This window comes from Protomyctophum parallelum (genome assembly GCF_964188405.1).
Source record: "Protomyctophum parallelum genome assembly, chromosome: 8".
NCBI lineage: Eukaryota > Metazoa > Chordata > Actinopteri > Myctophiformes > Myctophidae > Protomyctophum > Protomyctophum parallelum.
In genome coordinates this window covers 24,004,008-24,064,955 of record NC_139703.1, presented here as the reverse complement: position 1 = coordinate 24,064,955, position 60,948 = coordinate 24,004,008, and the positions used below count along the sequence as shown (strand labels likewise).

At 43.4% G+C, this 60,948-nt stretch overlaps 4 protein-coding genes across 7 annotated transcripts; 2 read left to right on the top strand and 2 right to left on the bottom strand.

The window, feature by feature from the left end:
- Window positions 1–823: 823 nt before the first annotated feature.
- Window positions 824–2,414, bottom strand: bcdin3d (BCDIN3 domain containing; the record flags this gene model as incomplete). The annotated part of the gene is made up of 2 exons (XM_083771083.1): window positions 824–1,449; window positions 2,199–2,414. 2 exons carry the CDS (start codon window positions 2,412–2,414, stop codon window positions 883–885), a joined length of 783 nt encoding a protein of 260 aa, XP_083627209.1. The 3' UTR covers window positions 824–882.
- Window positions 2,415–2,996: 582 nt separating this feature from the next.
- Window positions 2,997–6,965, top strand: manbal (mannosidase beta like). 4 transcript variants are annotated; one of them, XM_083771292.1, is made up of 5 exons: window positions 2,997–3,136; window positions 3,354–3,529; window positions 5,894–6,077; window positions 6,246–6,552; window positions 6,624–6,965. In XM_083771292.1, exons 2-3 carry the CDS (start codon window positions 3,377–3,379, stop codon window positions 6,005–6,007), a joined length of 267 nt encoding a protein of 88 aa, XP_083627418.1. In that variant the 5' UTR covers window positions 2,997–3,136; window positions 3,354–3,376; the 3' UTR covers window positions 6,008–6,077; window positions 6,246–6,552; window positions 6,624–6,965. The 4 variants fall into 4 exon arrangements, with proteins under 4 accessions (XP_083627418.1, XP_083627417.1, XP_083627416.1 ...); XM_083771291.1 differs by having other exon boundaries at window positions 5,894–6,073; window positions 6,246–6,965; XM_083771290.1 differs by having other exon boundaries at window positions 6,246–6,965.
- Window positions 6,966–8,062: 1,097 nt separating this feature from the next.
- On the top strand, window positions 8,063–40,576 carry LOC310863275 (proto-oncogene tyrosine-protein kinase Src-like). The gene is made up of 12 exons (XM_083771488.1): window positions 8,063–8,492; window positions 19,096–19,392; window positions 21,713–21,812; window positions 25,616–25,714; window positions 26,999–27,102; window positions 30,458–30,607; window positions 32,745–32,900; window positions 35,183–35,362; window positions 37,086–37,162; window positions 38,244–38,397; window positions 39,821–39,952; window positions 40,074–40,576. Exons 2-12 carry the CDS (start codon window positions 19,104–19,106, stop codon window positions 40,280–40,282), a joined length of 1,650 nt encoding a protein of 549 aa, XP_083627614.1. The 5' UTR covers window positions 8,063–8,492; window positions 19,096–19,103; the 3' UTR covers window positions 40,283–40,576.
- A 6,872-nt stretch (window positions 40,577–47,448) lies between these two features.
- Window positions 47,449–59,130, bottom strand: nfatc2b (nuclear factor of activated T cells 2b; the record flags this gene model as incomplete). The annotated part of the gene is made up of 9 exons (XM_083771082.1): window positions 47,449–47,501; window positions 50,184–50,876; window positions 52,596–52,728; window positions 53,552–53,607; window positions 55,055–55,195; window positions 55,743–55,915; window positions 56,405–56,607; window positions 57,679–57,907; window positions 58,208–59,130. Coding segments are annotated over 9 exons (2,604 nt in total), but the record flags the coding sequence as incomplete, so codon positions are not given.
- Window positions 59,131–60,948: the final 1,818 nt, after the last annotated feature.

Here is a 60,948-nt window from a genome sequence, read left to right as displayed (position 1 = left end):
GACGCACTTCTCACCGGGATCCCTAGCAAGAGCATGCAGAGGCTCCAGTACATACAGAACAGTGCTGCTAGGATCCTGGTGAGTGTGAAAACATGAACACATCACATCCATACTCCACTCCCTTCCTGTCTCCTCCCCGACCACCTGAGAGCACCACAGTCCATAGATGCTTTTTAAAAGAGACTAGAGACCTTCCTTTTTAGCAAGGCATCTGCCTAGTTGGACTTTTAAGATGCCCTGTGTGCTTCTTTTAACCTTTTAGCTGTTTAGGTGATCACAGAATGTTGTAATTGTTTTTCTTATTTTTCCTAAATACTGAATCGACCAACTTAAACTGGCGTTCACATAACCCTGAGTAGACGATTAAAGGACATGAAATTCGTGAAATACGGAATCCCTTTATTCCAACCAATTCCTTTCCCCTCCACCAGGCGGGTGCCCTACTAACGGGTATCCTACTAACCCTAACCCTAAAGTAGTCTGATTTATGGGATGTCAGACTAACGCGTGCCCCACGCCATCAGGCTGACCAGGGGGAAGACGGTATAGAGACCAGGATTACTGCATGGTTTTGTGAGGGCACTGCCGACACGGGGGAGAGAACACACCCACAGCATAGAATCGAACCTGGGACCTTCCAGCTGTGAGGCGACGGAACTACTGACTGGGCCCCCTGCAAAGGTAAAGTAGCGTTTAACTTTTTTCCACCACATACAGTATCACCACATAATATATGATTAATCTAAAATGTCCCACTTTCTATTCATGCTTCTCCACTTTATTTGTAAAATCAGGTAAATATTATCATCATCTTACGCTTACGTCACTAAAAGAACAGATCAACAAGCCACAGCTGCCCCACAACAAAGTACAAAATAGGCTTCACTTCCGTCTGAACAGCAACAGCCTTCGGTCCCACGCGGTGTTGCCGAAGCTTTGCATGAGCTCCATGCCACAGCGGCTCTCTAGATGTGCGCGGGCGTGCTCCGCCATGTCCCCGCGGATCTTCAGTGTCTTGAAGTGGTCAAACTGCGAGCGGCCTGCCTTCTTGAGCCGCCGGGCCGCGGAGCGGTAGCACTTCCAGGGCTGGGCCTCCAGGAGGAGATGCTCGCTGACGGCGGCGAGGCGAGACAGCAGCTCCAGCAGGGCCTCGTCGCCGTGGTTCAGGTGGACCCACATGGTGACGGCCAGGCACAGGCACACGTGGAAGCGCGAGCATCCGTGCTGCTCGGCGTAGCACTGCAGGCGGCTCTGGCTGTCGTCCTGGGTGACGTCGAGGTGGACGAAGGAGACGATCTGAGGCAGGGGATTGTTTTCCTGAGCCCGTTGAATGAGCCTCTCGTCTAGATCGAAGCCCATGATGTGGAGAAGACTAGTGCCCTCTGCTTTTTTCTCTCCTCCTTCAGACGAGGCCTTCGTCAGATGTCCGGGCAAAGCCACAGTCAGTTCCTGTTACACAATGGAGAGAATAGAGTGAAGCGAACACAATAACAAAATAGATAGACAAGCACTCAAGTTTTTCTGGTACTTTTTAATTTGTTTCTACTTTCAGAATAGCGCAATTCACCATGCTACATATTAAAAATCACACACGTGTGAACTGAGTGGTGCAATCCCCCCCCCCCCCTCTCTCTCTCTCTCTCACTCTCTCTCATTAGAGTCACTACCCCTCTCACTGTTTCTGGCGCCCCCTACTGCTATTATTAAGTCACATACTCGTGCTTACACAGACACACACACAAACAAACAAACAAACAAACAAACAAACAGGTACGAGGACATTGCAAGCTGGTTGTAGGAGTGGTTGCACCACTCAAAAAAACTTCACTGATCATGATACTCTATAGCCTACCTACCATGACTAACAGTGATACTGACCGTGGTGGCATGACACTGACCATGGTACTGGAAAAAAATAAGCCTGCTACCTGCACACTTATCTGCTCCAATTTATCAATGACGTTTCGAGCCAAGGCTCTTCATCAAGTTTGACCTGATGAAGAGCCTTTTATTAGTTTTTCTGATGTCACTTTCTAATCCAGCACCTCAACTAAGTTATTACTGACTGACCCCCCCCCCCCCCCCCCATAAATAAATGAATAAAAATAAAGAAATAAATAACTGATCATGATCATGATTTGATCAGTACTGCCCAATAATAACACGCCAATTGGAAGTTACATGATAACAACACATACCCCTGAATTACATCCCACGTCGAGGATCAGTGTGGGCTGATCATGGCTGGCGTTATAGCCCAAATCCTGAAGAAGTGTCGCGGGAATGAGACTCAGACGGTTCTCGGGTGGATTAAACGTGTAATAGTTTATGAAGTTGCCATAAGGCGCAGCACCTGGATCATTTCTTTCGTCGATTTCTTCCGGACACAAGTCCTCTGTTCCGCATGCTGCCATCTAGCCCTGGTCCAAGGCTTACAGCGAGCCTCTCTCTGACAGCCTGTCAGAGAGAGGCTCGCTGTAAGCCTTGGACCAGGGCTAGCTGCCATCGCCGTACGTGTGCATCATCAAAAATAATTCCGTGTAGGAACACACTGAGTCACCTAGGTTGTGGACCGGCCTTTTTTGTGCAAAGCAAGGCAAGGCAAGGCGCATATAACATTTAAACCTCCTGCGGTTACTTTCCGAGGCTAGCTCATATTAAACAGGGCAACTTATATCTCATTCTCCACTATAACAGTCTGTCAGAAATAGTCGTCCAGACTCGTACCTGAAAAAAGTGAAAATAATAATCTATGTCCCCCCCGGGACCCCCCCCCCCCCTGATTTATAATAATAAAAGTGTTTTGGTATGAAATCCCACATTCCGAGTCCTGTATCATGTGTGGACAGAGATGCAGCCTGTAGAGTATAATTACATGAATGCAGCAGACAAAGAGAAGAGATTCATTGCAGGAGGAACGACGCGTCCCTCCTCCAATGAACAGCTGCGCTCCTACCGGATGGATCACACATGCACATGACCTCATTTCCGAATTCCGACTCCATGGATATTTTCCTCGTTGATTCCTTGGGTTTTTCCCCCTCTCACACATAATCTTTTTACCCTTGTTGTTTTTCATATTTGGTCTAATTTGATTTACACATTCTAGCTACAAAGGCAAGCAAACACCGTCAGGGTAAGTTGTGTTTTCATACGTTACCTAACTATTATACTCTATGGGAGATTAATACAAACATAGCGGCAACATTTGAGTGACCGTCCGTGTTATCCACTCTGCAGTGAGTTGATACATTCTGAAGCATGCGTGGCAGTAAACAACATAGTGCACATTAAAAATGCACACCATAATGAGCCTTTTTCCCGTCTTACTTTTTATTCAAAATATGCATCAGAAGCCCAACAGAGCAGGACCGTCATGTCTGCAGAACTGGACCTGTCCCCTCCAGACGTCCCCGAACCGACCTTTCTAGAGAGCCTCCTGCGCTATGGACTCTTCCTGGGAGCCATCTTCCAGTTGATCTGCATCCTGGCTATTCTCATCCCTAACTCCTCCAAGGGACCTGAACAGGTAGACAGTACCCAGAGAATAATATAAAAACCACACCCGTGTGACGTGAGGGGCGCTCTAATCATTGTCATCAAGAATGGTGGTCCCTTATTTGCCAAGGGTTCCCACTGACATACATGCCGATTTGCCCATTCATTGTTAATGGTGTTTAATGTTTGTGTTCAGACAGAATCCACACTATAGCCGTTTATAGCTCCCCTCAAAAAATATGCTATTCATCAAAAGGGTGTCACTGGGAATAATCCTTTGTTTTGGCATACAGATCCATCTACAGTTAGTTTTCTGAAAACCTTCAAATATGTATTATAACATTTCAAAAAATGATGTTGCTATATACTGTGTGTGTGTGTGTGTGTGTGTGTGTGTGTGTGTGTGTGTGTGTGTGTGTGTGTGTGTGTGTGTGTGTGTGTGTGTGTGTGTGTGTGTGTGTGTGTGTGTGCGTGCGCACGCGTGTACTCCAGTTCATAACTTCATAAGCAACTGCGCAATCGGGTCATGCACTGTACACCCATGTAGTCCTATGACAAAAATAATTATAGTCCAGATCCAATGAAATCCAATGAAACTGGTCAGATGACCAATGATATCCAATGAAATCAACAAGAACTGGAGCACACACAGCCCAGGAAAAAGGTGAATAGAGCTTCAATCCTGCTCCTGCCACCAGGTGCCTCCCACGGCCAAAAGGCAGGGGGCGAAAAAGTACTCACATTTTGTGCTTAAGTAAAAGTATCAAAACCTGCAATGTAGAACTACTCCATTACAAGTGAAAGTGCAGAATGAAAAATGCACTTGAGTAAAGGCACAAAAGTATTGGCATCAAAGTGTACTTAAAGTACCAAAAGTAGAAAGTACACACTATGCAGAATGTCCCATTTCGATGTGTAAAATGTATTAAAATATTTTTTAAATAGCAGATCTACAAGCTCACACTGCGTCTCTTTGCGAACGCATTGTGAGCTTTAGATCGGCTATTTTCAAATGGCCGAAGTGTCCAAGTTGTAGTGGCTCTGTCAGCTTTCAAACAAACAGACAAAACTCACTGATGCACCCAGACTTGGGCTGGGGAAGCACCCTATAATCCGACGGACCATTGCTCCGTTGTTTTTGTTTGCATATTTACTTCGCCATTAAAGTGCATTACAGAACAGGCATTCTCCTGGCTGGACTGGTAAAAGCCGTATTTCCACCCAGGTGTATAACCATTCCCAATCACCCCAGCCTTGATATGCTCTCTCTGCTCTGTCAATTAGGCCTGGGGAGGCGGTGTCTATCAGCCAATAATTCAGTGAACTAATCAATTCAATAAACAGAAATCATAATAATTACATAAAAAAAAAACAGTTAAATGGCTTCTGCAAAGTGTTTAATGTACGTTTTGTAGTAATAATCAAAGTAACTAACTAATGTTTTCAAATAAATGTAGTGGAGTAAAAGTACAATATTTGCCTCTGAGATGTAGGAAGATGCAGATGAAGATGTAGGAGATGCAGAATGCAGTGCAACTGGAAATGTTTTTATTTCATTTATTTATAAAGTGAGATGGGTAGATAGTATTGTCACAGAGAGGGAAAATGTGTATATGCACAGTAAAAATCCAAATTGTCAGTTAAATTAACAGTCAAATTATTACGTTTTCAGAGTTCTTAATAACATTAAACGAGTTAGCCAACTCTTCTGCAATATGTCACCATATCATTGTGGTTACTGTGTACTGCTGGTTACATAATTGGAACAACAGGAATGTATTTGGACAGTGGAAACAATGCTGAGAATAGCTAGTGGGTTATTCTTATGATAATGTGAGATTTCTCAATAAAGTTAATTAAAATAAATTCAATTCATGCCTGTTAAACTCCCCTCTACATATCTATGCTTAAAGCATGTTACTCGAGCAGGAATTCCCAAAGTTGGCAGTTTCAACCCTTGGGGTGCTCAAGCTGTTTCTAGGGGCTGAATGAGAGGAAAAATGCAATGGCAATTCTTTTCCAAGTGATATTTTTTAGAAAGTAAAAAACTAAAACTACTTTTGTAAACTGCTTAAACCCTACATATACTTTGTGGCCTTGTGGTTAGAGTGTCCGCCCTGACTCTGGGAGGTCGGGGGTTCGATCCGCGGCCTGGTCATACCAAAAATGGGACCCGGTGCCTCAGCATCAAGACCCTGCGACATAACTAGGGTCATGTCCAGGGGGTGTACTTGTACATCAAGCTGCCTGAGTCACACTACAGAAACAGGGGAGATCGGCTACTGCCCTATGAGGCTCGGCAAGGCTGACTAATACTATTCTGTATCTTACTAATGTGTTAATCTTTGTGTTTGCATGCATGGAGGTTTAAAGCGTAATGTGTCTTGGTCCACAGGAGGAGACAACAGAGGCCACTGATGGGAAGACTGCTGAACAGATGAAGAAATCTAAAGGACCCGTTACTCAGATTCGCCAGAAATTAAAGAAAGAGAGCAAAAAGAAGCGGTAGATAAGAGTGTGTGTGTGTGTGTGTGTGTGTGTGTGTGTGTGTGTGTGTGTGTGTGTGTGTGTGTGTGTGTGTGTGTGTGTGTGTGTGTGTGTGTGTGTGTGTGTGTGTGTGTGTGTGTGTGTGTGTGTGTGTGTGTGTGTGTGTGTGTGTGTGTGTGTGTGTGTGTGTGTGTGTGTGTGTGTGTGTGTGTGTGTGTGCGCGTGTGTGAGTGTGCGTGTGTGCGTGCGTGCGCGCACAGTTCATTCAATCAATTGCTCTTTCATTTCAATCACTACATCAGTATTAAGCATTGGTCTGGTCTCAATTGTATACAAGGCTTTTGTGATTTTGAGCAAAATGTCATGAATCTTTGAGTTGTGGGACCAGTGGGATGATTGTCTTTTTTAATATGTTGAACAAATTGGCCTGTCCCCTTCTTCCATATGATGCAACATTTTTCTCTGCAAACTGACCAATAAATATCCAAACATTGATATGGCTGTTTATGTATTTCCTGTGCTGAGCATGAAATGGGATGAGTCAGAATGAGGTCATATTCCTATTATGTTATCATTTAGCTATTGAAAAATAGCAGATCTACAAGCTCATAGCACGCCACCGAGTGGCGCGCTACGAGCTTGTAGGTCTGCTATTTTTTTTTAATTGTGAAAATGTGGTGCAAATCTTTGAATATATATATATAATTTCAGAGTGAACGTTTATAACTCAAATCTTTGCTTCTGGGGATCCCTGCAACAACATATTTCCAGATGGGGGTCGGCAGCCAATTACATAATACGTTTTGGGGTCCTTGACATGAAATATTTTGAAAACCACTGACATAGAAACATGAGGTTTTTCAGAAAACTGTCATGATTTAGAAGACATTCGTAGAATCGTCTAAAGGTCATGTCTAAATGGGTTTATATTATTACACTGAATTATAGGCTACAGCTACACCACGACATCTTTGGTGTCGTCCTGTGATTCCTGTCCAAACATTTGGGTCCAACTGTAACGATCATCCCACATTGTGTTTGTGCGTAATAAGTCTATGCAATTGTGAATGGGTGATGCCCAGAGCCATTGAAATACGACAGTTATGACAACTCCGTTCACTTCATGGGGCCACTCCGCAATGGCGGCTCTTCTACATAGACTTCTATATTGTGAAGATCATGGTCAAGACAAGAGTGACCTTAGAGCAGTGGTTCCCAAAGTGGTCCTTGGGTCCAAGGTTCAGGGGTCTGTGAGGAAGTTCCAGGGGGTCCCCAGCTAAATGATAGTTTGGAACCAAATGGACCCTAACAGGTCCATTTGGTTCCATTTGTAGGCTACACTCAAGAGTTAAATTAACATTGATTTTACAATATAAATTGGGGTCTCAGAGAGAATAGAAATTCCATTAAATGGGGGTCCGTAGACTAATTCATGTCAAACTCTGGGGGTCCTTGAAATTAAACGGGTTGCGAATCATTGATAGAACCATAACAAGTCTTCTCTTATGGGGGTACCTGGCATATATTTTCAAATGGGGGTCCGCAGGCTGATAAGTGTCAATGTGGGGGTCCTTGACATGAAAAAGTTAGAACCAGTGCCCTGGCACTTGGCAGAATGCACTGAACTGGACTCGGGCAACAGCCCAGCTTTAATGATCTTAAATCCCTTTATTTTAAATCGTTTTTTAGTAATAGTACAGCATAAACATTACAGAGACTTCTGAGACTAGTTGACACAATACAATACTTTAAAACATGTCATGTTGCACACATAGCTTTTCTTATTTGCGCCGCCCTCGTTGAAAACAATGTATTTCAAACTCCTGCTTGTCACACTCCAGGGCTGCATGAACCGTTTTCTGACCCCTCAATGTCGTAACACTCAGCAGCTATATGGCTCTGGTGATGATGCCTATGCATACTGTAACGTGCGTACACTGAGCTACACTGTACACACTCCCATTATTCCACGGCAGTACGCGATTCTCGACATCACCAAAGCTACGCATACGGCGTAATCCAGGCTCCCCTATCACATCTGTGCTTTCTCGTTTCGTCGTCAGTGACTGATGCATAATAATGCCCGTGTCTTTTCCCTACAAGGCATGTTTCCACTACAACCCTCTGATGTGGTGGTGGGGCTACTACACGATTCCGTCGTATGAATTGACCGCGGCGTATCGGCGATAGACAGCCCATCATCCTGACTGACTGTGTTTTCATTTTTGGAATCCGCTGCTTTTTTTGCTCCGCGGCGACCACAGGGATCTTGTGCTGTGCCCTCCTGTGCTCCTGAAGCCAGGCGATCCTCGATCGACATGACCTCTCTATAGTCGCTGCGCTTCCGAAAATGCAACTAATGTGATCGTGATTTAGTCTCTGGTTCCTCCGTAGAGCTGGATACCCGCTTCAATTGCTTCTAATGAGGACAGCGACGAGAATTTAATTTGATTCCTTTGGCTGCGCGTCTGCAGATTTTTGGGATAAATCTCAAGACGCGTTTAGAGGTGAGTGTATGAGGGTGTTTAGCGTCGGTACGAATGCAAGCATGAGGGCCTTTGTTGGCGTCTGTGTGTGTTCTACGAATCAATTGTATCCGAACGATTTGATATCTCTTTGAAGTGGGTTACATTGTTTCACAAATCATCACACAGTCCCATTCAACGTTTCATTTGACCAGTGCCACTATACTATCGGGTTACAGCTGGCTGGCAGGCTACGTACAGTGTTGTTGACGATTTTGCAGTCTTCATAAGATGCGTAGTCTACAACTGGGAATTGTTGAATTCTTTCGCACGCACAAACACAAGCGGAATTTGCGGAAAATGGCATAGTTTCACAAAAATAACCACACTGACCATCGACATTCAAAATGGAGCTGTAACAGCACCTGTTTTGATTCATCAGGCCGCATATGCGCTTGCACAGACAGCGCTGCATGTATGTGGGCTGCAGACGATCACAAACATACCATGTCCTATCACTTTCCCGTTCACAAATCTCGCATGGCATGTTAACCTACTGAATGTGAAAGGGGCGAGCACGGTTTGGTGGTGTAATATTTGATTCCTAATACCCTGACGCTAAAGACCATCATTTTGACAGCTGCTATTATGTCTACTACCCCACCCCACCCCTTCTTTGAATATATAGCGTCCCGTTCCATAAAACAACCGGCTGTTAATCCCATACAAATATCAATGTAATTAATCAATATGAATTTGGCTATATAGCTATGGTCTTTTGCCAAGTTTCAACAGATTCCCACAGGGAGCGGGAATCAAATCCACTGTACTGGGATGAGGGAAAACATGGGAAGCCGAAGCCCATTTGAATGGCCAATGTAAACAATGGGCTTGCCTTTGATCATCATGTAGGAAATAAGAAAGAAATATGCCTTTAGTTTAAATGGCCTAATGTCATAATGTCCTGACTATACAACAACTTGCCCATAAAGAATGGTTTAGAAGCGACTTGTCTTCAGACTATTAGTAGCCTTAACGTTTTAATGTAGCCTATATACTCATTCAGAAGAAAAAGGTGCAATGGGAAAATGATTTTAATGTAATACAAAATTATATCACGTATATGTTCAATATTGTAACATATCATTTGTCAGCTACAATCTTTGATTGATTACCATATGTCCCTTTTGAAACCAGACAATGGTCTACTACTCATGTACTACACCAATCCAATCATCTACTGTCATTGCCAGAATATAGGCTCTTCCCCAAACCCTGGATGACTCAATTTGGAACTACTCTTCCTCCTGTGTCTTTTTCCAACCCCCCCCCCCCCCCCCCCACCTCCTACTACTTCACTAAGTGGAAGAAGACTCAATCAGTCCACAGTCCTTCCTCATTGTCTGCCTCTAGAACTAAAATTGGCAGCTGGAACTGCTGCTGCTGCTGCTTTTATAGAGACGGGCCAGAAACGGAAGGAAGTTTATCAGCATGTGAGCCGCACACATTGTGTTCGCCTCTCGTCCTCGTGGTGTGGCTTTGGCTGTCATTTTCTGTCTGTGTGTGTGGCTGTGTGGCACAGCTATAGGGACAACTAGATGGGACAGCCAGATATTACGGACAGAGGCTTTCCCAGAAATCAGTATAGTCGACCGCCGAATGGTCCAGGAGAATAAGAGCAGGGGAAATGGTCCTGACACCGCTGTTCAGATCGCAGTAAAACTAACTGGACGTGTGCTCTGTGTCTGCACAATAACCTCTTTAGTGTTCATTTAGCTTAACATACAGTCTTTTGACACTTTAAACACAAATCATGTTTTATTTGTGTGCTTTTCTTTGACCTGCTTCACAGCAAACTGGCCACAATAAAATATAAATCCTTAGTGGTAACACTAAGGACACATATAGGGTCCCTTGTGATTCAATTTGTAATATGCCCATCGGAGTTAACCCATTTTGGTGTTTTAAACATTATGTTATAATTTAGCTATTGAAAAATAGCAGATCTACAAGCTCACGAGCTTGTGGGTCTGCTATTTTTGAAAAATCGTGAAAATGTGCCTCAAATTTGGAATATATTTTTTAACTCAAATCTTTGCTTCTGGTGGGTCCCTGGAACAACATATTTTCAGATGGTGGTCGGAGGCCAATTACAGATCATTTTTGGGGGCCTTGACATGAAATATTGAGTGATATAGGCATATAGAAACATAGATACGACATTTAGAAGACTTTTTTTCCCCAGGCCTAAATGGGTTAAAAGAACACTGAGGATTTTAATGTGCATGCTCTTTGTGACCCCCAGGGTTATATTTAGCTGAATTGTGTGTGCATGTGATGTTTCTTTAGGATTAAAAATCAATGTAAAGCTATATAACCCATTCGCATGACTCTCAATTTCATGGTCAGACATGACACTTTTATGCTGCACACTTTTATCTCTTCTCCCTGTGATTCTGTGTGCTTCCTCTGATGGCAGAGAAAGTGGAGAAAAAAAACAAGGATTGTTATTATAATTGTCCTATCAGAAAGAGATGTTATTGGCTGAAGCTTTGTGTTTTACAGTTTGAACAGTTACAATCTGTTATGACTCAGTGTAGTTTGTCACGGCCAAATGTGATGAATAGAGAGGACTTCTATTTAGAATTCTGATAAAAGAAGAATGAAGAAGAATGCAGTGGTTCAAATATAGCGGTATAAAAAAGGGTTTCGTTGCATGTTAAAAGGTGAACTGAAAGCTGTGCCATTATGGTTTTGGTATGAACTGTTTGAGACTGTCACATAGTGGTGCAAAAGGGCTTTTTTTGAGGGGCACTAGCCCATCCTATGTCCAGCTTTGAGCGTTTGTGTGACATAAACACAAACATTGTCCCTAACCCAAACATTGAATGCCATTGACAATGAATGGCCAGCTTTGAGTGTTTGTGCAAACACAAACATCGAAGACGAAGAGGATTTGAGGATGCAAATTCTAAAATTGGCTGGAAATTTCCGGAATACGATGATGGGAGATGTGTCATTGTTTGAGCATCCCATGACAATTTTGCCATGGGGGTACCGTTGTTTATATGTTACTGGTAGAGAGATGTCAGACATTACATTGTGTATGTTACATATACATTGTATATATGTTACTGGTAGAGAGATGTCAGACATTACGCAGCACATTCATTTCATTTCATTTCAACCTTTTATTTAGTTCTCGGAGAACACACTGAGGGCTGGGACCTCTTTTTCAACAACAAAACACAACCATAATGTACTTTCTCTCTCTCTCTCTCTCTCTCTCTCTCTCTCTCTCTCTCTCTCACACACTCTCACTCTCACTCATACACATGCCAAGGTGGTTCTACAGATTATCTCTAAGGCCTGACTCACACCTTCGCATCTAGCATACAACATTAATGCATGCTAGATCTATGAAGGTTTTGTTTACATCTTCCCCCAATGCATTTCCAATGGAAGTCACATGGTTTGACACAACATTTGTGTTGTACGTCTTTCGGCTGTGTTTCGACTTCCCCCCACCCCCTCATACAACACAAATGTGTCAAACCACGTGACTCCCATTGGAAATTAATTGCGAGCTTGCATCAGTAAATAAGTCTCATGCATCAGCTAGCTATACATCAGTCTGTTGTAAAGGTGTGAGTCAGGCCTTATAGGCATGTGCACAGAGTCAATAAACACACACGCACACCCTCACACACTTCCACAGCGAGACACAGTGACAACACAGGTTACAGTAGCAGTTAAACTCTGCTACTGTACTCCTCAACTCCTTGAGCCCGAGGGTTCTGTGGGACTATCGGGGGGTAAATAATCCGCTCGAGAAGCAGCCAATGAATTAAGTCTTTATTATTCTCCCAGGTTTTTTGATCCATCCATCGTCCATCTCCATACCATGCAGCTTCAATGACACCCCCCCCCCCAGGCAGAATCATCATGGGCATCTATACTGAGATGAATGTGATGCTGGTCCCTGCGTAAAAGTGCAGGCAACACCATACATGGAACCCCCCAAAACCCCACTCCCCTCCTCCCCTCCGTTCTAGCTTCTACACAGTGTGTGTGCGTGCGTGCGTGCGTTCTGGTCCTTCCGCATTCCTAGTACTGGCTCTTGGTGAACGGCAGTTAGCGTTTGTGGATTGCAGACACATTTCTATGGGTCCCTTAATTATTTTAGTTTCCTACATTTTGTTTTTAATTATTATTATTTGAGGACATTTATAAAAAAAACATTCCCAAAAAAGCTAAACATTTTCATGAATTAAAAAAAACGTATGTTTTCTCAGTAATTTCAAGAAGAAATAAAATAAAAATAAAATAAATTCTATAAATTAGAACAATATTTAAGATAGTAGTGAAAACATCTGAGCGACAAGCTGACTACGCACTGCGAAGCCATGCGTTGTGACTTGTGAGCTTGTAGATCTGCTATTTTCACTTGTTTGGACCCCCCAGGCAAATATCAAATTTCTGTTTTGGTCACGGGCTAAAACATTTTGGGAACCACTGGGCTAGAGGCCACCACACCCCCTCAGATGCCAAGACAGGCTACTTAGTATTGACTAGGCTATGTGTGAATGCATGCTTACATCTGTGAAAGATTCCCAGGACATCATAAACCGCAACATAATTGTGACAAGTTGTGAGCTTGTAGATCTGCAATCTGCACTATAAAAAATATTGTTCATGAATCATAATCAAGGAAAAAGTTTAGTGCTGTTTAATTGAAGTCATACATACTGCCCAGCACCATTTGACTCGTGCTGGAAATAATGTGTTTTTAACTAGTTAAACTCTGTACTTGGGGTACTCCATTATACTTACTTATACTCTTCGCCCCCAATGAGGCATAAGGCATCGATAATGTTCCTCCATCTATCACAGTCTTTTCTACCTCTCTGCTCTACACCAAAAAAAACCATAAAGGGACTGTTTGGATCAATTTATTTTGCACACACAGTTACAGGCCCATATAGGGTCTATTTGGTTCTAAGCACATTGAGTCCTCGCTTGTCGTGTGAAATGTGCTGTATAAATAAACTTGACTTGACTTAACTAGTGTCAATCATTTAGCAATCATTTAGGACCCCACCTTCTAAGAACCACTCCTGTGACTGTGCTTGACTGTTTGAGAACCGTTGGTATTTTCCTGCCTCGCCTCTCAAGTTCATCCATATAGAGCGTCGCAGTCCCGCCCCCTCAAGAGACCCGGAAAAGAAATCCCCGTTCATTTTCCTCATAGACTTTTCAGAAAGTATTAAAGAAGTTTACGCCGCGGACAAAGCCAACTCTTGTCGTGACAAAACATGACAATAAACACAATGTTTTGGGCCAAACAAAGAATTCGAAAGTAGAAAAAAACGGCAGCTTACAACACTTTTTTTGTTGTTTTTCTTCTTTGTAATTATTTGTTTGGTCCAAAATATTGTGTTTGGTGTCATGACTTGTCACGACTCACGAGTTGGCTTCGTACGACGCTTAAAAGGTCGTTTCGAAATGTCTATGGGAAAATTGCATTGGGAATTATTTCCTGGGCCTGGCGTCGTCATGAAAGGGGGCGGGACTGCGACGCTCTATAGATTTAACTATAGCCCCTGTTTGATCTAAAATAAAAGTGGTTCTACTACTACTGCATGTGGAGGTGCTCTGATCAGATTATTTGGGACCGACTTTATGCGTATGGGGAAATTTTTTATATTTCTAAAATAATTATGAAAACCTCACGTCAAACAAAACTGTTCCTGTGTGTGTTGGGGTTAGGAAGTCAAGAATGTTTAGGCCTGTCACAAAGAGGCAAAACGACATTATACTATATTTATATCATTATTTACTTTTATACCACTTGAATGGTATAATGATCGTTACTACTGCCCTTTTTGTCTTTCAATTGATTTCTATAGCTCTGTATGTCTGGCTGCTGTGTATAGGTCACTGAGCAATACTGGTGCTGTGAGGCAGCAAGGTCAGCGTTAATAGGCCCTGCTTAAGTCCTTGGGGAAAGACTTTTAGAAAGTGCTCCTTCAACAGTCAACATGCCACGGGGCCAACAGTTCAAATGGACAGCACTTTGAACTTAAGAGAGGTCGGGGCTGAAATAACTGACATAGCAGACCAAAGGATGTTACATGAGTTGTATAAAAACCTGATGTATGGCTTGTAGTGAGCTTGTAGATCAGCTATTTTCACTACAGGACACTGCCATACGAGTACACGTTTGCCATTTGTGGATGTCATTTTAAGATCCAGTTCACTGTTGCATGATGCACATGATGCACACATAGTAGTCTACTGTATAGAGCTATTTATTCCCTACGTAAGATATTAAATCATTTGAAAAACAAAATTATGGTTAAAAAATAACACAATGGACACTCAGGCATGAAGGAAGCATGAGTTCAAGTCCGTTGGCGGAAGGTGTGTAGAGCCCAGGATCACATTAGACGATTGACACAGGGGTGAAAAAATGGGTTACAAAATCGTGGGATAAAAAATAATAATAATAAAAAAAAAAAAAAAAACTACTACAGGCATGAAACCAAACCAAATGTCCTTATTGACAAAATATATAACGTAAATATGAAACATAATTATTATTACCTGTCACAATAACATAATATTCCTAGCTGCTACCAATTTCCTGCACGATGGTCTCCTCCAGCGTGATGATGACGAATGAATTGGTCACAGACCCCCCCCAGACCACGTTGAGTCATACTGTGTACTGTGGCTGGCGTCCCCCAGCCCCATCCTTGTCCTTAAATAACAGGGTGTTTGTGTTCCAGACAGTAGCTGGGGGGCAGTATACCAACCAGACAAGCCCATGCAAGTACATTACCGATGCAACGATAGCCTGGCTGACTGTCCTAATGGAGGCGCTTTGCCCCATGCCCGCATTGACCCGTCTTGCCCTGGAATACTTTTAACTAAAGAGCCCCGACCGGGACGCAAGATCTTCGCGTCCCAAATCTTGGAGAGTATAGCTCAGCAATAACAATCGACACGTTTTAAGACACGATATTAGACAATGAACAAGCAAAAACAATGAAATATAAAATACACACGAAAAACGGACCGACCAATCAAGACATAACATCTTACTCACACTCACGATCGTTCTGAGCTTGTAGATCTATTTTTGAAAAATGTTAAAAAAGGTAAAGAATTTTTGGACACACGAGCTGCATAAGTGCCGATATACCGAGTCAAAAGTCAAGTAAGGGGCGATTTTGGGGCCGGTTTGCTCGATATATATATCGGCCTTTATTTGACTTGTATACTGTATCTTGTACACGGATATATCAAACAGGCTCTGCTCTCTAGGCTCATCTCTGTGTGAGTCAGAGGTGCCTCATCGCAGGATACACTAACCCCCGACTGGGTTTTTTATCACAACCTGGCAGGGGGTGATTAATCAAAGCCTGCATGTTCATACATGTAAACTCAAAGTCGTGTCACACACATGTGCGCGCACACACACACACACACACACACACACACACACACACGCATGCACACACATACATACACACGCATGCACATTCTCAGTGAGCTACAGTTTACATACTGTATAAACATAATGATTTGCCCACCCACACATCCACTCAGCAGGAGCCTTTCCTTATCTGAAAGGAGACCCATAATATACCTGCATAACAGTTCTCCTCATCAGTCACTCGTCTCAGCCACAGTTGTCTGTGCATGTAGAGCAGTGGTTCCCCAACGTTTTATAGCATGAGACCTAAAAGAGCAATAATTGGAAGTCTCCCCCGGGGACACAAACTTTACAAAAATTACGAATTAACCACTTTAAGGCACTGCGTAATAATAAAAAAGGGATATTTGCTTGCCACAAATGGGTCCCGTCGACCCACTGTTTGGGAAACACTGATACAGAGCACCCAGTATACTATACGCTACAGTACATGTTCTTTTTTTACAGTCAAAACAAGTGTGTTAACTTGAAATTACACATACAAGCACGAGTTGCACATAGAAGGATGTGAGACAAAACTTGAGTGGGAGAGACATGTGTGTCAGAGTCTTCACTCTAGGGGGGGGGGGGGGGGGGGGGTGTGTGAACAGCTGCTCACACGCATGTTGACCGCATCAAATCTGTGTGGAACAGAGAAGGCCACCATTCACAAACGGAAACAAATACCAGCCGTGTGTGTGTGGCCGTACGGCTTTGTTTCACCCATTTTGACCTGAGATCAGATTCTAAAAATGTCTTCTATACATCCTGACAGTTTTCTGAAAAAGCCTATGTTTCTATGTCGGTGGTCGATTTTTCAAAAAAATAGCAGACCTACAAGCTCGTAGCGTGCCACTCGGTGGCGCGCTATGAGCTTGTAGATCTGCTATTTTTCAATGGCTAAAGCATAGCATAATGCTAACACCCAAAGGGGTTCCCGCCCCCAAAATAGATTAAACTGGCCCCCGGGAACGGCCTATACTACTTCCAGTGAGGAATGGTGTATTTGTACTTGTGGGCAAACATATCGATATTATATAGATAACGTTACAGTATATGAGACTAGATATCGTATGGGGCTTTCTATATCGTAATATATCATGATGTGCCATAATAAGTGTTGTCTTTAACTGGTTTTAATCACCAGATTTTTTTTTAAACTATTTTATGGTTTTAATCACCAGATTCTTTTTTTTTTACAATTTTATGATAACATATGAATTTGCTAAAATAGCCGATATATACATGCTCAAAATGTGATGCGATGCAATGCGTCGTGAGCCTGTATAGATCAGCTATTCATGAAACGTTAAAATCTAACGAAAAATATATGTACCTACTGACTGTCAGTATACTGTACAGTATACAGTATTGACCCATTTTGGGCGGGAACCTCTTTTGGTGTTAGCATTATGTTATGCTTTAGCTATTGAAAAATAGAAGATCTACAAGCTCATAGCTCACATACGAGCTTGTAGGTCTGCTATTTTTGAAAAATCGAACGACTGACATAGAAACATAGCTGTCAGGATGTAGAAGACATTTTTAGAATCTGATCTCAGGTGAGAATGGGTTAAGCAGGGAATACACTGATGGAAGCGGTAGCAACATTCAGTACAGCTTGTCTTATTCCCACTGTGCCTCCCTCTGGATCCTCGTTTGCTGAGCAGATCTTTATTGATTCACAGCAGACTGACTCAACAGACGGCCATGACCTTGAATCTATAAACCATGTGTGTTGGCCTGGCTGTTTGTTTCAAGGTGCCCCTATAGCTGTCCAGTTGCATTTGCATTCGAAACGGTCGCAAACAACTTTTGGAAGAGCTCCAGCTAAGGACACTCAGTCAGTACTATTAGTAGGCTATACACAGTAAAATCCTGTGATTTACAGAGTGTCTCCGTGAAGACACCATTGAACTGTAAGGCCTATATCCAACCGCCGATAGGGTTGCGCCAAGACCCACCCTTGCAGATTGATTGATTGATTGAAGTATTTATCAACAGTTTGCAGAATCACAGTACATTTCCATACAAAAACTGCTAACTGTGTTGACGACACCATGAAGCATCACACTTGTTTACAACAGGGTCCACCATTTCCAATCCATCAGCACTGTTTAATGCAATTTATTTGTGCGTATTATACGTATTTTTTTGTTGTTGAATTTCTGATGACAAAGTCAATGTATATCCATAACATAAGTGAGCAGCCACTCGGTGGCGCGATACGAGCTTGTAGGTCTGCTATTTTTGAAAAGTTGTTAAAATGTGGCGTAAATCATTGAATATATATTTCAGATTGAACATTTTTAACTAAAATATTTGCTTCTGGGGGGGGGTCCCTGGAACTACATATTTTGAGATGGGGGTCCGTGGCCCTATAGAGATAATTCTGGGGGTCCTTGACATGAAAAAGGTTGAGCACCGCTGACACATAGAAACATGGGTTTTTCAGATTTTTTTTAGGATTTAGTCCAAAATGGGTTAAACAGTGCTGCTAGGAAGGATCTTGGCACAACCCTATCAGCGTTTGGATACATATACAACTGTATGTATATCCTGAATGTAAACTGTAAGGGTTTACATTCTGATTTTGAGTGCACGGAGGGGGAAAGGATGACCTTAAAGACTGACTGCACGTCAGCTAACGGCCGACTATAGAGGGCTCTTCTTCCAGGGAGAGAATGAACAGCCGCCGTCACAATAAGTTCCCCTTCCTACAGTCGGGACACAGTTTAACTGACTGAATCGCATTAATTCACTACTAGGGCTCTCTCACAAGTCACCGTCATGACATTTTACTTGACCATGAATTCCCCCCCCCCCACCACAGATAATTGTGATTTAACCGTGTGTTTTTTTGGGGGGGCATTATTGGATCATGTAAATAAAATACAAGTTACATTTCGGTTTGGCTTTTAGGCTCTGTGTGAAGAAGCAATGCGCACACACAGGGCAGAATAGATATTTACTGACGTAAACATTCTCCATTCATTAATGTCAATGGGAATTTAATGTTTGTGTAGAACAAAGTTTTAATAGCTGGATATAGGAGGGGCTAGGACCCCTCAAAAAATAGTGGAAATAGCCAATCTATAATTAATTAAGCTCACAACAGGGTGCATCTACCTACTGTCTGTCTGTCTGTGTCCGATCTCCACCCAGGTTTGCAGATGGGGGCGGGTAAGAGCAAGCCCAAGGAGCCGGGCCAGCGCTCCATGAGCCTAGACGGCACCATTGGCAGCGGCTCCGACAACAGCGGGCACCTCCACCACCTGGGCCCCTCCCAGCAGACGCAGACGCCCAACCGGAGCCCTGCCCCCGTGGGGACCGGCAGGCGAGGGCACCAGGGGCAGCACCACCACCAGCACCCCGCCCCGACCAACACTCCCGAAATGGCTCTCTTCGGAGGGGTGGATCACACGAGCTCAGTCACGTCCCCTCACAGAGGGCCCCTGGCAGGTATAAACGCATTGCAAACGCACTGGCGGCGGAGCGGGATGGGAATATTTTGGAATGGGTATTTGAATTATTTTTAGAATGTTTGTCGGGAGCGAAGGAAATGGAACGAGAGACTCGGCTGTGATAGGCGGAATTGAGTATTGAAGAGATGTCAAATAAGAATCATTCAGGTGTTGGTGATCAATCACGCATAGAGAGAGATAAAGCACCCCATTTTAACCACTGAAACCCAATATAATTCACTTAGCTCACTGAGCACAAGTGAGACTTCAAGGCAGCCATATAGGCTATGGCTATGAAGCAATATAGCACTAACGAGCAACGGATAAGGGATCTCTTAAAGGCAATGGTACGTGGACTGGTGATTGGTTTAATTATTGTAACGCCCAAACCACACCTGTATAATATAACGGGTAACGGAGGTGTTTTAGGGATTTAGACAGGTAACCAAAATACCTACTTTAGTGGGGGGAACACCCCTTCCCCCACTGCTAAATCCCAAAACAGTGTATTTAGAAAGATCAGACGAAAATGGAAATAGCCGATGTGATGCGACATGTGACACTTGGGTTCAAGTTATCATTCAACATTGAATAAAGTGCATGAAGCTATATGTTTTTTGGCATGAGTTAGAGGTAAAACTATTTTGAAATGAATGTGTCAGTCTGGAGATAGGTTGAGTCAAACGTGTGTGCGTTGAGGGACAGAGAAACCGACCACAGCTACATTCTGAGGCAACGTTAAGTCAACCGTGCACGATATCGTTGCATACAGACCTTGTATGACCAAAACTGTTACTTTTCTGGAAATGGGAAAAAATAACACGTTCTTAATTACTTTTCATTGGTTCTTCAGTATTTATAAAACCCACACAGACAGACAATCTACCAGCAACATGTCGCGATGTCACATGTTGCGAGCTTGTGAAGTGGCTATTTTCTGTACTTTTGCATGACACTGTTGAATGACGAAGTATAGGGAGTCAATTTACCAAAAAGGTTTGCCTAACAGCAATGATATAATATCGCGGGCGTCATAGTCTAACGAGAAGTGGGTTTGTTCTGTGTGACGACTACTAATGGAAAGAAAAACACATCTTTCAGACTAGAAAAGTGTGAAATTAGACCGCAAGACATTAGCCTGTAATGGCGTCTAGACGTGGCAGATGGCTAGGTTAATTTAGCGCCGCGCGGAGCGATCAGGTCCTCCGGCTTATCCCATTCTGAACGGGAACCCATTTTGGTGTTAGCATCATGTTATGCTTTAGCTATTGAAAAATAGCAGATCTACAAGCTCATAGCGCGCCACCGAGTGGCGCGCTACGAGCTTGTAGGTCTGCTATTTTTGAAAAATCGAAGAACGACTGACATTTTTAGAATCTGATCTCAGGTCAGAATGGGTTAATCAGACCAGTGTGTGTCCAGTGGAAACCTCGTATGAATCTGATCTCAGGTCAGCTTATAGCCGGCTTGTTTCTCCTGTGCGTCCTGTTAAGTGGATCGATGGATGGTTGGAGAGTTCCCAGTTTCAGCTCGCTTGGCTCATTAGAACGTGGAAGATGGAAAAGCTACGCTCGCGCACGAAATGTTATGCCATATAATACGACGACTTTGTCCTTCATGGTTGATCAGACCACCATCTGTGTAAAACGTCAATATGTCTCATTAAGGCTCTTGCCAATTATTGTGTTATAGAACTGGGAGCGGCGGTTCAAGTTGTTTTACAAACACATTCATGAACTGCTGCTGCTGCTGCGTATGATTTCGCCACCCTAAATAAAGGAAACCATTATGAAGGTCTATATTGTGGAAGTTGGCTTGTGAAGGATAATACGTACTGTACAGTATGTATAGGCCTACAGTAGAGACATTTTAAGTGGAAGTAGCCAGTATTTCAGTGAGGGCTGGGCAACATGGACAAATATCACATTAGGTTGGACCAAATTCCTCAATATAGATATTGTGACGATACTATTGTATTTTAGCGATTAATCTACATTTTATTCCATTTTACGATTCTCTTAGAACTTTTTTTTTTAAAGGCAAAATTAGCAGATCTACAAGCTCAAAGCGTCGGATCAAAGATTGTACCTTAAGTGATTAAAACCAGGAAAAGACAAATCACGATGCTATACGATATCCACAATCCCCAGACGATATCTAGTCTCATAATCACCATAATTTGAAATTATAACATCAATATATATTGCCCAGGTGTTCTTGTGGCAGTTGAACTGCTAATAGCGCATGTTATGGGGAAGTATAGCTTTGTTCCGTAAAGCCATGCGTTTTGAGTGTTTGTTTCTTCTGTTTCCTCGTAGGCGGTGTCACCACATTCGTGGCTCTGTATGACTATGAGTCACGGACGGCGTCCGATTTGACCTTCAAGAAAGGCGACCGGTTGCAAATTGTCAACAACACGTAAGAATGCTCGCTGTGTGGATGGCAGACGTCAAGCTCCAGTTCACACACACACACTCACAGATACACTCACACGGGCGCAGATGCAGATAGAGTCATCATCTATGGCTGGCAGATGAATCTAAATGAGCAATTTCATAGATGCATGCGGAAACGCATGTTCACAGCCATGCACACAAGCTTGTTGAGCTGAATGAGTTGACACACACACACACACACACACACACACCCACGGACACTCACACACTGTTACTATATAGTTGTGAGGACATCGTTTTAGGATGCCAATTTTATGAATCAATAATGTCTCACAATGCATCGCAGTGTGACACATTGTGAGTCACATTTCTAATAGGAGTATACAACAGTTCGTTTTAATTGATTCTATAAAAAGAATCAATAACTCAATAAGATAATAAGCTTATTGCGACACGTTGTAGATCAGCTATTTCACTATTATAGAGCGTCGAAGTCCCGCCCCCTTTCAGAACCACCCCCATTCATTATTTTCCCCATAGATGTTTCAAAAAGTATTTATTTAAAGACCTTTCGGCAACTCGGCTGTTGGCTTTGTCCAAGGCTTACAGGTAAAGACTTTTTGAAACGTCGTCTATGGGGAAAATGCATGGGGAATTAATTCCTGGTGCCCTCGTCGTTCTGAAAGGGGGCGGGACTTATAGAATAACAACGCTCAGATATAAAGAAAAGCTCGCTTCTCGATGAATACCGCAACAGACACAAGAGAAGGTGCCAGTGATATTGTGTTGATATGCCACGCCGCACTATACACTGCATAATGTGATCCTCTAGCCGTCTGTCTGGGCCAGTGGTTCTCAATGTGTGGTCCTGGGACTCTCGGGGGTCCCCAGCTAACTTAGTCAAATATACATTTTTCTATTTTTTCCTGTTTTTCATGTGTTTATGAGGCGACAGTACTTCATTAAGCCCCTTGGTGTGGTTGTTATGTCATGTGTTTATGAGGCGACAGTACTTCATTAGGCCCCTTGGTGTGGTTGTTATGTCATGTGTTTATGAGGCGACAGTACTTCATTAGGCCCCTTGGTGTGGTTGTTATGTCATGTGTTTATGAGGCGACAGTACTTCATTAGGCCCCTTGGTGTGGTTGTTATGTCATGTGTTTATGAGGCGACAGTACTTCATTAGGCCCCTTGGTGTGGTTGTTATGTCATGTGTTTATGAGGCGACAGTACTTCATTAGGCCCCTTGGTGTGGTTGTTATGTCATGTGTTTATGAGGCGACAGTACTTCATTAGGCCCCTTGGTGTGGTTGTTATGTCATGTGTTTATGAGGCGACAGTACTTCATTAGGCCCCTTGGTGTGGTTGTTATGTCATGTGTTTATGAGGCGACAGTACTTCATTAGGCCCCTTGGTGTGGTTGTTATGTCATGTGTTTATGAGGCGACAGTACTTCATTAGGCCCCTTGGTGTGGTTGTTATGTCATGTGTTTATGAGGTGACAGTACTTCATTAGACCCCTTGGTGTGGTTGTTATGTCATGTGTTTATGAGGCGACAGTACTTCATTAGGCCCCTTGGTGTGGTTGTTATGTCATGTGTTTATGAGGCGACAGTACTTCATTAGGCCCCTTGGTGTGGTTGTTATGTCATGTGTTTATGAGGCGACAGTACTTCATTAGGCCCCTTGGTGTGGTTGTTATGTCATGTGTTTATGAGGTGACAGTACTTCATTAGGCCCCTTGGTGTGGTTGTTATGTCATGTGTTTATATGGCGACAGTACTTCATTAGGCCCCTTGGTGTGGTTGTTATGTCATGTGTTTATGAGGCGACAGTACTTCATTAGGCCCCTTGGTGTGGTTGTTATGTCATGTGTTTATGAGGCGACAGTACTTCATTAGGCCCCTTGGTGTGGTTGTTATGTCATGTGTTTATGAGGCGACAGTACTTCATTAGGCCCCTTGGTGTGGTTGTTATGTCATGTGTTTATGAGGCGACAGTACTTCATTAGGCCCCTTGGTGTGGTTGTTATGTCATGTGTTTATGAGGCGACAGTACTTCATTAGGCCCCTTGGTGTGGTTGTTATGTCATGTGTTTATGAGGCGACAGTACTTCATTAGGCCCCTTGGTGTGGTTGTTATGTCATGTGTTTATGAGGCGACAGTACTTCATTAGGCCCCTTGGTGTGGTTGTTATGTCATGTGTTTATGAGGCGACAGTACTTCATTAGGCCCCTTGGTGTGGTTGTTATGTCATGTGTTTATGAGGCGACAGTACTTCATTAGGCCCCTTGGTGTGGTTGTTATGTCATGTGTTTATGAGGCGACAGTACTTCATTAGGCCCCTTGGTGTGGTTGTTATGTCATGTGTTTATGAGGCGACAGTACTTCATTAGGCCCCTTGGTGTGGTTGTTATGTCATGTGTTTATGAGGCGACAGTACTTCATTAGGCCCCTTGGTGTGGTTGTTATGTCATGTGTTTATGAGGTGACAGTACTTCATTAGGCCCCTTGGTGTGGTTGTTATGTCATGTGTTTATGAGGCGACAGTACTTCATTAGGCCCCTTGGTGTGGTTGTTATAATGTGCAATGAGTCAACGTCTTCCCTTTTTCTTTAGGGTTTCTTCCTGGAGGCTGAAACCTTGACAGTCAAACGTGCCAATGAAACTTAACAGTGATATAGTGTCATCACAATATCACCCGCTCGCCTAACCCCTCCCCCTTTATCATATACAGTAACAACAGCTGTGGGTGGGCGCTTCAGTTCAGGTGGATCACCACCCACCACCAGGCAAACCAGGCATATACTTAATGAACAAGTCCACATAAAAACGACATTTTAACAAATACTGTACACTTTTTTTGGAAACAATTCTTCCACCTTATATAATAATAATACCTGATTATTATGTTTTGGGGTGGAAAATAATTACTCCCATCTTTAATATAGCATAAAAAATACAGTTTAAACACTTTTATAACTACTATTTTATACTTGGCCTAATTGAAAATACCTGACCTACAAGCTCACGTGTTCACAAATCTTCTCTTATCCCATTTTGGGGCGGGAACCCCTTTTGGTGTTAGCATTAGCTTTAGCTATTGAAAAAATAGTAGGTCTGTTATTTAAAAAAAATCAAAGAACGACTGACATAGAAACATAGCTTTTTCAGAAAACTGTCAGGATGTAGAAGACATTTTTAGAATCTGATCCCAGGTCAAAATGGGTTATTGGAGTTCCCGCCGTCACAAAATCATTTCAGATAGGGGGCCGTATGCAAAATGTCCTGGACATGAAAATGCTTGAGAACCGCTACTGGTCTTTTCTTTGCAGCGTGGCTTGATGTGTCTCTCTGCTGTGTTTTGATGTGTCCGCTGTCTCTGTTATCTCTCTCTTTCTCAATGCTTCATGGTTTCTCCCAGGAGAAAGTACAGCTTCAGGTTAGTACGACTAACACTTCATAAAAAAATGCAGTAAAAGTCGCACAGGTACTTGGGGGGGTGTGTGTGTAGTGTGTGTGTGTGTGTGTGTGTGTGTGTGTGTGTGTGTGTGTGTGCGTGTGTGTGTGTGTGTGTGTGTGTGCACGCGCGTGTGTGTGTGTGTGTGTGTGTGTGTGTGTGTGTGTGTGTGTGTGTGTGTGTGTGTGTGTGTGTGTGTGTCATGTCTCTCAAAGGGGGAATAAATTGTTAGACCTCTGAATGAGCCGAAAGATGTTATGGCTGGCTGTCCCGGTCAATTTGTGTCATCAAGGTTGTCATCTCTCTCTCTGTCTCTCTCTCTCTCTCTCTCTCTCTCTCCCCCCCCCCCCCCCCCCATGTTTTAGGGAAGGGGATTGGTGGCTGGCCCGCTCCCTGACGACAGGAGAGAGTGGCTACATCCCCAGCAACTACGTGGCTCCCTCCGACTCCATTCAGGCAGAAGAGTACATTACCTCTGTCTTTCTCTCTCACAGCCCCTTATTTTGTCACCGTCCGTCAAAAGCAACGTCCCACTGTAGTGTCAATTCACAATACACAAGTACTCTACTGTAGGATGATGTTTACCCTGTATGAGGTAGACATTGTAGATACTGTACTTTGTGCCCGCAAGGCAATGGGCAACTGGACATTTTAAGGCACACCTGTATCCACAGCTGAAATAGCTACGAGCTTACAATTTGTGGCGCCGCGACGTGTAGATCGGTTACTTAAAACTCTATTGTGTTTTGTTTTAGTGAATAACGTTTTTTTTTTTTACTTTGAACTATGTATTGATGATAAACATAATTATGTAAAACACATTATCATACCATTGATTAACACGGGACATCTGGAGTCGCCGAGGCATGCATGTGTGGTGCTAATGCCGTGTTCAGTATACAGTATAGCCTACAGTAGCCTATTGTAAATTAATACCACGACAAAGGGGGAGCACAGGTGTGCCCAATGAGGCAGCCCTGCAGCGACATGACCTCATCTTTGGAGGGGACGCTGCATGGCGTGGGTGTATTAATTCACGCACGGCTTCGAGTCTTGAGTCGTCCCCCTCGGAGCTGACGTGAAAACATCAAAGTCACATCCAAATGATGAACAACACGTAAGGTAGAAATTGTGGGAAATCTCGGTACGCTCAAAATATGAACACAGGCCCACTCTCTCTCTCTCTCTCTCTCTTACTCTTCTCATGGGCCATCTTAGGATGTGCCACATGGTGCCTTTCAGCTCTCCCTGCCTAATGTCACAGTGCGATAGCAGGAGAGTTAGGACCCAAACGCAGAGAGTCAAGTCGAGACAGAGGAGCTCAAATGCAACCAGTTTTATTACCAAAACTCAGGAACATACAGAACACTGCTGACTACAATAACAATCTGACAAAGGAACTGAAAGACATGGGGAGTATTAGGCAGGGGGAAACAGGACACAGGTGAACACATATCAACACTAGGATAGGCTAAGAGGCAAACAGAACACAGGTGACTATAGGGTTACCCTGATACAGGGAGGTGAGACAAGGCAGGTGACAGCAAACAAGGCAGACAGGAAACACTAGGAACAAGACTACAAAATAAAATCACTCAAGGGAAACAACAGAAAAGTAAAACGCCAACTAAAAGGAACACTAGAAAACATAACACATGTCACGGACCGTGACACCTAACCGCTTCAAGCTGCTCAGTGGTATAGCTCCTCACTGACATACTCTTCTTCTCTCTGGCCCACTTCGGCAGGTGGTATTTTGGGAAGATCACTCGGAGGGACTCGGAGAGGCTCCTACTGAGCCTGCAGAACAGGAGAGGGACTTTCCTGGTGAGGGAGAGCGAGACCACTAAAGGTGAGAACTTTGGGACTGTGGGAACAAAGAGACTGTGCCGACGCAACACACGGACGGTCCTGCCAACTGTGCTGACTCTCAGGCCTCATTCACACGTACCAAACACCAATCAAGAAATGTTTGGTCGTTTTTTTTGGGGCCACCACAATGCTTTTCCAATGGGAGTCACATGGTTTGATCAAACATTTAGATTGCTGTTGGTGTTCATGTGACTCCCATTGGAAAAGCATTGTATTGCCCCCCCCCAAAAAACGACCAAACATTTGCTTGATTGGTGTTTGGTATACGTGTGAATGAGACCTCACTATGAAGTCTGTGATTGTGCCAATGAGTTGTTCTGATGTGCTTTAGTTGCACCGAACAACCTGTTTAATATGGATGAAATTAGCGAATGTCTTAACCCATTCTGACCTGAGATCAGATTCTAAAAATGTCTTCTACATCCTGACTGTTTTCTGAAAAAGCTATGTTTCCATGTCAGTCGTTCTTCGATTTAAAAAAAATAGCAGACCTGCTAAAGCATAACGTAATGCTAACACCCGCCCCAAAATGGGTTAAAATTCATAGTGATTGTAATCAAACTGCACCGCTCCACATTTGATGGAAAGGTTGCGACGATGTCGTGAATGCAGTTCCACGGAGAGGCGACAGACTTGCAAATCTTTGATTTCGCTCGTTTTAAATCTTACTGAGGTTTTAATTGTCGGCAGCTCCGAAATCCATCCATGTGGGCTGAAGCCTGCTTCGTTCTTTTGAGTCTGGCTGGTCCCTGCTGGCAGCAGCCGGGGGTGGAAAAAGTGCTCACATATTTTACTTACAATACTCTAATATAGAAATACTCTGTTACAAGTGTCCGGAATTCAATATGTACTGTATCGGCTTCGAAATGTAACCCATTTTGGGGGCTGGAACCCCTTTTGATGTCAGCATCATGTTATGCTTTAGCTATTGAAAAATACCAGATCTACAAGCTCGTAGCGCGCCACCGAGTGGCGTTCTACGAACTTGTAGGTCTTCTATTTTTTAATATACAACATTTCCCTTAATTCTACTTAAGTAGTAGTACAGCATTTAAGTAAATGTACTTAATTACTTTCCACCACTGCCTGGAAGCTATAACATCTTGTTCTGCTAATGCTGCTGGGATCATACGTTCAGAAGAGGCAGAACTTTAGGAGGATGAGAGGAGTTTTGATGTGAGCGTTAATATTCTAAATGAGGGTCGGACATTCCACTGCTTTGTTCTCCAGGCCCAATTAAGGCACAGTTATGCGCGGCTGTGCGCGCCGCGCGTCTGTCTCTGTTGCTTTGCTGCCGTCACTTTGAAATCCCCGTGTGACGTGGATGGACTTCTATGGAGGGGTTTCTTTTTTGGGGGGAATGTGGGGGCGGAGAAGGAATGTAACCAACAGCGGAGCGGCCCGGTGCTTGTGAATGGATAGGGGTTGAATCACTGAACTAGGTCAGCCTAGGAGGGTGCAGGACCCCCCCCCCCCACCCTGGTTGTAAATCTCTGTTCTTCAAAAGGGGGCACGCACACACGCACATGTAGTCACGCACGCACGGACGGCACACACATGCGTAATAGGGGTGAGGTTAGAGGGGTGTTTTTTGAGGGGCGCTAGCCCCTCCTATATTCAGCTCATCTTACACAGACATTACATTCCCATTGACAACGAATGGAGAATTTACGTCATATGTTTCTGAGCAAATCGGCTATTGCCTATTTTCGTCCTACATTCCCATTGACAATGAATGGAGAATTTTACGTCATGTACTATGATAAGAGCGCCCCTCACTTCACACGGGTGTGATTCTTTTTTAATAGATATTTATTTGAGGGGCGGTATAGCCCATCCTATGTCCAGCTGTTGGTGTATGTGCACAAACTTTGTCCTACACAAACATTATATCCCATTGACAATGAATGGACAATTTTGAATGTTTGTGTAAACACATAGGCCCTCATTTATCAATCGAGTGTAAAATAAAATGAGGGCCAAACATTGGGATCATACGTTCAGACTTCAGAAGAGGCAGAACTTTAGGAGGAGGAGAGGAGTTTTGATGTGAAAAGATAAATGAGGGCCAAACATTGCCTAACACAAACATTGAAGACGAAGGTGAGGACGCATATTCTGATTGGCCGGAATGAGCCCCCCCCCCCCTTCATGGGGATAGGATAGTAGGTTGACAGGACATGGGAAGTGACATGCAGCAATGGCCATTGGGATCTGTACACGGACCATCGGACCGTTGAAAATCTTTTTTTTTTTTTTAAGTTCAACTTGCGACGCATTAAAAATGGGTCTGCGAACCAGGTATGCGCTCCAACCCACCGCTTGGAGAAACTCTGGCATTAAGAAACGGAGAGAAGGAAAATAGACAGCGCAGAGACAGAGGGTGTATAGGAAAGACGCAAGCGTTGCAAAAAGAGACAGGGAGGATTAAAAGATGTCACTCACTCACTCATAAAAGTACAGGCAGCAAACTGTTGGGGTAGGGCACGTTTGCCTCGGGGTGTGTGTGTGTGTGTGTGTGTGTGTGTGTGTGTGTGTGTGTGTGTGTGTGTGTGTGTGTGTGTGTGTGTGTGTGTGTGTGTGTGTGTGTGTGTGTGTGTGTGTGTGTGTGTGTGCGTACGTGCGTGTGTATATAATATGTCAGAAGAAGAGTTAATTAACCATGTGACAAGTGTGCCAGTTGGATCACTATGCATGTTGTCACGTGGAGATACTACAGGTTCAGCCCAAAGGCTCGACGCACACAGTCCCGTTTAGACACACTAGTACACAGCATACTGTTTGTGTATTTGTATTTAAGGATATGTGCATTCTATTTATCTCTTTTTATTTGTTGTTATTTTTATTTTATATTTCCTGTTATATTGTATTGTTTGTGATATGGATCTTCCTGGGTCTGAAATAAAAAATGAAGAAGAAGAAGAAGAAGATCCCAACCCTATACCCGACGAGACATACTGTATCTTGCGTCTTGTATTTCAAGAAGACTTTTAAAATGAGGATTACAGAGGAGCCGTTTTCTTTGTTACTTTGCGACTTTGTGACTTTGCGACTGTGGCTCAGGAGGTAGAGCAGGTCGTCCAATGATCCGTGGGTCGGCGGTTCGAATCCCGGCTCCCCCTCCTGTCTAAATGTCGAAGTGTCCTTGGGCAAGACACTGAACCCCAAATTGCTCCCGGTGTGCTGGTTGGTGCCTTGCATGGCTTCCGCCGCCATCTGGGTATGAATGTGTGTGTGAATGTGGTGAATGTAATGCACAATCTATGTAAAGCGCCTTGGATAAAGGCGCTATATAAATGCACCATTTACCATTTATTCGTGTGTTTGCCTCACAGGGGCGTACTGCCTGTCCGTGTTGGATTATGACAACACCAAAGGTCTCAACGTTAAACATTACAAGATCCGGAAGCTGGACAGTGGCGGTTTCTACATCACCTCCCGCACGCAGTTCACCAGTCTACAACAGCTAGTCTTCCACTACCGCAGTGAGTACAGTTCACCAGTCTACAACAGCTAGTCTTCCACTACCGCAGTGAGTACAGTTCACCAGTCTACAACAGCTAGTCTTCCACTACCGCAGTGAGTACAGTTCACCAGTCTACAACAGCTAGTCTTCCACTACCGCAGTGAGTACAGTTCACCAGTCTACAACAGCTAGTCTTCCACTACCGCAGTGAGTACAGTTCACCAGTCTACAACAGCTAGTCTTCCACTACCGCAGTGAGTACAGTACACGTGCAACATAGAAGTCCATAATTCCTTTTTGGATACTTTTTTTATTGTCACGGTCTGACGTTTTCAGCTGTGTTCTAGTGTTCCTTGTTCCTAGTTTGTGTGTTTTAGTGTGTACTCTTATTTTGTAGTCTTGTTCCTAGTGTTTCCTGTCTGCCTTGTTTGATGTCACCTGCCTTGTCTCACCTCCCTGTATTAGGGTAACCCTAGTCACCTGTGTTCTGTTTGCCTGTTAGCCTATCCTAGTGTTGATTGTCAGTTGTGTTCACCTGTGTCCTGTTTTTCCCTGCCTATACTCCCCTGTTCTGTCAGTTCCTTGTCGGATTATTATTTGTATGTCTCGGTGTGTTCTGTTCCTGAACCTTTTGTCAATAAATGTCTTGCATTTGAGATCTTCTGCCTCAGCCTTGCTGTCTGCTCTTGGGTCCTACCCTCTTGCCCTGCACACGTGACATGTATTGTATCATATCATAGCTGCCAGGCATGCAGAAACCTAATATGTCCATATTTTGTAGGCCTATATGTTTTGTTGTTTTGTAAATGAATGCCCTACTTCGTCATACAAGAGTGTTGCACAAATGTAGTGAAAATAGATATGCTATCGGTATGTCTCATAGGAGGGCTATGGACACCTACCAGTGACATCATCATTAGGCAGGTTCCTTTCTTTAACCCATTTTGGGGCGGGAAATAGATCTACAAGCTCATAGCGTGCCACCGAGTGGCACGCTATGAACTTGTAGGTCTGCTATTTTTGAAAAATCGTGAGCACATAAGGACATTTTTTTTATTTCGACGTCATGCCTAAATGGGTTAAAATATATATATATATTTTTTTGTATTAATGGCTTCCATTATATCATGCTATTGCTAACTATCCAGGAATATAAAGCCTGCAGTTTCTTATTAGCTATGATCTATGTCAGATCTATGTGGCTGGTTTCCTGGACATGGCTCTCTCTCTCTCTCTCTCTCTGTCAGTGGCTCTGTTTCCTGGACATGGCTCTCTCTGTCAGTGGTTCCCCAACATTTTAGAAATTAAATTTGATGTTTGCCCGGGACCCAAACTAGTGAAAATAGCAGATCTACATGCTCGCAACGCTTCACTTAGTGCCGCACCAGTTATTTCACTTCTTCTTAAAGATTTGTTTTCTAATTTATGGAATTTCTTAGATTTTTCTTTTATTTATTCATGAAATTACTGTGAAAAAAAACTTTATTGATTTTTTTTCTTTATGGGGATTTTATGTTATTTTATAATTAACAACAACATTTGAGATAAGGTGAGAAGTTCAGTCACACAAGAGTAGAGTCGCTGCTTCTTCGCCTGGAAAGGAGCCAGTTTGGTGGTTCGGGCATCTGGTTAGGATGCCTCTCGGGCGTCTCCCTAGGGAGGTCCTCGAGGCACGTCCCACTGGGAGGAGACCCCCCCGGGGGCAGACCAAGGCGCAGTTGGAGGAAACACATCGACTCACTGGCCTTGGAACGTCTCGGGATCCCCCCAAGGAGGAAGTCACTAATGTTGCTCTGGAGAGGGACATCTGGAGCAGTCTGGTGGAGCTGTTGCCCCCGCGACCCGACTACGGATAAGCGGTTGAAGATGGATGGATGAATGGACAAAAAATAAAGGGACCCATAAAGAATGGGTCTGTGACCCACAAATGGGTCACGACTCCAGTGTTTAGGAACCAGTGCTCTTTATGTCCCCGTCTCTCTCTTTGTCTCACTCTCCCCGTGTCTCTCGCCCTGTTGCGCATTGTCCTTGACCTGACTCTCTTGTTCTCCCTGCATATTCTTGTTTTTGTCTTGACTATTCTTTTTTCTTCCCTTTGTTTTTGTTCTCACTCCCTCGTCTCTCTCTCTGTGTCCTTCATTTTGGCTCTTTCCCAGAGCACTCAGACGGACTGTGTCACGCTCTGACGGACGTGTGTCCCGTCGCGAGGCCACAGACTCAGGGTCTCGCCCGGGACGCCTGGGAGATCCCCCGGGAGTCCCTTCGCCTCGACGTCAAACTGGGGCAGGGCTGCTTCGGAGAGGTCTGGATGGGTAAGCAAAGCAGCAACCAGTGTTGTTTTCGTCGACTAAAACTAAGACAAAAAACATTCGTCGTCGACTACCTATTTTCACTGACAAAAACAAATGGAAACTAAATGAAAACTAAGCTACGATGACTAAAACTAAGACTAAATATACTGACAATTTTGTCGACAAATAAAAACTAGATAGAAATGTTAGGAAGGGACTAGTGGACAAGAGTCATTTTACACTGCATTTTTACACTTGCATGCTGAAAATAGCTGATCTACAAGCTCTGTGTAAAAACACTCATTACGACGGTATCAAGAATTCAAGACCCGCCAAAATACATTTTAGTCGACTAAATCAACTGTAGATTTAGTCGACTAAAATCGTATGACATTTAGTCGACTAAAACTAGACTAACACTAAGACATTCCAGGTGACTAAAATGTGACAAAAAAGTTTCAGTCCAAAGACTGACTAAACTTAAATAGAAATTTGCTGCCAAAAACAACACTGGCAGCAACGTACAGTACATCATTTTTCTTCAGAATTCCATCAATGGATTTATTCCCGCAGACGTCGGCAGATAATAGATATCCAGTGTAAGACAATATCGACATCCTTCTCAGCAGAGGTCAAAAGTAAAGTCACTTTCTTTTTAGTCTGCTCTGAAGAAGGCTTTTTGCCCGAAATTGCATCTGAGGCAGTCTTGCATCTTTTATTGTGGACTGCTGCTTTTTTCACTTAGTTGGTTTATGTCACTTCCCGCCTGTCTGTTATATGGCTTCTTTTTTTTATCACTCTTGATTGTAAAGAAGAAGAGCTATCTGCATTAACTCCATAGCTCCACACACTCACTCTCAGTGCCATTGCCTATTTCCAGTGGTGGGGAATTCAAGCTAGTACTCAAATGATTTAGTAAAAGTAAAAGTATCAATACTGCAATATAGAAATTACTCCGTTACGCCAGGGCTCCACTGGGCGCGTCTGCGTCGCGTCTGCGTCGCGTCTCCGTCAACGTCGGGAATGTTCCCTTTTAATCAATGGAGGGTGGCTCCACTGCCCGCGTTGCGTTGCGTTGTGCTGCGTTCGGTGACTCAAAAATTGCCCCGGTTCGTTTTTTGACGCACGCACGCGTCCAGTCATGTACAAATTTTTTTTGCTGACGCGCAGTTTTCAAAGGCCCGCGGTGGAGCACCTCTAGCGTGACGTTGACGTTGTCATGACACGAGCAGGACGCGACGGAGACGCGACGCGCCCAGTGGAGCCCTGGCGTTACAAGTGAAAGTCCGGAATTCAAAATGTACTTGAGTAAAAGTACAAATGTATATTGGCAATTTGGCATCAAAATGTACTTGAAATACCAAAAGTAGAACGTTTTGGGACCCCCTGGAACCCCCTCAAGGACCCCATGATCTAGCAAGCGAGTAATGTTCACCGTGCACTCTTGGTACTCAGGTCAACCTCCCAATTGCCCCTTGCTGTCCCAACAAGGAGCCAAAAAACCAAAGGCGACCGGGCCTTTTCAGTAATTGACCCCAAACTCTGGAATATAGTCTCCCACTACATATCAAATCCAGCCCCACCATCGAAAGTTTCAAATCCAACCCTAAAAACTCACCTTTTCTCCATTGCCTTCAGCTCCTAGCTCTGTGAAATGTTTTAAACATTTTTGTAATTGTAATTAGTAGGCTATTTGTTGTTTAATGTTGTTATATTGTGTTTTTCTTATATGAAGTATCGCTAAACGTTTATTTAAATTTTGTATTTTATGATGTGATTTTTATATGGAAAGCACTTTGGGGTCAACTTCTGTTGTTTTTAACCCATTTTGGGCACTATGTTATGCTTTAGCTATTGAAAAATAGCAGATCTACAAGCTCGTAGCGCGCCACCGAGTGGCGTGCTACGAGCTTGTAGGTCTGCTTTTTTTTTATTTTATCGAAGAACGACTGACATAGGAACATAGCTTTTTTTCAGAAAACTGTCGGGATGTAAGAAGACATTTTTAGAATCTGATCTCAGGTCAGAATGGGTTAAATGTGCTATATAAATAACCCATTCTGAACGGGAACCATTTTGGTGTTAGCATCATGTTATGCTTTAGCTATTGAAAAATAGCAGACATACAAGCTACGAGCTACGAGCTTGTAGGTCTGCTATTTTGGAAAAATCGAAGAACGACTGACATTTTTATAGAATCTGATCTCAGGTCAGACCAGTGTGTGTCCAGTGGAAAAACCTCGTATGAATCTGACCTCAGGTCAGAATGTGTTAAATAAAGGTGACTTGACTTGACTTGACAGGCACGTGGAACGGTGCCACGCGGGTGGCCATCAAGACCCTGAAGCCCGGCACCATGTCCCCCGAGGCCTTCCTCCAGGAGGCTCAGGTCATGAAGAAGCTGAGGCACGAGAAGCTGGTGCAGCTGTACGCCGTGGTGTCCGAGGAGCCCATCTACATCGTCACGGAGTACATGAGCCAAGGTGAGGAGGAGGAGCGCTTCGCGGTGGCACGTGTGTCGAAAACGCAGCATAACATACACGTGGAGTCAAGTTCTCAGTCACCATGCACGACCGATTTCAGTCATTTGGATTCCATTGAAGTCAGCATGTCCTTCTATGGAATCCAAGAAGTTCCATCATTTCAAGTGACGTCACTGAAATGATGAAAACATAGGCAATCTGCGACGCGTCGTAAGCTTGTAGATGACCTATGTTCGGTTATTAGTTATTTTAAGATGAAATAGTATTTGAAGTGGTCAAATAGAAATAGAATCTCCCCCCAGAAAACTAATGATCTGAGATATTTCATAAAAGCAAAGGTTAAAAAAGGTTAATCTGCCAAAACATCCTAATTTTACATATTGTTTATGAAACACAGTTTGTGTGGGTGTGTGTGTGTGTGTGGGGGGGGGGGGGGGGGGGGCTCCTTCCACGCTGATCACTGTTCATGACATTTTTATTTCTTTGCTTTAATCCCTGTAGTAAAACGCATTAAGCAAACAAGTTACAGTGCAGAGAATGAGGAAGTACATGCACGCATCAAGAAGTCTGTTGCAGTTGAGCCGGTTTATAGCACTTGGGGGTAAAGGAGGAACTTGAGGTCTTATTTGATTTGGCCTGTGGTTGTCTGACTGAACGTATACAGCTACACCAGACTTCAAACTCTCTCCTTGTGCTCTGGATCAAAGAGGCGTGCATGTGTTCACACTTCACACACGGCACGCGTCTCAAGCCAAATGAGACTGGGGCGGACTTTGAAGCAGATGTGTAGCTATACATACATCATATTCCAAACACGCCATGTTCGCCCTTTGTTTAAAGGCCAACTTTGTTTGTTTTTTTTCAACCAAAGGTTCATGTTCTAGGTTTCGATTTGAGAAAGTAAAAGATGAGTGTTATTAATATTATTATTATTTTCATTTGCTGTTTTCTTTCGTTTTAACGATTTTAGCTATTTTGACAAGCAAGTAGCTAAATATGTACCGGTGTATATATATATATATTTTTTTTTTACAAAATGATACGTCAATTTCGTTATTATTATTTATTATAGACTTACTACACCAGAAAGAAGAAGAAAACAGCAAATGAAAGAATTTTTTTTACAATCATCCTTTACTTTCTCTAATAACAACCTAAAACATGAACCTTGGTTGAAAAAAACTAAAGTTGGTATTCGATGACATATATAATAATAGACATTCCATGCATTTATGGACACTTGGTAGCCGATCAAATAAAACCCTGTTACAGTGCATGCATGAGTTCACTTGTGGTAAATTTTAACCCACCACACTAACTAAAACTAACTAAATCAAATAAGCACGGTGACCACAATGTATAGTTGAACATTTGAACATAGCCTATATATCATGAAAGTTGGATACCACACACTAAAACACCCAATTTCCCAGTGTTTATTGGTGCTCTGTGATTTGTACTTAAAGGCTCATACATAGTCTGGATTTACGGTGGTGGGGTGACCACCGAACTACAACATGACGTCACGAGCCGCGATGAAGAGCAAACCACCGCCACCGCTCCAGCCCTTCTCTCTGTTTTTACTCACCACCGCTCAACGTTATTTCAGCTCCGGTGGTCAGCTCACCACCGGAGCGGTGGTCACCTCACCACCGAAAATCCAGACTATGAATAGGCCTTGAGTGTTTCTAAAGCCTCTTCTAATCCCTCCCTGCCTGCGCAGGTAGTTTACTGGACTTCCTCAAGGGAGACGCGGGGAAGATGCTCCGTCTGCCGCAGCTGGTAGACATGGCGTCGCAGGTAAGCCTGAGACTCACCATCCCTCCGTATAGCATTCACTGTGCAATTAGAGCACCCAAGTCTGACGTAATGTATACACATCCTACCTGGGGGGGGGGAATAAGAACTGTGTTCCAAAAATAAACAAAATGTTCCCGCGGTGGTTTTGCTCATATGGATATGAAGAATCAACTGACGGCGAGTTAAACGCTAATGTTACTGCCACCGTCAGTTGACTCTTCATATACAGATACAGAAAATCACCAATCCCATATATGTGCAGACTTTTAAATGATAGTGGATTTTAGATTTGAGTTTTACACCATTTTGGATTTTTAGATAGGCTATTGCATTTTACATTTGAAGTTTTATATCTGTGTTCGGCGAAATAATTCAGTGCTTTTAATGGCACCCGTCTTTTTTAAACCTGTGATCATGCTGAAAGTTGAATAAACATAAACATTGATTCTTCATCGTAAAAAAAAAAACGCAAACGTAACCCGTTATTTGGGAGGGAAGCTGTTCTACTAGTCAAAAAGCACCTTTCACACGCGGCACCCTATTTCTGCAAGAGGCAATTCGGCTAAAACCCACAGAGAAAAAATTCTGAACTTCCCTCCTCCTCGTGTTCAGTTATAAAATGCTATCTGCGCCCCCTGGCGGGAACCCCTTTTTGGTGTTAGCATTGTGTTATGCTTTAGCTATTGAAAAATAGCAGATCTACAAGCTCATAGCGCGCCACCGAGTGGCGCGCTACGAGCTTGTAGGTCTGCTATTTTAGAAAAATCGTGAAAATCTGCCTCAAATCTTTTAACCCATTCTGACCTGAGATCAGATTCTAAAAATGTCTATTACATCCTGACAGTTTCATTATTAACCCATTCTGACCTGAGATCAGATTCTAAAAGTGTCTTTGATTTTTCAAAAATAGCAGACCTACAAGCTCGTATCGCGCCACTCGGTGGCGCGATATGAGCTTGTAGATCTGCTATTTTTAAATAGCTAAAGCATAACATGATGCTGACACCAAAATGGGTGCCCGGTCAGAATGGGTTAAGCACCACCACTGATACATATGGGGGAAAAAAATTCCACCACCCAGATTGCGGCGGGCATGGCGTACGTGGAGAGGATGAACTACGTCCACAGAGACCTGCGGGCGGCCAACATCCTGGTGGGAGAAGGCCTAGTGTGCAAGGTGGCCGACTTCGGCCTGGCCCGGCTCATCGAGGACAACGAGTACACCGCTAGACAGGGTACGTGGTAGTCAGTGTTGTTTTCGTCGACTAAAACTAAGACGAAAAATGTTCGTCGACTACCTATTTTCACTGACAAAAACAAATGGAAACTAAATGAAACTAAAAGCTACGATGACTAAAACTAAGACTAAATATACTGACAATTTCGTAGACAAATAAAAACTAGACTAAAATGCCAGGAAGGGACTAGTGGACAAGAGATCCAGTATACTGTAAGTCATTTTACACTTGGTTGCATGCTGAAAATAGTTGATCTACAAGCTCACAACGCGTCGCAACGTGTAAAAACACTCATTACGATGGCATCAAGACCCGCCAAAATACATTTTAGTCGACTAAATCAACTGTAGATTTAGTCGACTAAAATCTTATGACATTTAGTCGACTAAAACTAGACTAACACTAAGACATTCCAGGTGACTAAAATGTGACTAAAACTAAATTAAGTTTCAGTCCAAAGACTATGACTAAACTAAAATAGAAATTTGCTGCCAAAAACAACACTGGTGGTAGTATACGGCTCCCATCTTTTCTTAATTTCTTCCTTTTACTGTGTTTGAAAATTGCATTATGTCTGTGTGTGGTATGCTGTTCTCTCACTCATGTCTTGTTATGTCCAGGGGTGCGCGGCACAAGCGGTGCGCACAGTGCGCATGCGTCGTCAAAACGTTTGGTGCGCGGTAGGTAGATCAAAGGCATGGAGGCGCATTTGCGCACCAGCTGAGAGACAGGGATTTAGAGAGAGAATGCTGACAGGCATTCAAAAGGAACTCAAATTAGATGTTTAACGTCCTGTAAGAAGACTTACAAATAAAACTAGTGTTGACTAATCATTACAAATGGCTGTTATTTTGATGAGGCAGTTTCTGCACAGAAAGTCCGTTTCACTTGTAAACAAGCTATACGATGGATGAGCTGTCAAAGTGCTAGTCGTTAAACCACGATGGCGACCATGTTTACAATATGAAAACTGTCACTTTCGTTGACTACCTTTTTTTTACAGATGAAAACAAAAATGGAAGCTAAATGAAACCGAAGCTATGATGATTAAAACTAAGACTAAATATATTGTTAATTTTAGACTAAAGTTTAGACTTAAACTGTTGGGAAGTGACTAACGGACAGGAGATCCAGTATAAGTAATTTTTAAACTCGGTTTCATGCTGACAATATCAGATCTACAATGCTATCTGCGCCCCTGGCGGGAACCCCTTTTTGGTGTTAGCATTATGTTGTGCTTTAGCTATTGAAAAATAGCAGATCTACAAGCTCATAGCGCGCCACCGAGTGGCACGCTACGAGCTTGTAGGTCTGCTATTTTTGAAAAAGAAATTGAAGAACGACTGACATGGAAACACAGCTTTTTCAGAAAACTGTCAGGATGGGATAACGATGATTTGCGTTTGTCTCGATGCGACAGGAGCCAAATTTCCCATCAAGTGGACGTCCCCGGAGGCGGCCCTCTATGGACGTTTCACCATCAAGTCGGACGTCTGGTCATTTGGCGTTCTGTTGACAGAATTGGCGACGAAAGGACGGGTCCCTTATCCAGGTAACTATCGGTCGTTCTTTGATAAAAAAAAAAAAAAGAATAGCAGACCTACAAGCTCGTAGCGCGCCACTCGGTGGCGCGCTAAATGTATATATCCATTGTGTTCCATCTCTCTCTCTAGGCATGGTGAACCGCGAGGTGCTGGACCAGGTGGAGCGCGGCTACAGGATGCCCTGCCCGGCCGACTGCCCCGGCTCCATGCACGAGCTGATGCTGTCCTGCTGGAGGAAGGAGGCCGAGGAGAGGCCCACCTTCGAGTACCTGCAGGGCTTCCTCGAGGACTACTTCACCTCGACGGAGCCCCAGTACCAGCCGGGGGAGAACCTATAGAAGAACGATCCCCCAAATACCTGGCCTGGTTGGTGGGGGGAGAAGAACCTATTATTATAGAACGATCTGCCGAAACCCATGCAGGGGCCGAGGAGAACGAACGAACTAACGAACGAATGAGCGAACACACTTCTGCCGGCACACACACACACACATACACACACCCCGTCACACACACACACACACATGACCCGCGCTTAACCGACCTCGAGGCGCAGGCAAGAGGAAGCATCTGTGGGGAAGAAAACCTCGAATTAAGAGCCTTCAGATCTCACCCGGGAGGAACTTAAAAAAGGGATCTTGTGGGGCGATGCCGAAACTGAAACGAACCAAGCAAACTTTTTTTTTTTTCTTCTTTTTTTTTTGAGCCATAAATGTATTTCTACAGAAGTATAGCTCCCTACGGAGTAAAAGAAACATCCTCCCGAGTTTATTTAATCCTGGTTACTTTATGCTGAACACTCGACGTGTCAAAAATGACACTATACCCAGAAAGAGGAATCAAGATTTCACCTGTAATAACAGACGCAAGTACCAAGGAGAGACTTAACTTACATGGTCCTTTCTGGGTACACCGGGGGGGGGGGGGGGGAAGAAAAACCTTTGAAGAGGTTCCGACAGGAGCTGAATCAGGCCTCAGGACTTGAGAGGGGAGTGGAGTGATGTGGTGGAAGAGAAGAGAGGGGGGGGGGAAACATTGGCGTTATCTTTAAAGTTCCTCTCTTACCTCTGTATAGTGGCGCCGCCTCTTCGCCCATGTCTGGTACCTCCTCTCCATCCTCTTCAGATCTTTGGAAGAACACTGCCAGTTTGGCACAGGTGCCAAAGTCTGTCTGTCCGTCTGTCTGTCCGTCTGTCCGTCTGTCTGTATGTCCGTCCGTCCGTCTGTATGTCCGTCCGTCCGTCCGTCTGTCTGTCTGTCTCTCTCTCTCTCTCTCCCTCCCTCTCTTGCTCTTTCTCATTCTTTATTTATTTGTCTATCAGCCTTTCAGAGTCTCTCTCTTTCCAGTCTTCTCAAGTGCTGCTTCTTCTTCTTCAAAGTGTCCCCCTATAACAACTCTCGCTCCTGAAATCTCTCTCTTGCAACTTTATTTATGTTTACTTGGACAATGTGTCCCGTTGTTTTAGACTTTTATTAAGTGACATAAAAAAAAGAAAGGTTTCTGCTGTACATTGTGTTTTTTCTCTTGTGGATACTAGAGCCGGTCGTTACGAACCATATCATGGTTGTGTCAGGGTAAAATGTGCTTGACATGCGGTGGCAGATTCCGTAACACACTGAAAATGAGCGGTCTTAATTGTTGTTTTACACTATAGGGCTATGTGTTCTTGGTATACATTCTAGGCAGTTTTTTTTTTGGCCCACCGAATTCATCCTCACCCTAATGTTACAGAGAAACAAGGATTTGGTTGTAGGTACATATTTGAATGTCTCACGTTTTTAATTCACTTTTTATTGAACTTGAAAAGCTTTGATAAAAACTGACTGGAGGCCATTTAAAGTGGAGGTACGGCCATGTTGGTTTATCAGGTGAATTATCTTTACTGATGGCCTTTAGGAAACCACTCAATGGCACACCACTGAATTTGCTAAATCGCTACTGTGGTGTCACTGTATTAAATTCTGCTTAACCCAAGATGGGAGAAATCTTGGGTGTGACAGCCTACTGTGTTCTGTGCCAATAACACTTTATTCCCCTGCTTCTTTTTAATTTACTGCTGTCCATGTATATAATGTTTGACTATTTCTGGGTTTAAAATGGATGTTCAGTTTCCATAAGACAAATTTATGCTTCCTTGCACGACCCTTGCGACACGTGGTGTTTAAAAAGAAAATACTAATTATGCATTTACAAATCAAACGCAGCTTGCGGAGCGGCGGAGTCAGTTCAGTCAGTCAACCTCAAGGGAGGTTCTTGCCATGCTCAAAGGCCCATACTATGCTCAAGGGGTTAACATGCTGCATTACTATGTGGGAGTATACGTGTGTGCAAGTCTCACACGTCATTCGCCGATGCGGCAGTCAGCTGACTAATTGGGCAGGCTACTTAAGCTCACTAGACTCCATGCTCTTCCTGCCTTCCTCTGCTCATGGTTCCCGGTTGTATGTGATGTTTTCTCCCACCACCACCCCAGCACCACCGGTGGGCTCTGCTATCTATGCTCCCCATGGGGGGGTTATTGTATATCTATCTCCCTGCTCTTATGTTTTATGATGTTGCTTAATCATGCCGAGCAGGGAGAAATCCAGCAGAGCCGAACGCCAAGTCAAATATCATATGCACACTCATTACTCATTCTGCAATAAATATTGTTTAATCTATTTGTGAGTTGTCTGACTGAACTGAAATAAAGCGTTCACATTATTGTTGAGCAACACAGGGGCATGAAACGAAATATGAATTACCGGTAAGCTACCGTTAAAGCTGGCAGCCACTTGCCTGAAATGTACAACAGACTAAAGAGGTTAGCCAACCGCTGAAACGAGGCGTCAATTCAGTTGACAATCGAGAAACACTGACAGATTATGCAACGAGGCAGCCGTAAACTGAAACAACATCAGGTGACTCTAATGAAACTGCGTTGCTGGTTTTATGGCCTCGAGGAGCTCAATCTAGAAGCGGTTGCAGTAGCATGCTGTCGTGCTGTACTTCTCTTCACCCATGGCTCTTTTTTTTTACTGTATTTAAACTGCACTGTACATCGACACGTATGTTTACTTTTACTCGAGGTTAAAGGAGGAGAGGCAGCTCTCGAAAAGCAAGACACTTGAACGCATTTTGTGCCAACAACAACCGATACTGATCCTTATGTATTGAGTTTTGTACCGTATTTGTCACTGCAAATTCCCTCTGTCGTACTGTACATATACTGTAACTGCTCACGGTTTACATTAAGCAAGGCCCGTTTATATAGCACAACTGCAGGCTATTCAAAGAGAAACGTGATCTGCTATATGGACACTTATTATCACGAGACATACCATACAGCAATAACAAAGGGTGGTAGTATGTGGTTGTTGAGCTTTTTAGCTCTCTGACACTCTGAAATTTGATTAAATGATGCTGATAACTTAATTCATGATGCGGGTTGACTATAAAAAGTGAACATTCGAACATTATGACAAAGGAGTTCACAATTAAGGTTGTGAAATGAGAGAAATCAGATGAAGTTGTAAATAGTATCTGAAACAAATGACTGTGACTATCATGTAATTTTTTTCCATTTTCTTTTCCTTCGGTTAAACTGTACTTTGAGTGGGAGGGTTAGTAACGCACGCCTGCTGCCCTACATGTAAGAAAATGCTACTCTAACCTGAGCCTTTAAGGGATTGTGTTTGGGTTCGTTTTTTACATTCGACTCTGTGCGGCGCATCATGTCATGTTTTGGGGGAAATCGTTTACTTTCGTAAATCCATGAATTGCTGGAATTAGGCTTGGACTTCACAACATGGCATTGCTTAACACGTTGTACGTCCCCTTTCAGCCATGATCACAAGATTTCTTGGGAAGCCATAATCCGGCCTTCAGTTTAATGGGAGACAATGGCCTCATGGGTGTGAGTGGAGCATTATTCCATCTATGCCCCATACAACGATGTCGCAGAAATAGCCGATCTGCAATGCTTGTAGATCGAGTGTGACACCGTCGTATGCGACAGATTATAAATTAAGCATAAAAGCCAAGGTCTAATTGGATTCTCTGTGCCATATAGGCGATGGCAGCGTCTGTTTTTTTTTAAATAAATCTATGCAGTTTCCGTCCGGCATTCCTGCAACCTTTATGTCTTCTTTCTTTTGCCATTTTTGTTACAAAAGGTTAAAACAGACAATTATCAGAATGGAAGGTATGTGAGCATTTTGTAAGGACTACTTATTTTTTGTCTGTTTCTTTTTTCTTCTTCGATGTAAACAGGATTGAAATGGGTATTGTGCCACTTTATGTTTGATCTTAAATGTGCAATAAATTATATTTGAAAACGTGTTTTGATAATTGTGTGTCCTGGTGTGCGTATTTTGTGTAGATCCTAATGCTAAAACCATAAACCTGCACGGCACGTATGCACACATACTCAATCGCCTGGTAACAAGACAACTCACCCCGTTTCTGTTTTCCTCCCAGAATCTTCCCCAGTGAGGGGTGGGAGAGGCTGGACAGCAGACGGCTGGACTTTGAATTTCTCTAACTATAAACTTTCATGACAGCAGACAGCCAAATATAATTGATGAAAAGCTACTACAGTGAAGTCTGTTCACAGAAGTTGTTGTAGGATATGTGGGGATTATCTGATAAAGTACCATTTGAGTGACCAAAACCTTACATATCCTAAACCTTATATATACTGAATTGTTTATAGGGTCAATATAAGTAAAATAATATAGCCTTTCCACAGGAGTATCTTTTTATATTTTTCCAAAAATAATACAAACAGCCAATAGCATAATTATTACAAAGTTATCCCCCTCACTGGTGAAAATCCCGGGAGGAAAAACGGGCAAGCACTGGGGTGAGTTGTCCAGTATTCAATCACCTCAGATCACCTCAGAATATCAATGTTATTAATAGATTGAGCAGGTGTGTGAACAGAAGGATTGGCCAGTATTTCAAATCCCTGGATTGGCTGTTTCCCAGCCTCCCAGGTAATTCCTGCCCACTGTTTTGAAAAAGTAAAAATATTATTAGTCATAGTAAGCATATTATAGTATAGGGCAGTGGGGTCCAGGTTTCCAGGGGGGGGGGGTCCCTTTTCCCAAATACATGTTAATTTGAGGGGTCCTTGACTCGGGGAAAAGTTTCAGAACCTCTTGAAAATCCATGGCCAATTTAATGAGACACTCAAGTTACATTTAGCGTAAGAATAGTATTAATGCAACATTGATTTCACTTTATTTATTGTGAATGCACGTTTCTTTCATTCTCCCAGAGAGACTTGTACGAATAGGACTAGTATTAATGCAACATTGGTTTCACATTTTCCTTTTCTCTCTATTTTAATGCCTGTTTGTTTCATACTCCCAGAGAGACTTGTAGGAATAGTATTAAAAGTCAAATCAATGTGTGACTATATATTAAAATGCGTGCTTGTTTCATTCTCTCAGGGAGACTTCAGAGACTTGTGTGTTGCTTTCGTTTTACTTAACTTACTTACCCGTACTTAGTTTTACTTAACTGTTTTACTTAACTTACTTTAGTTTTACTTAACTGTTTTACTTAACTTACTGGTTTCGGCCAGTGTTTAAAATGCAAGCTTTTTTTAATTGTGTATTACACAATACACAATTAAAATTGCTTGCATTTAGATATCATTTAGAAGACATCTCATCGGTTTCCAAATATCAGATATTGATATAGGCCCCCTATTATATCAATACTGTGGCTCAAGAGGTAGAGCAGGTCATCCAATGATCCATGGGTCGGCCGTTCGAATCCCGGCTCCTCCTGTCTACATGTCGAAGTGTCCTTGGGCAAGACACTGAACCCCAAATTGCTCCCGATGTGCTGGTTGGTATACCTTGCATGGCTTCCGCTGCAATCGGTGTATGAATGTGTGTGTGAATGGGTGAATGTAATGCACATCTATGTAAAGCGCCTTGGATAAATGCGCTATATAAATGCACCATTTACCATTTATATACCTGCACACCTGATCCACAACTATACTGACGTGATAATGACATGATACTAACCATGGTATCAGTATCATGGTCAGCGTCAGACTGGTCAGTAGGGCGGCTATCAAGGTCAGCGTCATCATGGTCAGTATATCAGATATCAGTCATACACCTTGGACATCCGCCATATTAAAGGAAAAGAAAATGCCTCATCTAGGGCCCCGTGCAATTAATCCTGTTCATGATCTGTTTTGCATTATGTCCTAACCTTTTTTCTTAAAAGCTCCAAGGTACCAGTTGCTGAGAGAGGCTGCAGAGCCACACCAGGGCAACTGTAATTTTGGTTACCTTTTGTTAATTGGGCAGTGTTCCCTGCCAGCTTCTTTTGGAACGTTACAATGAATGATTTGATTACCTTTATTAATTAATTATTGAATAAAACACTTTTTTCTGCTTTAAACTCCTTCTGGTCTCCCCTCTTTGTTAAGGCCCATGAGCCAGCCTTAACAAATGGAAACAGATATCAGATTGTCAGTATCATCACTTTTGACCTGAGTAGGTATAGGCTAAGGCCTGCCCTACGGTTTTTGGTTAAACCACCTCTGGCCATAATGATCAAAATGAAACGTGAAAGGTCGTGCAGAACATAAAAGGCATGGAGAAGCAGCCTTTAGCCATTATGGTCCTGTAATGTGGAACAGCCTGCCAGTTAACCTGCGGCTCTCTGAATCCACGGACATTTTTAAAAGAAACCTTAAGACATACCTTTTTAACATTGCGTTTAATTAGCTCATATCATTATCCTTGTTTATGTTTATCTTTAATGTTTTTAAAATGTTTTCTTTATTTTTTCTAATGTTTTTATATTTGTAAACTGTGAAGCACATTGAGTTGCACTTGCTGTATGAACTGTGCTATACAAATACAGTTTTGATTGATTGATTGATAATAGATAGGAAAAAGTGCCTCTAAGAATGTTACTGTTACAAACATCCTGAACATGCATGCCCTCACTGCTGCTTCTCAATTCATTGCTGCATATTTGTGTCGCTTCCATGGATGTGGTGGTTACTTTGAAAACATCGCCCCCAAGCGGTTGTTTCTGGATATCGTTTGAAAAATCACCCAAAATTAAGTCTGGTTTCCTCCTCATCACAAAGACACGTACTGATGTATGAAGGTGGTAGTTTTATTAATATATTAGACATATGTTCTTACACACCCAGACTCCAAAATGCTAACATATGAGTGAAAATGAAATAGGTGCATTGGTACTAAATTATACATCATTGTGGCAGCTATCATGGCCAGCAAATATCAAAGTGTGACTGTTGTTAACACATCCACAGTGCCAAAACAAACTGCACAGACGAGTCGAGTGTATCACCTGTTGTCAAATTCCAGACTGGATTGCTCTCCTCTCCATTATCCGCATCTACAAACAGCACTGGTGTCCTCATTAATATGACATCTCTTGGTATGCTGAGGTTGTTGTTCAACTGCTTAGGCTACCAGTTGAAAGCTGCGAACATCAGCTAGGGGCAACTCCACTTCTCTACGACCGCTCTCCGCTGTAGTCCTTTAGGTCTCTTCTGATGATGTCATTCACTGGAACACATCAAAGGGACAGATTAACCAGTTCCTCTGTTCTTCACTTTGGACACAATTTACAACACGCTTTTACTATGACACTGTAATGATTCAAGACAAGAGAATAGAATAGAATAGAATAGAATTGACACGCACGCACGCACGCACGCACACACGCACGCACGCACGCAACTACTGTTGCATTAACTTCAAAGTACCACAAGATGTCTCTCCTCGACATGACTGCTGATAGACTCATCAACACCTGTTTTAGATCATTTAGAGGTATTGTAGCATGATTGTTACTGTCACGGGGCAACCCGTGCCCTATATACAAAGACACATGAACCTTCCTTCTATAACATGCAAGGACTAATGTTTTAAACTTGTGTATGGAAAACTGTGTTCACTGATTGTTTGCTAATTGTCTCTCCTGCACTGCTGGTGGCATTGCCCTTGATTTAGGAAGGGGCCAAGTGCTAGGCAGGGGAGGGGTGTTTCTTATGCTGTCTTATTATTGTCTGAGTTTACATGCTGATTTATACTTGTTTAATTGTAACGCATTATTGAGAATGTTTAGGTTACTTGTATTCAAGGTGTTATTTATGGAAGTATTTATATTGAAAGTATTTATTGAGAAGAAATGGTGCTAATTGATTCTGTGTCCTGTGGTAGGATCCACTCCTATTTAAGGGAGGCTGCAGGCCAGGGATAGAAGTTAGTTGGATGTGGCTATTGACACAAATAACATCCCTGAGGGAGAGCTACAGGGCCTTGTGTGATCAAGGTACAGCCTGAAGAGAGCGCTCATCCTGGTTGGGTTTTGTTAAGCAGTGTTGCCCAAGTATTTATTTATCTTTTGGTAATTTCTTTATTTTGTTGCCTGTAATCTAGTTTGTTATTGAGGATTATTGCACTGAACAAGTGTCTGGACTTTGGTGGAGGAGTTTGGGGAAAATAAACGCCCTCAACTACAATTTCTGTTCTTGGAGCCTTGGCCGTTCGGGCAACTTCACAGTTACCATCTTTCATACTGTATAACTATAGCCCGTATTAAATGGTAAATGGTGCATTTATATAGCGCCTTTATCCAAGGCGCTTTACAGAGATTGTGCATTACATTCACCCATTCATACACCGATGGCAGCGGAAACCATGCAAGGCACCAACTAGCACATCGGGAGCAATTAGGGGTTCAGTGTCTTGCTCAAGGACACTTCGACAGTAACTCTGGGGGAGCCCGGGTTCGAACTGGCAACCTTACGGTTACCATCCAGGCACTCTACCCCTGAGCCACCGCCGCCCCGTAAACCAACTTAGTCTCCCTGAGGACACAACTTCTCCTTAACAAAAGAGGCCTGCCCAAGAGAGAAAAGGAACACATATTTCATGATAAATCATATACTGTATACTCTCTCAGGGAAAGTATGAACACGCAACACAGCATTCTGGTTTGTTTGCGTCTGATGGTAAATGGAATTTATAATAAGCATGCATGCACGCACGCACACGCACATTTGAAATGTGTATGTATGTCCACATAATGAGTACAGGAATACCTTGTACAAAGGACATAAACACTGCCAGTGCACACACACACACACACACACACACACACACACACACACACACACACACACACACACACACACACACTCCGCTATGGGGTGTAGGCGTGCGTTCTACCGCGGCCCTCAGGGCAGGGCAGTTTCTGCATGCATTTGGTTATACTTCCTCTTCCTGGCCTACATCACTGAGGTGTAAATGGAAACTCTCTTTCACAGCAAACAGGGCCTCTGTGCACGACCCCCCCCCCCCCCCCCCTCCCAGTGAGGAGAGACAGGCAAGTTGAGAACGGTGACAGAATAGCCTGGCTGGACTTTGTTTTGAAGCCATAATGTTGTACTTGTGTTTGTCGGCCTGCGCATGCAGTATTTTCAAATTGACACACTATAGGGATGCTAACTCCGCATCTGCAGTGGTAAAAGTATCCAATTTACAATTTACAATTTAGGCATTTAGCAGACGCTCTTAATCCAGAGCGACTTACATTTAAGCAAGAACAAAAGCATGTGAATACATCCCTCTTTCAATTGTGGCAGTCAATATATGTGTATTCCTCACATCCTCAGTGACCTTGCTAAGCGTGGTGCAGAGTGCAGGGTCTCAGCATCGCTGTATATTCACCTCAGTGACCTTGCTAGTAAGCGTGGTGCAGAGTGCAGGGTCTCAGCATAACCGTTCAATGGTTCTGACTGTCAGGCAGAAACACTGACACACAAAACTGTACTGGAGGAACGTCATGGATCTGTTAACCCATTCTGACCTGAGATCAGATTCATACGAGGTTTCCACTGGACACACACTGGTCTGATTAACCCATTCTGACCTGAGATCAGATTCTAAAAATGTCAGTCGTTCTTCGATTTTTCAAAAATAGCAGACCTACAAGCTCGTAGCGCGCCACTCGGTGGCGCGCTATGAGCTTGTAGATCTGCTATTTTTCAATAGCTAAAGCATATCATGATGCTAACACCAAAATGGGTTCCCGTTCAGAATGGGTAAAACGGTAAAGAGGCTAAAGAGAGTCCTTGCGACAGGCCAGTCGAGATACATTGCCTGAGAAGAGCTTGCAGACACTAGGCACCAAGGTAACAATTTAGTCACAAAAAAGGAAGCAACGTTATTTCATCTACTCACCATCCTCCAGGTAGGCATGGTCATGGCTCTCTTGCTTGACCGTGACCGTGTCAGGATTCAGATCATCACGTCTGTCGTTAACCACAGCTTTCTGAGTCGGCGGCCGGCTTCCATACATGTCGGCCCCGGTAAAGGCCGTACCTTGATCTTGGACCGCGTATCTCGAAGGCGGTGACTTTCCAAGAGGTCCGGCTGCTGTCTCCAGCATGTAACCCTGGTGTCTCTCATGTGTGGCTGCCGGGTAGCTCTCAAACGGAGCGGGCACGCCGACACCGACGCCGTAGCTGGGGACGGAAGCGGCGGACAGCCGAGAGACAAGGGACGGGTAGTGGCGCGGCTGCAGCCCCGCGTCGAACCTCTGTGAAGGGGACCCACTGAGGAGGGCACTGCCCATGTTGTTGTAATGTGTGTTCACACTATGGTAGAAGACTGGGCTGTTGTTGCACGGAGCACCGGTTCTGGATGAGTGGTAGACGGATGGGTCCTCTGGGAAGTGCGGTACCACCACCAACCCATGGGTCCCTGGGTCCAGGCTCGCCAGATGGTTTGGTGTCGGAGAAACGTTTATGACCTGAGGGTGGCTATCCCTGTCCAGGTGGTGGTAGTACGTCCTGGGTGGCGGGTCGTGGGACCGGGGCGCTAAGTGGCCAAATGAGCTGAACTGGTAGTCGTCAACTGGCTCTGCTTTAATGGCTGAAAGTGGAAAAATAAGACAGTCGCCAGAGAGAATATGTGGAGAGTTTGGAAGACGAATGTGGTCTAACATTGGCATCCTCCAATCGGTTTCCCATGTCGAACGGGAAACAGATTGGAACATGAGGTGGTTATTTGATAATTGATGCACGTTGGTAATGTCTGGTATACATTAAAAAAGTCTTGGCGTTTTCAGTATTTTTATTTTGCCACTGTATAGGCTACCAAGGGAAAGCAAAGCAGCTGTCCATGGTAGCAAAGTACGTAGGGAAACGGACAGCCTTATGATCCTCTCTGATTTGTAAGCTACTGTAGCTGTCCCAGCAATGGGTATTTTGTGATATTCTATTTTATTGCTCACCTTTCTGAAAATGTATATGTGAACATTATATGTGTGTTTATTTGGGTACATAATATGTACCCAAATAAACACACATATAATGTTCACGTATACATTATGGTAAATGCATGGTGATATAGTGCCATCTACTGTGCTCTGTTTTTGTGGTCTGTCTGGTTCATGGGCAGGTTGAATTAGGCTCACCTGCTCTAATCACCTCATTTCAATCACCTGTTGGGTCTTGGGCAGAACAAACAGAGCAGAGGTGAAGAGAGGAGCTCTTTCATGTCAGAGTCTGATCGACATGACAAAGATAAGAAAGAAAATAATATAAAAAAGAACAAGAACTTAACTGAACTCCTAAAAGTCTGTGCAGAAGGCGCATACGGTATGTTCCCAGTTGTTTTGTTTGTGTCTGTAAAAGTTATATTGCCATTGTATCGTTTAATTGTTCGTGTACATTTCATTGTGTTGTTTATATAATACGGACATCAGGATTGACAACAAGGACATTCATATTTCATGTTTCATTGTATTTAAAATAATATTGTTATGTGATTTCAGTTTTTCACGTTGTCGCTTGGGATAAATAAAAAGCCCTCTCGATATCAGTTGGGACGTTGTCTTATTTTGCACCAGATGAAGATGGTTTAGGAGCAGTTACAGCTACAGTCACAATTAATAATAAATAAATAAATCACCTTTGTTAAATGTATCACCATTTAAATATCCCTATAATTAGGGCTTGATATAGTCTCTTACATGTGGTCTCATGGAACATAAAATAGCTTAGCTGAGTTCAGTAATGTAACAAAACAAAAAAAGAAGAAATAGAAATTACTGTCGGTATTGTATTGTTTTTAAAAATATAAAGATTTACATTTTGGAGTTAAGTGGTTTCTTCCAGACAGCAGAGATTATGCTAGCGGTCCAGAGCTATAAAAAAATCACACCATTGTGAACCAAGTGGTGCAACTCCTGTCTATTGGTTCTCTGTATCGTTCCAATTTGTATCATTCCAATTTCTTCTCTGTATCGTTCCAATTTCTTCTCTGTATCGTTTGCGTCCAGCAGGTGGCAGCCATGTCACATACTTCTCTCGTTCCAATTTCACGCATGCGCACACCACTCATGCTCACACAGGTACACACACAAACAGGTACACAGCTACACGGACATTGCATAGTGGATGTAGAAGTGGTTGCACCACTTAAAAAAAGGTGACCCCACCGACAGTACAGAGAAGAACTGGTGTACATGGAGGTCCAAATGGACCCTTACGGTTTCAGTAACTCTGAGAGTTTGGTTGCATGTAGAAGACAGTAGAAGAAAGAGTAGACAGTAGAAGTAGACAGTAGAAGAAAGAGTAGACCCATTACCTATCAGAGGTGTGTAAGTGAAGTGCAGAGGCTGACTGCGCTTCTTCTTCCCATTGATGACGTAGAAGTTGACTTTGGCTGGGTGGTAAATGCCCGGGTCTCCATACGAAGGCACCTCTACAAACAGCACGCTCTATGTATGTGGCATAAAACAATGGATCAAGCTACGGTATACCTGCATAGATAAGCTATAGTCATAATGTAGCCTATACAGTAGGGCTGCAGTTATCGAATTATATTCAGAGGTCGTTCCATCAATTATCTTTTGGTTAATTGGTTCATTCTGTGTCAGAATATTGATAGGACCCAGACCCCACTATCATTCTCATGTGTATATATGTATATACAATGTACCTTTTGTTTTGAATGACAGTGTGAGACAATTCTTTATCGGTATGAAAATACACGCTTTCAATGTATATCTATCTATCTTATCTATAAATGCACCACGTCTCTGTGTGTGTGTGTGTGTGTGTGTGTGTGTGTGTGTGTGTGTGTGTGTATACATGTGTACGTCTGTATGCATGTAACAGTTCGACCCCACCGACTTCAAATTCGACACACGCGCACACCCCCGCAGGGAGTGCAGTGCCCGGTGTCGAATCCGTCCCCTGCCCAGGCTCCATATATGGAGCTGGCTTGTTCTGACATCACAACAAGATTTGGGCTCTCCCTAATATGGGCATAAAAGGGACACAGACAGATGGGTGGAGCGGGTACTCTGACACGGGTACAAGGGGAATGGCATAGCCGTGGGGGTGGGGCATGGATCTCCTACTTTCCATCGTTACCGTCCGACTCTGTGCTTTACAGCCGGGCACCATGCAGTCTAGTGCATTTAATTGAATAATAAGTAACTATTACACAAACAGTGTTAGAGGTTCCTTGTAATGTTCTGTGTAACATGCCAGCACTGTAATGTCTGCGTTCATTGTGGTGGCCAGATATTTACTCACAGATTGGCTTTTGTCTCGATCCACAGTAGCTTCTACCTCCCAGATTTGCTGTCCATCTGAAGAATGAATACAGCATAATAGGCTTTAATACATAGTCACGGTAAGAAATATTGTATCTGCAGATTTCAGCTTTTTATGGTTTGATGTTTTTTTTTCGTTTCGTTTTTTCATGAATGTCCTATTTTATACTTGGTCGTATGACATTGCCATGCTGCATGCATATAAGTAACAAACCTAACTACCGCATATATAACACATCGCATCAACCAACCGGTTTTGCCTATAGTGAGTGACATGCCCAAAATAGGGACTCCAGCTTGACGGTGATTCAATCTGTCTGTGGGTTGGGGCCAGTGGTCCAGGGCAGCGCATGCCACATTATAGGCTTTATCTGTCTGTGGGTTGGGCCCAGTGGTCCAGGGCAGCGCATGCCACATTATAGGCTTTATCTGTCTGTGGGTTGGGCCCAGTGGTCCAGGGCAGCGCATGCCACATTATAGGCTTTATCTGTCTGTGGGTTGGGGCCAGTGGTCCAGGGCAGCGCATGCCACATTATAGGCTTTGGCCTGACAGCGCGTTGTGAGTCCCGTTCATGACTACCTTTGCTGCATGTCTCTCCCCTTCTCTCTCTCCTTCTTTCCTGTCTCTCTTCAATAAAGGCAGAAAAGCCAAAAACTAAAAAGAACAAATCTGTCTATTGGTTGCACAGTCAACAGCTTTTGACTAAATAATAAATAGATTAGAAACATACAAGGTTTGCGCACCAACAGTCGTTCATAATAAACTGTTCATATGCAAAAGGGTTGACGCGTTGCATTTACAGTCCATGTTTGTAAAGACAGACAGTGCATGTGAAACTGCTTTCACACTTCCGTGGTGTCGGGTTTCATTCCCACGCAAACTCTTGCCTCCAAAAGAGGATAGCTTCTGCACTGTCAGTCTAACCACATCCTGTTGCATCGAGAGGCTTTTTGCATTACCTGTATACAGGGAAAGAACTCTAACTATCCTGCTACCAAGGCAAAGCACACACATCTTGCTGTGGGCACACTTATAGTCATAAAGAGATGTGATATTTCCATGTAGAAAAAAAATGATTTATGCCAAGCCAGCATTATCTTACAGTTATGTTATCAAGTAGGGCTGCTTATTTTCTTACAGATTATTCTATAGATTATTATTAGGCCTATTTTATACCACCAATGAATTGACAAAAAATATTTTACTTATTTATTAACCACTTATATTTTATACTTCGTACAATGTATTCAGAAGAATGCACATGAAGTGCAATTTCAATACAAACTTTATTTATAGAATTTAGTGCAGACGGTGGGCGGGTCTTTGTGCATTCTTCTGAATACATTGATCCCTGCCTACGCACCCGCCTCAGAGAATACAGTTGTGCATAAGACTTTGTTGCCTATACTTCGTACAATAAAAGTAGAGTAACTAGCCCAGCTCACATCATTATTTTACCATTTTAAATTGGCTATTTCTTACCGTGTGTCTTTTCACAGAATATGACCTTGGAGTCGGATGTGAAATTCTGTCCGGTCAGGACCATTTGTTGCCCACCGAGTATAGAACAGCGATCCAGGTCCTGTGTCTCCACAGCAGGGAGCTCTTTGGATGAGCGCTGGGCTGGGGTGACAGTTTAAAAGTACATTAGGTACGTTAAAAGTCCAAATGAATGATCGCGACAAAGCCAAAGACTTGTTTCCACTGTGGTCCATACACACAACCACATGCGATAGACATTGTCGAACAATGTTCTGTTCAACCAGAGAACTTTAAAACCGGACATTTCAAATGGAATACATAATTTATGTGACGTCAGATGAAATGACTAAATGGCAAGGTTTTAAGAAGAAGGGCTTGTTCACCTCAGCGGGAAGTAAAACACTTACAGCTAGGGTTGTCCACATCCACATTTTCAAATGATCGTAATCGGATCGGGAGCAAAGAAACGTGATCGGGACACCCCTAGTATCAATATTATATCCATATCATGATATTAGACTGGATATTGTCTGTGATTTTTGGATATTGTACTATTGTGTATATGTGTTCTATAAAAATATAAATATCAGATCGGGAAAAATCGGTATCGGCAGATGTTCAAAATCAAATGATCGGAGTCGGGATCGGGAGCTAAAAGAAAAACGTGATCGGGGACATCCCCACTTACAGCACTCAATCGGATGAGATGTCACTTGAAGCGAGACAATCTGTCCCTCCGGTTCTGGAATATGGACACGGAATACCATGCGCACGCAGGTGTTCTTCCTCCCTACGTCCGTCTCGCCGTTCCTGAGTTCGATGTCGGCGTTCCTCAACTTCAGGATGCCCGCACAGTCAATCCTGCCGAGTGAAAAACACACCATGTGTCCTTAGATTACCGTCACGCTTAACTCTAATGTCTTATTCTACACACCATAATGGTATCCAACAATATATGTATGGCTGCAACTGCACAGTGAAAACCACTGTGATAATATTTACCATTTGTAACTCCAAATGGACCCATAAGGGCCAATTTGGTTACATTTGTACAAGTTAAGGCTTTTACAGTGTACAAATAATAGGTGGATCCACTGTGTATTAGACTGGACCATTCTCACATGTCCCAAGAATGGGTGGACCAAAGGTGAAGTTCCCAGCTCCATTTTCTTTTTCTTTAATATTTTTAAAACAATATACCGGTACCCACATTTTTCACAGATCATCATTTTGACGAGAAATAGTGGAATTTTTTATATTGGCTCAAATATACCCGACATTAGTGACGGTATGACAACTTTTGGTGTTCTATAGGTTTGGGTAATCCATGAATCTCTCCGTTGTCCTTACACGGCTCGCATGTGGACTTTTGGCTCCAGGGGGATCTCCAGCACCGTGGTCCCGTTGACCGTCCTCTCTGTGCTGGGGGTGGCGGCGGTCTTACTGGAGATGCGATGGACCTGGTAAAAGGTGTGGGGTTTAAGAACCCCCTCGTCCGCCGTCCCGATGAAGACCTGCAGAGCCAGCGGAGTGCTGCCACGGTAGCCACGAAGCTGGTGAGGAGGGACACGAGCACAAGGAAACAGGGCTGCAACTGTTAATGGGGGTATAGCAACCATAGAGTATAAAGAAGGATAGAGACTGATCTGCGCTCAATGTTAAAGCCCAGCTGCATCATACTTCCACGGGTCCGCCTGCAGTCCCGCCTCTTACCACTAGGGCCCAGTCCTTCAACGTCGGAGAGCCTCACTGGCCCCTTGATAGCAACCGACACAACCATCCCTCCTGGCTATGGGGTCAAAACAGCCAGTAGTAGCGTTATAAAGCTGGTAAAGTACTTCAGTCAGACAACTCTTGGAGTGAATTTAGAAAATATATATTGAGCATAATTGAGCATAGATATATGAAGCATGGATTGGCGTCAGGGCTCTGTCCCTATTCATTCCCTGTAACATTTTACTTAAGTTATAAGCCAAATAGGATGCAATCTCGGCCACGAGACATGGCCAAAGCATTTCCGGGGGTCTCCGGCCAAAAACGTTGAGAACCCCTGTTCAGGGACAGGGCAGGATACACCCCCAACACATTGCAAACCACAGTGTTTTTGACAGAGCGATAATTTAGAAATAATGTAACCGGCGTTATGTGGGGGGGTGATTAAAATCCTGCCAAAGAGCACTACACTGAATGTAATTATAGTGCCGATGTGTTCACAATTGCGTGTGTGATGATGAAGTGATCTGGATTTGCTGGTTGATTCATTTGCATCGCTTCGGGCTTTGCAGACAGGCAGACAGGAAATACCATCGCACACACACTCTCTCTCTCTCTCTCTCTCATGCTAACTCCACTTTAGTCTAGCTTTTAGTCAACTACACACATGCATAAACAAATAAGCACATGTTTAGTTAAACATTCGCACGCACGCACGCACGCACGCACGCGCGCGCACACACACACACACACACACACACACACACACACACACACACACACACACACACACACACACACACACACACACACACACACACACACACACACACACACACACACACACACACACACACACACACACACACACACACACACACACACACACACACACACACACAATGTAATACCTGAACCTCTGGGTGTCCTCCATTGGGAGTCTTGACGGCTCCCCGGCTGCCCTCCGTCTCATAGTGAGCTCTGTGGTGAGATCTAGGCTGCTGTTGGAGCTGCAGCTCATACTGTCCAGACTGACTGGGCAGGGTCCAGTCCAGGTTTGGGAGAGGGGGAACCCCACTATATGTATGTACAGACTGACTGGGCAGGGTCCAGTCCAGGTCTGGGAGAGGGGGAACCCCACTATATGTATGTACAGGTGTGGGAGGGAAAGAGGAGAGGACGAGAAGGATTGAGACAGAGGCAGAGATTGGGAAAGAGGAGCAGCATTTTAGTAAACATTTTGTCTGGAGAGAAAAATGGTGGCTATGAAAGCTGTATTTTATTTTACTTTACTTTTTACTTTACTTTTTACTTTACTTTTTACTTTACTTTACTTTACTTTACTTTACTTTACTTTACTTTTTATTTTATTTTATTTTATTTTGGCTAAATAGAAAGAATAAATTCTCAATCAGCAACTAAAAGGACCTTGCAACACACCTGAGTGCTCCGTGGTGACGATGCAGGAACAGGTGACGTTGAGGCCACAGAGCTGGGAGAATGTAGAGGGGGGGCTCGTGCTTAGCTTCAGCTCCTGACCCGCCTCCCCTGTCCTGCTCAGGGCGCCATGAAGTGTGCCCCTCTCCATACACACTGCAGTCCTGACTCTGGACTCGCTCACGCAAGCAGCCGTCCTCACTGGATCGCACCAGCTTAGGAGTTACCGTCTGGGCTAATACTACTAGGCTGGATCTAAGGTCGCCCGGCATCTCCCCTGTGCAGGGGGAAGAGGCTCGGAGCTGCGGGGTCTCCGCTCGGGCCCGATAGTGGGGAAGGTGGCAGGGTCCCTGGTCGTCGCGAGGGGGTGAGGAGGAGGGAACGGGGCTGGGGCTCCGCGAGCGTTGTTTGGCGGGGCTACTGCCCCCCTGCAGGCCGGGGCTGCAGCGTTGATCGTATGCGCGCTTTCCCTGGGGCGAGGCCGAGCGAGATCGCTGGTGGTGGTGGGTGTGTGGGGAGGCGGCTCGCTGGTGCCGTGGCTGTAGGAAGGTCTCCTCTGTGATGCTGCTGCGAGGGGACGGTCCCGGGGAGGAGTGGGCAGAGGACGTCTGGATTCCTTGCAGGCCTGGGCAGAGGTCCAAGGCAGACCATCCCTGCACGCTGCTGGTTGCACCTCCGCCGGGGGAGATGCAAGGAGAAGCCAGGGGGGAGTAGTAGTACGTCTCCGTCTGCCAGCCCGTGGAGGAGTTACTGCTAGCGGGGCTCACGCATGGCTGCATGCACAGCGGCTCCCTGTAGTCCCCCATGAGGGCCGTGGAGCTCGAAGGCTGTGATGAGTTGAGAGAGTCCCCGGACGGAGTGATTTCAATCCTGGGACTCGGGGCTGGGATCGTCCCTGGTCTGGAGGCTTGCGTCAGGGAGTCAAACAACCCTATTACCCCGGGCCCCGGGAGGTGATCCGTAGGGCTATGAGAGGGGAAAGGCTGACGGGTGGTTGGAGGGTCACAGCCGGAGATGTCATCCCTGGGGCTGTGCGGCGCCCCCAGTGTAGGCGGGCGGTTAGTGTCGAGAGCATCAGCATCGGCAGGGTCATCTGAGGACAGAAATGATTTGGTAATTTAATTTTACAAATTCAATCCTTGAAAAAGAAATCACACCCGTGTGAACTGAGTGATGCAACTCCCCTCTCCTCTCTCAAAAGTACATTCTTAGCTTACGTATGATTCATGATAACTACTTTGTATGTATATTGCCATTTTTTGTTCTTGCTTAATGTAAATTGCTCTGGATTAAGAGTGTCTTCTAAATGCTTAAACTGTAAATTGTACATTTCAGGTATTTGTACTTTACTTGAGTATTTCCAATATCCAGTACCTTTACTAATACTCCACTACATCTCAGAGGCAAATATTGCACTTTTACCCCACTACATTTATTTGAAAACTTTTGTAATTTTTTACTTGATTTTATTTGATTATTATTACAAAACATACATTTACCTATTCATTTTCAAAAGACTTACACATTTTAGACATGACATTCTGCCTTATATACTATGCCGCGTATACTATTTTGAAGGCAATACTTTTGCACTTTAAGTAAGTACATTTTCATTATCCAGACTATTTCTGCATTGCAGTATTGATACTTTTACTTTAGTAAACAACTTGACTATACTAAAAAAAGAAAAAACTGACAAGGTGCTCTGTAAACACTGTTCTAAAATAGCCCAAAGTGCTTACACACGCTCCTATACGTGTTCCTAAAATAACTGGTAACTGTGTGGTGTTCCCCACTTCACCATGACATGATGACTCATGACTCATTAGCCAGCATCAGTATCTGACAGTTAGGACCCTACGCACCACACCACACAGCTTACATTTGAGCACCACCTTAAACAAATTCTGTAATTTAAATAATTATTTTTATAATAATAATTGTTATTTTGTTTACAAGGGAATATAAGGTTCCATGTCTTTTAATATTTACCACATGTAATTCTATAATGCACAAACATCAATCTTGAGAGAATTCATATTTAAGCTGATGGTTTAAATATGAATTCTCCCAAGATAATATCTTGAGAAAATTCATATGAAAGTAATGATGTGTACAGTATAATATGTCTATCATAAAATAATGTCACAAAGCATTAAAAAACATATCAGTAATTAGAACCATCTTCCATTGTAAAAAAAAATAAAGAAAATAATAATAATGATGATAATAATAATATGCACCAATTTTTGTTTCCTTTTTTTGCCCAGGTGTGCAGCTGTTCAATCACCAGCACTACAACTTCATCCTATAGAAATATACGATATCCTATACCTATATATAGGCCTATACAGTTCTGCATATAAATATAACTTTATAGGCTACTTTATGAGACATTTATAAAATAAAGACTTGCAAGATGTCTTTGAGGGGGTTCCATGGGGACCCATGCTATAGCGGACTGACAGATATTCACTGTTTAGTAGCCTATTTGAAATGTACACATCACCTTAAAGAACATAATGTTCAAAATTACTATTTTGATCAGAGTTTCTCATCAAAATAGTTCTGGTAGGCTACTGATACACCAGAGATGAAAATATAATTGGGGGTCCTTAGTTGAAATCAAAAATAAAAAAAACAGATGAGAATCACTCACTGCTCTATATCACTATTAGTAAATGCTTATAATAGAAGCACTCACTGCTCTATATCACTATTAGTAAATGCTTAATAGCCTATAC

Bases quoted from the DNA above. Each gene is read 5' to 3' on its own strand.
- manbal (XM_083771291.1), top strand. From the start codon at position 3,377: ATGTCTGCAGAACTGGACCTGTCCCCTCCAGACGTCCCCGAACCGACC. The intron at 3,530-5,893 runs GTAGACAGTACC...CTTGGTCCACAG, and splicing joins CCTCCAAGGGACCTGAACAG to GAGGAGACAACAGAGGCCAC.
- LOC310863275 (XM_083771488.1), top strand. From the start codon at position 19,104: ATGGGGGCGGGTAAGAGCAAGCCCAAGGAGCCGGGCCAGCGCTCCATG. The intron at 19,393-21,712 runs GTATAAACGCAT...GTTTCCTCGTAG, and splicing joins TCACAGAGGGCCCCTGGCAG to GCGGTGTCACCACATTCGTG. The intron at 32,901-35,182 runs GTAAGCAAAGCA...TTGACTTGACAG, and splicing joins CTTCGGAGAGGTCTGGATGG to GCACGTGGAACGGTGCCACG.